The following is a 60,948-nucleotide window of genomic DNA, read 5'->3' on the forward strand; positions in this document are numbered from 1 at the left end:
ATATTTGACATGGGTCCCCAGATCCTCAAAAAGTTCTACAGCTGCACCATTGAGAGCATCCTGACCGGTTGCATCACCGCCTGGTGTGGGAACTGCTCGTCGCCTTAAGGTGCTACGGAGGGTAGTGCGCACGGCCCAGTACGTCACTGGGGCTAAGCTTCCTGCAATCCAGGTCATATATACTAGGTGGTGTCAAAGGAAGGCCCAAAAATTTGCCAAAGACTCCAGCCACCCTAGTCATAGACTGTTCTCTCTGCTATCGCACGGAAAGCGGTACCGGAGCGCCAAGTCTAGGACCAAAATGCCCTTTTACAGCTTCTACCTGTCACAATTTATGGCTTATAAGACTGCTGAACAATTAATCAAATGGCCACCTGGACTATTTACATTGACACCCCCTTATTTTTACACTGCTGCTACTCGCTGTTTATTATCTATGGATAGTCACTTTACCACTACCTACATGTACAAATTACCTTGACTAGCCTGTACCCCCGCACATTGACTCGGTACCGGTACCTCCTGTTTGTAGCCTCGTTATTTTTATTTTATTGTGTTACTTTATTTGTTATTTTTTTAACTTTAGTTTATTTAGTTTTATATTTTCTTAACTCTATTTCTTGAACAGCATTGTTGGTTAAGGGCTTGTAATTAAGCATTTCACAGTAAGGTCTACACCTGCATGTGACAAATACAATTTGATTTGATTTGATGAGTAAAAATAGATGAGTAAAAAAAAAAAGCAGACATTGAATATTCCTTTGAGCATGGTGAAGTTATTAATTACACTTTTGATGGTGTATCAATACACCCAGTCACCACAAAGATACAGGCATCCTTCCTAACTCAGTTGACGGAGAGGAAGGAAACAGCTCAGGAATTTCACCATGAAGCCAATGGTGACTTTAAAACAGTTACTGAGATTAATGGCTGTGATACAGTTGAAGTCGGAAGTTTACATACACCTTAGCCAAATACATTTAAACTCAGTTTTTCACAATTGCTGACATTTAATCCTAGTAAGAATTCCCTGTCTTAGGTCAGTTAGGATCACCACTTTATTTTAAGAATGTGAAATGTCAGAATGATAGTAGAGAGAATGATTTATTTCAGCTTTTATTTCTTTCATCACATTCCCAGTGTGTCAGAAGTTTACATACACTCAATAAGTATTTGGTAGCATTGCCTTGAAATTATTTAACTTGGGTCAAATGTTTGGGGTAGCCTTCCACAAGCTTCCCACAATAAGTTGGTTGAATTTTGGCCCATTCCTCCTGACAGAGCTGGTGTAACTGAGTCAGGTTTGTAGGCCTCCTTGCTCGTACACGCTTTTTCAGTTCAGCCCACAAATTTTCTATAGGATTGAGGTCAAGGCTTTGTGATGGCCACTCCAATACCTTGACTTTGTGGTCCTTAAGCCATTTTGCCACAACTTTGGAAGTATGCTTGGGGTCATTGTCCATTTGGAAGACCCATTTGCAACCAAGCTTTACCTTCCAGACTGATATCTTGAGATGTTGCTTCAATATATCCACATACTTTTCCTGCCTCATGAAGCCATCTATTTTGTGAAGTGCACCAGTCCCTCCTGCAGCAAAGCACCCCCACAATATGATGCTGCCACCCCCGTGCTTCACGGTTGGGATGTTGTTCTTCGGCTTGCAAGCCTCCCCCTTTTTTCTCCAAACATAACGATGGTCATTATGGCCAAACAGTTCTATTTTTGTTTCATCAGACCAGAGGACATTTCTCCAAAAAGTACAATCTTTGTCCACATGTGCAGTTGCAAACCGTAGTCTGGCTTTCTTATGGCGGTTTTGGAGCAGTGGCTTCTTCCTTGCTGAGCGGCCTTTCAGGTCATGTTGATATAAGACTCGTTTTACTGTGGATATAGATACTTTTGCACCTGTTTCCTCCAGCATCTTCACAAGGTCCTTTGCTGTTGTTCTGGGATTGATTTGCACTTTTCGCACCAGAGTACGTTCATCTCTAGGAGACTGAACGCGTCTCCTTCCTGAGCGGTAGGACGGCTGCATGGTCCCATGGTGTTTATACTTGCGTACTATTGTTTGTACAGATGAACGTGGTACCTTCAGGCGTTTGGAAATTGCTCCCAAGCATGAACCAGACTTGTGGAGGTCTCCAATTTTGTTTTCTGAGGTCTTGGCTGATTTCTTTTGATTTTCCCATGATGTCAAGCAAAGAGGCACTGAGTTTGAAGGTAGACCTTGAAATTCATCCACAGGTACACCTCCAATTGACTCAAATTATGTCAATTAGCCTATCAGAAGCTTCTAAAGCCATGACATAATTTTCTGGAATTTTCTAAGCTGTTTAAAGGCACAGTCAACTTAGTGTATGTATACTTCTGACCCACTGGAATTGTGATACAGGCAATTATAAGTGAAATAATCTGTCTGTAAACAATTGTTGGAAAAATGACTTGTGTCATGCACAAAGTAGATGTCCTAACCGACTTGCCAAAACTATAGTTTATTAACAAGAAATTTGTGGATTGGTTGAAAAACGAGTTTTAATGACTCCAACCTAAGTGTATGTAAACTTCCGACTTCAACTGTATGAAGGTATGAAACTCATGACTCCATTCTATGAGCACCACAATTACTGTCTGTTTCTCCTTGTGAAAGCCAAACACTGTAAGACCGTATTTTATAACTTAGCTAATCATGTTGGCAATTTGAATAAGCTTTCAAATTATGCCCACCTGACCCATTTCGTGGTTCATAATTGACCGTTTTTGGATTCCGTAAAACAACAACAGTAATTGTGTGATGGGGGGATGCAGGGATGTGTTCCAAAAAACAACAACACGTTTGCTTGCTTCAGTTCCTCAACAACACAGCTAAGAGAGCTCAAAAAAGCACCTAATTGTCAATGGTGTGTACGGGAGGCAAAGTCAGGTGCAGGAGAGCAGAGTGTAGTGAACAGGCACACTTTAATTCCGTTCCACAAAGTACAGCACATAAAAACAATAACGTGCCAAAAACACGGAACATGGCAAAAGTAAAACGCCCGATAATAATCCACGTCACAAACAAACAATTACACACAAAGACATGATGGGAAACAGAGGGCTAAATGCATGTAGAATGATTAGGGAATGAAAACCAGGTGTGTATGGGACAAGACTGTCACGATCTTGGAAATGAGCGGATCAAGGCGCAGCGTGAGTATAGTTCCACATACTTATATAAGTGAAACTAACAAAACAAAATAACAAAACTTTCAAAGACCGTGAGGACGTAGTGCCCAAACACACTAACAAACAATCAATATCCCACAAAACACAGGTGGGGAAATAGCTACCTAAATATGATCCCCAATCAGAGGCAACGATAAACAGCTGCCTCTAATTGGGAACCACATTAGCACCAACATAGAAATAGATATACTAGATCACCCCCCCCACCTTTGGGGTGGGGTACTGCGTGACAGTACCCCACCCCAAAGGTGCTAACTCCGGCCGCAAAACCTGAAACCAAATAGGGAGGGTAGGGGGGGTGATTAGTGTCGGTGGCGGCTCCGGTGCAGGTTGTAGCCCCCGCCCAGACCCTGGATCCGGCCATGGCGCCGGGCTGAACGCCGTGCCTGGACTGGGCATCGGCGCGAAGGAGGGCTCCGGCCATTGAGCTGGGTTGAACGCTGTGCCTGGACTGGGCACCGGCGCAGAGGAAGGCTCCGGCCTTGGAGCAGGACTGGACGCCGTGCCTGGACTGGGCACCGGCGCAAAGGAAGGCTCCCGCCATGGAGCGGGACTGGACACCGTGCCTGGACTGGCCACTGGTGCAGAGGAAGGCTCCTGCCCTGGAGCGGGACTGGACGCCGTGCCTGGACTGGACACCGGCGCAGAGGAAGGCTCCTGCCATGAAGCTGGGTTGGCCGCCGTGCCTGGACTGAGCACCGGCGCAGTAGAAAGCTCCAGCCATGGAGCAGGACTGGACACCGTGCCTGGACTGGGCATCGGTGCATAGGAAGGCTCCCGCCATGGAGAGGGACTGGACACCGTGCCTGGACTGGCCACCGCCGCAGAGGAAGGCTCCCGCCCTGGAGCGGGACTGGACGCCGTGCCTGGACTGGACACCGGCGCAGGGGAAGGCTACTGCCACGGAGCTGGGTTGGCCGCCGTGCCTGGACTGAGCACTGACGCAGTAGAAAGCTCCGGCCATGGAGCTGGACTGGACGCCGTGCCTGGACTGGGCACCGGTGCAGAAGGCGGCTCCGGCCATGGAGCGGGACTGGACGCCGTGCATGGAAGGTCCGGTCCGTTGACCCTCGCTGGAGGTTCCGGACCGTTGACCGTCGCTGGAGGTTCCGGACCGTGCACCGTCGCTGGAGGTTCCGCACTGTGGACCGTCGCAGGAGGTTCCGGACTGTGGACCGTCGCAGGAGGTTCCGGACTGTGGACCGTCGCAGGAGGTTCCGGACTGTGGACCGTCGCAGGAGGTTCCGGACTGTGGACCGTCGCAGGAGGTTCCGGACTGTGGACCGTCGCAGGAGGTTCCGGACTGTGAACCGTCGCCGGAAGCTCTAGACTGGGGACCGTCGTCGGAAGCTCTGGACTGTGAATGCGCACTGGAGGTCTAGTGCGTGGAGCCGGTACAGGTGGCACCGGACTGGTGACACGCACTTCAGGGCGAGTGCGGGGAGCAGGCACAGGACGCACCGGACTGGGGAGGCGCACCGGAGGCCTGGTGCGTGGAGCCGGCACAGGTGGTACCGGACTGGTGACACACACTTCAGGGCGAGTGCGGGGAGCAGGCACAGGACGTATCGGACTGGGGCCACGCACTTCAGGGTGAGTGCGAGGAGCTGGCACAGGACGCACCGGACTGGGAAGACGCACTGGAGGCCTAGTGCGTGGAGCCGGCACAGGTGGTACCGGACTGGTGACACACTTCAGGGCGAGTGCGTGGAGCAGGCACAGGACGTACCTGACTGGGGACACGCACTTCAGGGCGAGTGCGAGGAGGAGACACAGGACGTACCGGACTGGGGAGGCGCACTGGAGGCCAGAAGCGTGGAGCCAGCCCAGGTTGCACCAGACTGCTAACCGGATCCTCTGGTCGGATGTTGAGCAGAACACACTTGCACAACATCTCTCTCTCTCTCCTAACTTCTCCAATGCCTCCCTGACAGTCTCTGGCACTTCAGGGCAAGTACAGGAAGCAGGCACAGGACGTACCGGGCTGGGGACACGCACTTCAGGGAGAGTGCGAGGAGGAGACACAGGACGTACCGAACTGGGGAGGTGCACTGGAGGCCAGATGCGTGGAGCCGGCCCCGGTTTCACCGGACTGATGACACGCTCCTCCAAACGCCTGCGTTGCCGCATACTCCTAGCCAATTCCATTCTCTGGTATCCCTCCTCACACTGTTCCATCGACTCCCAGGCGGGCTCTGGTACTCTCCTTGGGTCGACCGACCACCTCTCTATCTCCTCCCAAATGGTCTCTGGCTCTTCCCTCTGCTCAGCCGCCAGCTCCATGTGCCCCCCCCCCCCAAAAAAAATCTTGGGGTTTCTGTGGCCCCGGTCCCCGGCGTTGTCGCCGTCCTCCTTGCGTCCTCTGCGACTCCTGCCAAGGAAGGGTCTCCTGTCCTTCCATGATTTCTTCCCAGGTCCAACTTATGTTTCCCATCGTTGCACGCTGCTTGGTCCTTGTTTGTTGGGATATTCTGTCACGATCTTGGAAATGAGCGGACCAAGGCACAGCGTGAGTATAGTTCCACATATTTATATAAGTGAAACTAACAAAACAAAATAACAAAACTTACAAAGACCGTGAGGACGTAGTGCCCAAACACACTAACAAACAATCAATATCCCACAAAACACAGGTGGGGAAATAACTACCTAAATATATCCCCAATCAGAGGCAACGATAAACAGCTGCTCCGTATTGGGAACCACATTAGCACCAACATAGAAATAGATATACTAGATCACCCCCTAGTCACACCCTGACCTACTACACCATAGAGTACCAAGGGCTCTCTATGGTCAGGGTGTGACAAAGTCAAAACAAATGGACATATGAAAAATGGAGCGGCGATGGCTAGAAAGCCGGTGACGTCGATCGCCGAACGTCGCCCGAACAAGGATAGGAGCCAACTTCGGCGGAAGTCGTGACACTAATAGTTGAAGGCTCTTTCCTTGAGAATTTAAATTACTTAGGAACTGTGCACACTTTGGAGAGGTGTGTGGACCCTTGTCATTTTGTTGCACTGACCCCAAATCTTCCATGAATATTCTTATTATGTTACTAAATGTATCCAGAGTATTTTCTGATTTCAATGTTGACAAATAATGTGAAAAGTTCAGTTAATGTAAAATGAACTTAAAATCAATAGTGTAATGTTTTGATTCAATCTTGTGTCGGGTGGACTGTTTGGTCCTTATCTTTGGTCTGATAATTTCTCCATAATCTCCAAAGTGTTCCCTTTCAATTGCTACCATGGTTATGCATATGCTACTCATATTTCTTTTGTTAGAAACATTTTAATTTGGCCCTATCCATATAGGCCAATTCTCACGAGTGTAAATGATTAAAGCAATCTGTCTCGTAAAGAATAAGTTATTCATCAATTGGTGAATCTCAAAGTATTTCCAGAGGAGATCTAAGGAATTGAGGAAAGATTGTGTCTGTGTTTCACCAGAGTACTGTGGCTGTCTGAATGGGGGCTGGTGTCAGGAGGGAGGTGTGTGTGACTGTGCACAGTTCCAGGCCCTCGGAGACCGCTGCCAGATCAGTGAGTAACACACACACATCTTGAACCTAGAACCACAATGTATGTTTCATTTTGGTGTGTGTGTGCTTGCATGAGAGTCAGACTGACACATCCATCAGCAACCATTAATAAGCTGTCCACACTGTCATAAATAACCACACACACACACAGGCGCGCACACACAGGCGCACACACACACACACACACACACACACACACACACACACACACACACACACACACACACACACACACACACACACACACACACACACACACACACACACACACACACTCACCAATCCATAGTGTGTATGATTAAGTCTGGGGGATTAGGGTTGAGTTTCTGTAGACTACACAGGGTCTCTATACATCAGAGATGGGTCTCTAGTAGAGCCTCTATAGCAGTGGTCACCAACCTTTTCTGAGTCAAGATCACTTTCAGTGAGCAAGAAAAGCAAGCTGAGATCTACGCTCAGATTTTTTTTTTTTACATTAACCTCACACAAACAGTTTTGTAGGAATGAGGTTTGGACAGTAGGCCTAATACATTATCACAACATATTGGCTATATAATTGGCCTGCCAATATTGTTAAACAGAACATATTATATTTCAAAACTGAAGCTTTGATAACAAAATAGATCAGTTGGTTTAGCACTTTTTTATTTTACTGGATTGATGGTTCCTTCATCTGATGGTCAACGAGGTCAAATCACGACGTCAGTGGACTTCAGGTCGAAAAATCGGAGCTCTAGAAAGATGCCCGAGTTTCCGACTTGAAATTCCCGGGTTGGATGACCGTTCAAAACTATTTTTCCCAACCACCTCTCACGGTGCATGCTCTCGCTTTCCTTTCCTCCGGTGAGACTGACCAGAGAGAGGGGACATCATCTTCCACCTGATGACGAAACTCGAGTGCACCGCATCTGCCTCATGCACAAATTAATGTTGTTCCTATGACCACAGAAAGTTTAATATTATTTCATATTAAAATCGACACGATGAGCTGCTAATAATAATAAAACGCAGGGCTATCGATACTTGGCTACTCATTCATTGCATTTGTACAGAGTACGGAGAAACGCGTTTTGTAATAGTGTTGAATAAAAACAGTGACAGTGCTGAATTTAAACATGAACTCATTCATAAAAACAGCAGCTCTTTGCTGTATTCGTTGACAGTCTCTCTGTGGTCATGGTTTTAAAAGTTATTAAATCTTACGTAGGCTAGTAGCCTATTAAACTTGGCTGTGGCCAGGGTCATGGAAGCTCTGTAGCCACGGTGATTTGAGCTATCCGATTGGGCAGCGCAGTAGGTGCACTCGATTTAGTCACAGATTTGCCGGTCCACCGGGTAGGTGGAGTTTGTCTCATGAATCAAGTTCACCTACTGGCAACAGCTCAACACGATTTAAAAAAGGAGCGCAAGCCTTTATCGTTCGTTGGCTTTTCTACAGAAATATTTGGTGATCGACTAGGAATCGCGATCGACCGGCTGGCAACCACTGCTCTATAGTAATACCTTGCCTGAGACCTAAAGTAGTGTTTCCCTCACCCAACCACCATGGTTTTGTTGGCGCGATGGTAAGCACACTAGCATCAGGATATGAAGTGTTGTTGTTCGGTTCTCATGCTGGGTGTGGCAGATGAACTCTGATACACACTGTTCCTGTCAACCAAGTACCTACCTGGCTAAAGTACCACCAGAGCACCAACACTGTTAGACAGTGGGTGTAGTTGGCTGGGTATGGCACAGAGACGGGGTTCCCTGTAACTGAGCAGCTTTTAGTGAGCTAGCACTGTGAACCCCCTCCCCATGCCCCCCACACACAAACAAACACACGAGCGCACCATCATGCCAATTCAGAGTTGAGATAAGCGTGCACAACTCAGAGTGTGTGTGTGTGTGTACATGTAGTTCCTAACCAGGGCCAGGACAGAGATGGGATCTGCAGGTCTTGGGGTCAGCACCACTATGAGACGTTCGATGGCAGCTACTTCTACTACCCTGGAACCTGCTCCTACATACTGGCCCAGGACTGCCGCTCAGCCACACCACAGTACACTGTGTGGGTCCATAACAGCCGTGTGTGTGAGGGCAGTGTGTACTCCTGTCCCAGGGCTCTCAGTCTCTTCTTCCCCAACGAGGAGGAGATCCACATCTCTGGATACCAAGTCCACCAGGGGGGCCGCAGGTGGGTGGGATATGGAGGAATGTGTATGTTTTCTGTTGTAATGTGTGTGTGTGTGTGTGTGTGTGTGTGTGTGTGTGTGTGCGTGTGCGTGTGCGTGTGCGTGTGCGTGTGTGTGTGTGTGTGTGTGTGTGTGTGTTTCTGTGCCTGTGTGCATGTGTGTGTGCAGAGATGGGCAGTATTTGAAACATCTATTTTAATTAAGTATTTTGTCATTTGAATTACACTCCAGTGTATTTTATATTTTCAAAATACTGTAATTTGTATGTTCAAAATACAAAATAATTGTATACCATTTTTTTTTATAGAAGTTCATATTTTGTGTCCACCCTTTCACCCTGCAATGGTATCAGAAGTCTGATAGTACTATGGTGTGATAAAAGGGTGTGCTAAATGAACTAAATATAAATGTATATGTAAAAATGAACAATTGCAAAGCATGCTGAGTATTATTCTAATGAGCTCCGGCCGAAACAATACACAGTGTGCTTTGAAGTTCTTTTTGGTATATTCATTTTCACATATACATTTACATATTGGTCATTGAGCAGACACACGTATCCAGAGTGACTTGCTCAACTAAGGTAGTTAAACAACAACATATCACAGTCATAGCCAGTAAAAATATGTTGCTGCTGTTCGGCCAGCCACTTGCAAATGTATAAATTTATTAAAAATACATTACAAAACACATGTATTTTGTAGTTTATTTTGATACATTGATCTTTATGGTATTTTGTATCTGTATTTTGTAATTGTATTTTGAAATGTTTGCCTATCCCTGCATATGTGCATAGGCTGAGCCTGCCCCAAACAATAGGAGGTGTGTTTATAGAGCGTCTGGCTGACTACCTTCTGGTGAAGAGTGTGTTTGGCTTCTCTCTGGCGTGGGACGGAGAGAGCGGAGTATATCTGAAGATGTCTGAACAGCACCACGGCACCCCCTGTGGCCTCTGCGGGAACTATAACAACCTGCCCAACGATGACCTCACCACTGCCCGTGGTGAGACACACACACTCACTCACTCACAATACTCACACACACCTCATCAAAGCCCACTGTAAGACTGGACAGATGGGTCCAACCAGCCTCTTATCCTCCTTCCTCCACCCATCTCTTATCCTCTATCTCAGCACCCAATCATCCTTCCATCACAACCTTTCTCCTCTCAGCACCGTAGGGAACCATTATAGTTATTATTACTGAGGAAGAGGCCGTAGTCCTGTAACATGACCTAGACAGGAGAGGAGAGTGGGAAACGAAGAGGAGAAGAGAGGAGAGAGGGAAAAGAGTACAAAGGGGACAGGAGAGCAGAGAGGAGAAGAGAGGTAGGAAAGGAGACGAGCTGAAAGCAGAGGAGAGGAGAAGAGAGAAAAGTAGAGCAGAGCGTAGCAGAGGGTAGCAGAGGAGAGAAGTTATTTTAATATACAGTCATTATACAGTTATTCTATTATATTGGATTATTTTCAGGCATGTAGAGGAAGGATCCCTAACCATGTGTGTGCATGTTTCGTGTGTGTGTCTGTGTGTAGGTGTGCAGACAGAGGAGCCAGCAGTGTTTGCTAACAGCTGGTCAGTAGATCTGCCCCATGAGAGAGGCTGTCCTCTGGTGGACATAGACTTCACTGGACCCTGTCACTCTGAGTCTGATATGGACGTAAGAGTTGTCTGTCTGTGTCTGTCTGTCTGTTTGGAACGTATTACTTGAACCTAGGTTCTCAGTGTGCCATAAGACTGTAGAATGATTTTCTGTGTTTATTTTATTATGTTGATGTTTGTGTATGTGTGTGTAGGATGCCATAGAGAAGTGCAGTGCTCTCCTGTTCTTCCCCTTCCTGTCCTGTCATGATAACATTGATCCAAACCCCTACGTGGCCAGCTGTGTCGCCGACCTCTGTGTGTAAGTCACACCCCAGTATGTGTGTGTGTGTGTGTGTGTGTGTGTGTGTGTGTGTGTGTGTGTGTGTGTGTGTGTGTGTGTGTGTGTGTGTGTGTGTGTATGTGTGTGTGTGTGTGTGTGTGTGTGTGTGTGTGTGTGGGTGTGTGTGTGTGTGTGTGTGTGTGTGTGTGTGCGTGTGTGCGTGCGTGCGTGTGTGCGTGCGTGAGTGAGTTGCCTGTCTGTCTTCTGGCTGACTATTGTCTAAGTGTTGTCTCACTATTCTCTGAATGTTGTGTGAGTGTTGTCTGAGTGTTGTCTGAATGCTCTCTGACAGTTGTCTGAGTGTTGTCTGACTGTTGTCTGAGTATTTCTGACTGTTGTCTGCTGTGATCCAGGTCTGATGATGAGGAGACGTTTTGTCGTGCGTTGGTGGAGTATACACGAGCCTGCAGCCATGTAGGATACCCTGTACGAGAGTGGCGAGACAGCTTCCCTTCCTGCAGTCAGTAGCATTATACTAACCTAACTTAACGATGCAGTCCAGGATCTTAACGGGAAATTTCAAAAATGTTATAGTTCATATTCATCTTCTCCAGCACCACCCCAACATCAACATATGTGAAAATGGCGCGTTTCTACACTACCGTTCAAAAGTTTGGGGTCACTTAGAAATGTCCTTGTTTTTGAAAGAAAAGCACATTTTTTGTCTATTAAAATAACATAAAATTGACCAGAAATACAGTGTAAATATTGTTAATGTTGTAAATAACTATTGTAGCTGGAAACGGCTGATTATTTATGGAATATCTACAAAAGCGTACAGAGGCCCATTATTAGCTACCATCACTCCTGTGTTCCAATGGCATTTTGTGTTAGCTAATCCAAGTTTATCATTTTAAAAGGCTAATTGATCATTAGAAAACCCTTTTGCAATTATGTTAGCACAGCTGAAAACTGTAGTCCTGATTAAAGAAGCAATAAAACTGGCCTTCTTTAGACTAGTTGAGTATCTGGAGCATCAGCATTTGTGGGTTCGATTACAGGCTCAAAATGGCTAGGAACAAAGACTTTCTTCTGAAACTCGTCAGTCTCTTCTTGTTCTGAGAAATGAAGGCTATCCCATGCGAGAAATTGCCAAGAAACTGAAGATCTGGTACAACGCTGTGTACTTTCTGTATGTTTTATGGAAATAATATATATGAAGATAAGTGTTTCCAAGGACATCATCGGTGTGCATCATGTGATTTTAACCAATTATAAGTAGGCTTTGTCTACTAATTGCCTACTAGGTGCCTACTAATTGGTTGATGATGTCATTGGAAACACTTATCTTCCTCTATCTTTTTTATTACAAAACATGGATACGCGCAATTTTCACATATGTTGATGTTGCGGTGGTGCTGGAGATGACTATTAAGTAGGGGGGGGAAATCTATTTCCCATTCCGCACAACTAATTTGCAACATATTGTACGAATTGGATTCGTTGCATATCATACAAATTGCCAAAACAATTATGAGAATAATCTTTTGCATGACGAAACATATCATACGAAATGGATGACGGAGTACACAACTGGATGATGTAGTACACAGTAAACGGGGACCCGTTTTGGCTCGTTTGCACCACTTCCAAAACTACTGGCTGAAATGTTCTAAAAGTTCTGGAGCATAACATTAACCCCAACCTTTAATTGACAGTTAGCTAAATTATTACTGCAGTAAGTTCTTCATTTGACTGTTCCGTAGATGATGGTTGTGAGGAGAGTTTTGTCCATAGAGACTGTATTAGCTGCTGCCCTCCCACCTGTACCTTTGACAAGGAATGTCTGGGAACCAACTTGCACTGTCTGGACGGATGCTACTGCCCTGACGGTACACACAAACACACTTATCCACACACGTCGCATGCACACACGCACACACACACTCCATCTCACCCTCTGTGTCCGACTATTTTAGGGTTGATTCTACAGAATGGGACGTGTATAGCAGTGTCTCAGTGTCCTTGTGTCTATCACGGCACCTCATACACACAGGGACACACTCTGGAGCAGGGCTGCAGCGTCTGGTGAGTGTGTGTGTGTGTGACTTGTGTGTGTGTTCATGTGTGTGGGTGTGTTTGTGTGTCGCTAACCTGTCGTGTATTTACAGTGTGTGTATGGGAGGAGTGTGGAACTGCACAGAGAACAACTGTACAGGTGAGCTAACCTCTGAAGTCATATGATCAGAAACTCATATGCTGAATGATCCAATGTCACACATTTCAATGCCTGCCGGCCTGCCTGCCTGCCTGCCTACCTTCTTCTTTCTTTCTCTTTCTATCTCTCTCTCTCAGCGGAGTGTTCAGTAGTCGGTGATGTGTTTGTGACGTCGTTCGATGGGAGGATGTTCCTGCAGCCGGGGGCGTGTCAGTACGTCTTGGTTAAGAGCCGGATTGGCAACAGATTCACTGTTACCGTTCAGTACACCACCTGCACAGAGGTAACACACACACACAAACACATATTGCAGTATACCACCTTCACATAGGTAACACACACACAATCTGAAACAATCTTGTGTGTGTGTGTGTGTGTGTGTGTGTGTGTGTGTGTGTGTGTGTGTGTGTGTGTGTGTGTGTGTGTGTGTGTGTGTGTGTGTGTGTGTGTGTGTGTGTGTGTGTGTGTGTGTGTGTGTGTGTGCGTGCGTGTGTGTGTGTGTGTGTGTACAGGCCCAGCAGCAGGCGTGTATCCAGTCGGTGACAGTGGTACTGGATGAAAATGTTAGTCACCAGGTGACTCTGACCCGAGAGGGGGAGGTGCTTATAGGGGTCAACCCCGCTCCCACCTTACCCTACACCGATGGTACGATACAATCAACTTACAATTGATACTCCTATCATTACTTCTGATAATATGCAGTATGATACGGATAACATCAGGTATAGAGAGAACAGTAATGGTCCCAACACAGCCTTGTGGAACACCTTATTTAACATCAGATTTAATATGTGTTTATGTGAATAGATGTAGTGGAGGTGCAGAGGCTAACATCGGTGTTCGTCCAGCTGAGGACCTTGCTTGGACTGCGTCTGCAGTATGACGGGCGTGGTGGGCGCGTCTACCTACAACTGGACAGCCAATGGCGCGGGAACACGCTGGGCCTTTGTGGAACCTTCAACGGAAATCTTCGGGACGACTTCCTGTAAGGAAACTACTTCCTCTCATATTGACTCCTAAATGTTCTTTGGAGAAAAGGTTTAGGGCATTTCTATCTGAGGCATTTGAGTAAAAGAGTATTACATTAAGTATATTCATGACATTTTGGTCTGTGTGCGTATAGTTCTCCAGCAGGGATGATAGAGGGGACTCCCCAGCTCCATGCTAACTCCTGGAGGGTCTCATCTGCTTGCTCCGCCCCCATCAACCAGCCAATCATCGACCCCTGTGAGATGAACCAGCACAACGGTAACCTCTCACCCCTGACCTCAAAACTCTAACCCTGACCTCCACTGACTGCTTGATATATCTTCACGTTTTGCTGCAGCCATATCCTCTCAAAAGCTGAGAAGTGTGTGTGTGTGTTACAGTGTTCTATGCCTCTCTATGTGAGGTTTTGTTGGGGAGTGTGTTTTCTCCCTGCCATGGTTACGTCAGTCCCAGTGTGTACCAGCAACAGTGTCGCTACCAGGCATGTCGCTGTGGAAACACCTGTCTGTGTACGGCCTTGGCCCACTACACTTACCTCTGCTCCAAACACCATGTTGCTGTCAACTACAGGGCCCACGTCTCAGAGTGTGGTGAGTCTGGGCAGTGGAGAGCTGGAGAATGATATGTCTGTGTGTAACGGTGGTGTGTCTACACTGTAAAAAGTAGGTTACTGTACATTTACAGTAAAATACTGGCAGCACAGAAGTCAGTAAATTACTGTAGATTTACAGGACCTTTACTGGAACATATATTTACAGCCTATTACTGTAACACCTGACTACAGCAACATGCTGTATTTCTGGAATGTACAGTGCATTACTTGAAGCACAGCGGTTAGTAAACTGTAGCAGATTTACAGTGCAGGCAGCTAGTCCCAATGATGGGCAGTATTTCTGTTACGTAGTATTTGATATACAATGAGCTCCGAAAGTATTTGGACAGTGACAATTTTGTTGTTGTTTTGGCTCTGTACTTCAGCACCTTGGATTTGAAATGATACAATGACTATGAGGTTAAAGTGCCGACTGTCAGCTTTTTTTTGAGGGTATTTCCATCCGTATCGGGTGAACCGTTTAGAAGTTACAGCACTTTTTGTACATAGTCCCCCCCATTTTAGGGGACCAAAAGTATTGGGACAATTTCACTTTATATGTGTATTAAATTACTAAAAAGTTAAGTATTTGACCCCATATTCATAGCATACAATGAGTACATCAAGCTTGTGACTACAAATTTGTTGGATGCATTTGCTGTTTGTTTTGGTTGTGTTTCAGATTATTTTGTGCCCAATAGAAATGAATGGCAAATAATGTATTGTGTCATTTTGAAGTCACTTTTATTGTAAATAAGAACAGAATATGTTTCTTAACACTTCTACATTAATGTGAAGGAATCCTGAATAATGACGTGTGAGAAAGTTACAGAGGCATAAATATCATACCCCCCCAAAAATGCTAACCTCCCCTGTTATTGTAATTGTAATGGTGAGAGGTTAACATGTCTTGGGGGTAGGATATTTGTGCGTCTGTAACTTTCTCACTCATCATTATTCTAGATGCCTAAACAAAGACTTCCAAACTGGCCGTGATTACAGGGCAAAACAGACCAAAAGGACTTGGCAAAACACTTAACCTGGAAAGGTTTAAGACTTGATGCCACTGATCTGTTCCATATCCACATGCAATTGTTAGAGCACTACTACCACATACTGTTTGAGTTCAATTGGTACAGCATTCTCACGAATTTACAAGGCACGCCTCAAAATATGTTAATAATCCAGCAACTCTTTCCCCCCCCACAATGCAACATAATTTCCAGAATACTGCACTACAACAAAACCACAATAAAGTACTTTATTGTTAAATTGTATTGTAATAAAATTGAATATGTAATTATATTTTACTGCAGCATACCAATGAATATTTGGTGTTTTATATCACTTGCACTTGTAATGCCCTTAACAAAGGTGTCTAAACTGGCAATGACTACAGGGAAAAACAGATCAAAAGGACATGGCTAAACACTAGTGAAGTTAGGTTTGATACCAGAGCTCAGAGTCATGCGTTGAATTCGCTAAGCAGCTAACTTCGAAGCAGTGTGCCGATGCACGTATTACTTTATCAGAAGTACGTCATCAATGACGTCTGAAGCTTCATTTGATCAAGTGCTTTTTCAAACTGTGTGTTGCAAAATACGAGATCCCACTGATTTCACCATGGTTCTAGTGCCTTCTTCCATTAAAAGCTGCATTCAAACACCGAACTCTACTGGACACCGGACGTACAAATATATAGTTAGGAGTTTGTCCATCAAATTTCACTTGACTGGTATCTTTAGCAGGTAGAGTAGGGTACTATGGAACATTCAGGGATGTGAGGGAACGTACGGCCCAGTACATCACCGGGGCCAAGCTTCCTGCCATTCAGGACCTCTATACCAGGTGGTGTCAGAGGAAGTTCTTTAAAATGGTCAAATACTCCAGCCACCCTAGTCATAGACTGTTCTCTCTGCTACCGCACGGCAAGCGGTACCGGAGTGCCAAGTCTAGGTCCAATAGGCTTCTAAACAGCTTCTACCCGCAAGCCATAAGACTCCTGAACAGCTAATCAAATGGCTACCCAGAACATTTTATTTTATTTTATTTGATGAGGTCGAATCCCGTTGAAGGAACAGTATTTAAAAAATTGTTTATGTGAAACCACACTTTCTGCACTGTTCAAATAATTGGTTTTAATTAGTATAGTATAACATTCTGTCTTAAGCATCCTAAATAACACCATAGATTCAGTTTAAAAAATTGTAAACTTGAAGGGAAAAAAGTGAAGCATGATGTAAACCTGGTATTCTGCTCGAAAATAGGCTACTAAAGCCAACGACTTGCCGCTGTGCCACAAAGTTTTAATGAAAACTAGATATTCACATGCTGCTATTTATTGCTGACCAGCAGAGTTCACTAATGTGCATTTTGAGCATACAATGAAAGTCAGAGTAATTAACAATTGTTTGGCACATTTTTAGGTTTGAGACTTTCTGCCACTGATCTGTTTCCTACACATATTCAATTGTTAGGAAACTACTGCCACATTTCACTTAAATTGGTACAGCACTCTCACTGACGGGTGCAACAAATATAGCCTCTTACAAGGCATGCCTCAAAATTTGTTATTGAGCCAGAAACAACAATACCATGCATCCACTACTGTTCAAAAGGTTTTTGGCGGTACAAAAATACGGTATGATACTGTGTTCTGTGATGTACAGCTTACTCACTTACGAGTGCAACAAATATAGCTTCTTACAAGGCACACCTCCAAATATGTTAATGAGCCAGACATTCTTTCACCGTCCACATCATTTTCCCACAATGCACCATAATTCACAGTATGCTACTGTAAATATACAGCAACATTTTACAGCAGTGTAGCGGAATGCCATTGAGCCCCCATAATGCATTGCTCTTTACAGTACTGCACTGTACTGTAATGTAGAATTACAGTAGCTAACCGTATATTTCTGGCTGTAAAGTTACAGAAATTTGTTACTGTGTAGGTGGTGTGACGGAGGTGTGTAACTCAGGTATGTGTGTGTGTGTAGGGGTGGTGTGTATGGGTGGGATGCTGTTCCAGTCCTGTGTGTCGTCCTGTGGCCGCTCGTGCCGCTCCCTCTCCAGCGGAGAGACCTGTAACCATGACGACTGTGCTGAGGGGTGTGGCTGCACAGAGGGCAGTTACTACGATGACGTAAGACAACGCTGCGTTCAGCCGTAAGACTCCGCCCTCTTACACATTATCACCTAACATGCATCTTGCCTGGCTATCCAAACCCCTTACTTCGGTAAAACACTATGCCACGTCCATGGATGTTAGTTTCTTGTCCGCAATTAGTCTGGATCTTAGTATCTCCACGACGATTTCTGGAACGCAAACCCATTCTAACCGTTCTGATTGTTCCCAGAAACCGATGGGTGGGGCCAGAGCCAGAACCCACGTTTGTAAAGCAGCATTTAGAAAATTCATCATAGGCTTTGATACCCGATTGCTTAGAAATTATTAAATCGCTGTTGACTTTGTTTTGTACAACAACCCAAATTTTGACATCACCACAAACGACTTCAATGATGGCACTCTCAGACTGAAGTATGTAGCAAACATAGAGCAGCGGAAGAATTCAGTTTGAGTCGTCAGGCACGTATACACCATAATCTTGATCAAAGCACATTATCATCATCATCATCATCGTCAAACACATAGGACTTGACCCTTCCATCATCCTCTCCTCTTTTCTCTCTCAGGTCTCAGTGTCATTGTTACTCTATTGGCGGGGTGTCCCAGCCAGGAGAGGTGTCCTTCAGCGCCGCCGGCCCTTGGTAAGCAGCCACACACACACTAACCCTGCTACAAAGAGGGTTCATAGAGAGGTTATAGAGAGTTCACTTCACAGACATAACACCCTTTAACTTCTCTGGGATATGTGGGACGCTAATGTCCCACTTGACTAAAGCCAGTAAAAATGCAGAGCGCCAAATTCAAATAAATGACTATAAAAATCCAACTTTCATGAAATCACACATGAAAGACACCAAATTAAAGCTACACTTGTTGCGAATCCAGCCAACATGTCTGATTTCAAAAAGGTTTTACGGCAAAAGCACACCAAACGATTACGTTAGGTCAGTACATAGCCACAGAAAAACACAGCCATTTTTCCAGCCAAAGAGAGGAGTAACAAAAAGCAGAAATAGAGATAAAATGAATCACTAACCTTTGATGATCTTCATCAGATGACACTCATAGGACTTCATGTTACACAATACATGTATGTTTTGTTCGGTAAAGTTCATATCCAAAAATCTGAGTTTAGGCGGGACGCTACTGTCTCACTTGGCCAAAAGCCAGAGAAAAGGCAGAGCACCATATTCAAATAAATTACTATAAAAATCAAACTTTCATTAAATCACACATGAAAGATACCAAATTAAAGCTACACTGGTTGTGAATCCAGCCAACATGTCAGAATTCAAATAGGCTTTTCGGCAAAAGCAAACAATGCTATTATCTGAGTTAGCACCATTGTAAACAAAGAGAGATAAGCATATTTCAACCCTGCAGGTGCGACATAAAACGCAGAAATAAAAATATAATTCATGCCTTACCTTTGACGAGCTTCTGTTGTTGGCACTCCAATATTTCCCATAAACATCACAAATGGTCCTTTTGTTCGATGCAATTCCGTCGATATATATCCAAAATGTCCATTTATTTGGCGCGTTTGATCCAGAAAGACACCGGTTCCAACTCGTGAAACATGACTACAAAATATCTCAAAAGTTACCTGTAAACTTTGCCAAAACATTTCAAACTACTTTTGTAATACAACTTTAGGTATTTTTTAACGTAAATAATCGATAAAATTGAAGACGGGATGATCTGTGTTCAATACAGGATTAAAACAATCTGTAGCATGCTTTCTGGTCACGCGCCTCTATCTAACAGGACACTTCAAGTGACCCTGATTCAAAATGGCCGTGCTTCTTCATTACACAAAGGAAAAACCCTCAACTAATTTCTGAAGACTGTTGACATCCAGTGGAAGCGGTAGGAACTGCAAGAAGGTCAATTAGAAATCTGTATTCCCAATGAAAATCCATTGAAAAGAGAGTGACCTCAAAAAAAGAAAATCTGAATGGTTTGTCCTCGGGGTTTCGCCTGCTAAATAAGTTCTGTTATACTCACAGACATGATTCAAACAGTTTTAGAAACTTCAGAGTATTTTCTATCCAAATCTACTAACAATATGCATATCTTATCTTCTGGGGATGAGTAGCTGGCAGTTGAATTTGGGTATGCTTTTCATCCAAACGTGAAAATGCTGCCCCCTATCCTAGAGAAGTTAAACAATCTCACTGATTGGTAACGTTAGAGCTCTGAAAAATGTTTATTCTCTTTCTCCCGCTCTGTCTCCCATCAATAGCCTTTGCAGGAATGGAAGGATGGAGTGTGTACCAGAAGAAAGAGGTAAACCAACCATCCCTCTCCTATTCAGGGCGGCAGGTAGCCTAGTGGTTAGAGCATTGGGCCAGTAACTGAAATGTTGTTAGATCAAATCCCTGCGCTGACAAGGTAAAAATCTGTCATTCTGCCCCTGAACAAGGCAGTTAACCCACTGTTCCTAGGTCGTCATTTGATCTTAACTGACTTGCCTAGTTAAAAAAAGTGTTTTTATTTTCTTCTCCATCCATCCATCAACAAAGCTCTGTTTCTGAATGACTTCTGTCTTTGTGTTTTAGAGCCGGAGCGAGGCCAGTGTCCGGAGGGAAAGGTGTTCCACGGCTGTTCTGAGCCCCAGGGGGTCCAGGGGGTGGTGGCTTGGCGAGGAGGTGTGGCCTGTGAGCTCACCTGTCGGAACCTGATGTTGAACCTCACCTGTCCTCCCACCACGCCCTGCATATCTGGCTGTGTCTGCCCACCTGGGTAGGGTGTGTGTCTGTGTGTTAGTTTAACTCTTTAAAAAAAACTGGAGTCGATTGGCGCACCCTTCAAACCAATTAACATGATAACATGATAAAAAAATCAGTCTGTTTAAGTTAGAAATATCAGTTTTTTTGTATGGGCTGCGTCTCAATCCAACACATCCTCCAATGTCGGCCTTCCGCATCTGCTGTGGAAAGTGGCAGAGCTATAGTGCTGTTTGTCAGACCTGGAGACATCCCGAAAATCGGTCTTCAAAAAAATGTCTGTAGCATCCGAACGGTTTGGCCTAAAAAACTATGGAAAGATAAGGCTCACGAAGATGATGATGTTCTCCGTTTTGTAGCATCCAAACCGTTTAGGGTACAAACTAATATCAGGGGAGGGGAGACTCGTTCTATGACCCCCACAAGTGTCACAGGACTCGTCCGAAGGCAACCCTAAAATTCCAAATCAAATAGCTAAATTATCCATCTTAAAACAATTCCGTATGTTAGCTTAAAATTACCCCCCCAGGCTTAGATTTTGAACACAGAAAAAAGTACTTTATTAACACACACATGCTTGAGCCCTGATTGTTGTAATGGTTCTACCTGTGTGTGTGTGTGTGTGTGTGTGTGTGTGTGTGTGTGTGTGTGTGTGTGTGTGTGTGTGTGTGTGTGTGTGTGTGTGTGTGTGTGTGTGTGTGTGTGTGTGTGTGTGTGTGTGTGTGTGTGTGTGTAGGCTGGTTCTGCACCGTGGGGAGTGTTACTACCCAGAGAACTGTCCCTGTGCCTGGCTGGGCCTGGAGTATCTGCCAGGAGAGACCGTCGACACCCCCTGTTACAGATGGTAAGACCCCCCATACCTCCCTTAAAGGAATACTCGACCCAAAAGCAATATTTTGGTATTTGTTTCATCAGTCCATTATTGATATAGTCCCAAAATGTTTTGCATGTCAGAAATAGCGTTTTCAAAATATACAGTATAACTTTCATAATACAGAAATACAGCCGGTATGATGCACATTGACTCAGTACTGGTACTCCTTGTACAGTATATAGCCATGTTATTGTTATTTTATTGTGTTACTATTTCCTTTTTTAATTTAGAAAATATTTGTCTTACTTTTTAACTCTGTATCGTTGGGAATGGGCTCGTAAGTAAGCATTTCACTGTAAAATCTTCACATGTTGTATTCGGTGTATGGCACCAATACAATTTGATTTGATGCAGGCTGTATTTCTGTATTTTGAAAGTTATATATCTTGAAAACTTGATTGCTGACATGCAAAACATTTTGGGACTATATCAACAATGGACTAATGAAACAAATACCAAAAGATAGTTTTTTGGTGTATGTTTCCATTAAGGATTGTTAAATTCTGTTAACATGAAAAAAAATAGAGCACTAGTATCCTAAATATTGTTCAAATGCTCAATTGTGTTTCATTTACTGTCTTCTCTTTGTCTTTATTTTTGTCTGTATGTTTTCTCCCCCTCTGTCTATCTATCTCTCCCTGTCTCTGTCTCTCTCCAGTGTGTGTCACCGGGGGTATTTTAACTGTAATTACTCTCCGTGTCCGGCAGTATGTACGGTCTACAGCGACAGACACTACCACACCTTCGACGGCCTGGAGTATGACTACCACTCGGACTGTCAGGTCTACTTACTCAAGGTGTGTGTGTGTGTGTGTTTTTTTTTTATGAACCTTTATTGAACCAGGGAAACCCACTAAGACCAGAGTTTCATTTACAATGGTGCCCTGAGAACAGCAGTTCAAGCAATGTGAGCAACACATTTAAGCAGGATCACAACACAATTACAGTTACATAATTTCAAATAAATTACTTTACATTCAAAAGGGCAGTAGAAACAAATACATACAATCAATCAATACAAGTGCAGTTTTCATAGATTATTTTTTTTCTTCCCTAAATTCACCTTTTGGGACCAAAGAATAAAGTTTTAGAGTGACCTGTAGGTCATCCAGGACGGCGGGACATAGTAACTGAAAGCAGTCTTCCCCAACTCAGAGGAGACCCGTGGAACCTCTAGTACCAACCAGTCTAGAAACTGAGTCTTATAGTTACTAGATTTCCAATTTAGAAGTGAGGTGAAATAGTATGGGAGTTTCTGGAGAAGTGTTTTATATATGAATAATAGCTAATGTTGGGCCCTTCTGGTAGTCAGAGTCTCCCAGCCAACAGAACTATAAGAAACAATGATGCGTACAGAAATTATCACCAGTGGTAAAACGCAAGGCTGAGTGATAGACTGAATCTAGAGGTTTTAACACAGAGTGTTGCTTGAACAATTTTCCTCCTGTTTTCAAAAGTGAGACAATATTTTTTTATTTACATGAAACCAATCTTTACTCGCAACGTTTTGTCAGCTTATCAATATGTGTTTTAATGGATAACTTATCCAAATACCTACATACTTATAATGCATGTCTAGCTCAATTTGAGCTCCTGTCAAGGTACAGATACAGGTCTTTAGGATCAATTTTACAAGAGCTGGAGACATAAACTTGGTTTTATCAACATTTAACACTAATTTAGGATTGGTGAGCGATTCTTGAATTGAATTAAAGCCAAGCAGAAGGTGGTGAATGGCTTGCTGCACTGAGGGGGCACGGGAATAAATATCTGTGTCATCCACATAGAGATGTAAGCCCCAGTTAGGGCAGCGCAGTGCTGTTTCCTACCTAGTGCATTAACTATGTAATTTATGACTAGAGAAGCAGCCGAGATGGTGCTGTGTCCTGGTCTAAAGCCTGACTGGTTAGTATTCAGGATACATTTTCTATCTGAAATGGACCGCAGCTTACCAAGAGTTCTAATATTTTCACTAGACATGAAAGTTTTGAAATTGGGAAATAATTATTAAGATTGCAGGGATCACCACCTTTATGGAGCGGGAGAACAAGGGTTGCCTTCCACGCCTTAGGAATAGTAACCAAGAGAATGGATTAGAGGTCGACCGATTATGATTTTTCAACGCCGATACCGATTATTGGAGGACCAAAAAAGCCGATACCGATTAATCGGCCGATTTTTTTTCTTTATTTGTAATAATGACAATTACAACAATACTGAATGAACACTTATTTTAACTTATTATAATACATCAATAAAATCTATTTAGCCTCAAATAAATAATGAAACATGTTCAATTTGGTTTAAATAATGCAAAAACAAAGTGTTGGAGAAGAAAGTAAAAGTGCAATATGTGCCATGTAAGAAAGCTAACGTTTAAGTTCCTTGCTCAGAACATGAGAACATATAAAAGCTGGTGGTTCCTTTTAACATGAGTCGTCAATATTCCCAGGTAAGAAGTTTTAGGTTGTAGTTATTATAGGAATTATAGGACTATATCTCTCTATACGATTTGTATTTCATATACCTTTGGATATGGGATGTTCTTATAGGCACTTTAGTATTGCCAGTGTAACAGTATAGCTTCCATCCCTCTCCTCGCCGCTACCTGGGCTCGAACCAGGAACACATCGACGACAGCCACCCTCGAAGCAGCGTTACCCATGCAGAGCAAGGGGAACAACTACTCCAAGTCTCAGAGCGAGTGACGTTTGAAACGCTATTAGCGCGCACCCCGCTAACTAGCTAGCCATTTGACATCGGTTACACCAGCCTAATCTCGGGAGTTGATAGGCTTGAAGTCATAAACAGTGCAATGCTTGAAGCATTGCGAAGAGTTGCTGGCAAAACGCACGAAAGTGCTGTTTGAATGAATGCTTACGAGCCTGCTGGTGCCTACCATCGCTCAGTCAGACTGCTCTATCAAATCATAGACTTAATTATAACATAATAACACACAGTAATACGAGCCTTAGGTCATTAATATGGTCGAATCCGGAAACTATCATCTCAAAAACAAAACGTTTATTCTTTCAGTGAAATACGGAACCGTTCCGTATTTTATCTAACAGGTGGCATCCATAAGTCTAAATATTCCTGTTACATTGCACAACCTTCAATGTTATGTCATAATTACGTAAAATTCTGGCAAATTAGTTCACAACGAGCCAGGCGGCCCAAACTGTTGCATATACCCTGACTCTGCGTGCAATGAACGCAAGAGAAGTGACACAATTTCACCTGGTTAATATTGCCTGCTAACCTGGATTTCTTTTAGCTAAATATGCAGGTTTAAAAATATATACTTCTGTGTATTGATTTTAAGAAAGGCATTGATGTTTATGGTTAGGTACACGTTGGAGCAACGACAGTCCTTTTTTGCGAATGCGCACTGCATCGATTATATGCAACGCAGGACACGCTAGATAAACTAGTAATATCATCAACCATGTGTAGTTATAACTAGTGATTATGATTGATTGAGTGATTGTTTTTCATACGATAAGTTTAATGCTAGCTAGCAACTTACCTTGGCTTCTTACTGCATTCGCGTAACAGGCAGGCTCCTCGTGAGGCAGGTGGTTAGAGCGTTGGACTAGTTAAGATTGCAAGATTGAATCCCTGAGCTGACAAGGTAAAAATCTGTCGTTCTGCCCCTGAACAAGGCAGTTAACCCACCGTTTATAGGCCGTCATTGAAAATAAGAATGTGTTCTTAAAAACTTCTTATGGCTGCAATCCCGTTAATGGGATGATATGACAACAGCCAGTGAAAGTGCAGGGCGCCAAATTCAAACAACAGAAATCTCATAATTAAAATTCCTCGAACATACATGTATCTTATACCATTTTAAAGGTAATCTTGTTGTTAATCGCACCAAAGTGTCCGATTTCAAATAGGCTTTTCAGCGAAAGCACCACAAACAATTATGTTAGGTCACCGCAAAATGACAGACAAACACAGTCATTTTTCCAGCCAAAGACAGGTGTCACAAAAAGCAGAAATAGAGATAAAATTAATCACTAACCTTTGATGATCTTCATCAGATGACACTCATAGGACTTCATGTTACACAATACATGTATTTTTTGTTCGATAACGTGCATATTTATATCCAAAAATCTTAGTTTACATTGGCGCCATGTTCAGAAATGCCTCCAAAATATCCGGAGAAATTGCAGAGAGCCACGTCAAATAACAGAAATACTCATCATAAACTTTGATGAAAGATACATGTTTTACATATAATTAAAGATACACTTGTTCTTAATGCAACCGCTGTTTCAGATTTTAAAAAAACTTTACGGAAAAAGCACACCATGCAATAATCTGAGACGGCGCTCAAATATAAATAAAATTTATCCGCCATGTTGGAGTCAACAGAAATAGAAAATTACATCATAAATATTCCCTTACATTTGAATATCTTCATCAGAATGCATTCCCAGGAATCCTAGTTCGACAATAAATTGTTGTTTTGTTCGATAATGTCAATTATTTATGTCCAAATAGCTGCTTTTGCTAGCTCGTTTAGCACACATATCCAAACCCTTGTGCAAGTGACGCATAACGTCGGACGAAAACTTCAAAAAGTTATATTACAAGTCGAATAAACTGCTCCAACTTAGTAGAGAGTCAATCTTCAGGATGTTGTTATCATATATATCCAATAACGTTCCAACCGGAGAATTCCTTCGTGTCTGTAAAAGTTATGGAACGCAAGGTGATATCATGAGGAATGCGCGTGACCAGGAACTGGCAATCTGCCAGACCACTGACTGAAACACCTCCCATCCGGTCCCACATCACAGTATACACTTCATTCACCGTTCTACCGACTGTTGACATCTAGTGGAAGGCGTAGGAAGTGCAAACAAATCCATATCTTCCTGGGATTTGAATAGACGATGAGTAGAAAAAACACCAGCCTCAGAATTTCCACTTCCTGTTTGGAAGTTTGCCTGCCATATGAGTTCTGTTATACTCACAGACATAATTCAAACAGTTTTAGAAACTTCAGAGTGTTTTCTATCCAATACGAATAATAATATGCATATATTAGCAACTGGGACTGAGGAGCAGGCAGTTTACTATGGGCACCTCTGGGCACCTTTCATCCAAGCTACTCAATACTGCCCCTGCAGCCATAAGAAGTTTAACTGACTTGCCTAGTTAAATAAAGGTGTTAAAAAAATAAAAATAAATTAAACCAAAATTACCGATTTCCGATTGTTATGATTATGGCCCTAATTATAGCCCTAATTAATCGGCCATTCCGATTAATCGGTCGACCTCTAGAATGGATAGATAAAAAACATATGTCAAGGGCTCCATAATCAGAGGTGCAGGAAACTGTTGAAGACACGGGTCAAGCATGTCTGCCCCAGTGTATTTCTTAACATCAATAGCTAAGAGAGCATCCAGAACATCCCTAGTAGTGACTTTCCGAAGAGAGAACAGTGGGTCACCATTTACAGTAACAGGCAAGTCTGATTAAACAGGGTTGCATCAGAGATTAGCTTGTATTATGTTCATGAACAGTATTTTCAGAGTTGTCCTTATTGCTGCTATTTCCCCTTTCAAATAAATGTCCTGCTGCAATAAAATGTTGGTTAAACTCGTCAGTTATTTCAGTTTTATCTGCAATAGAATTGGGAGTTCAATAGAACCTCATTGGGCAGAAAGGTGTGGCTGCTTCTTTTTAGTGCTTTAACCTCTCTTGGGTACGTGAGACGTTAGCGTCCCACCTCTTCAACAGCCAGTGAAACTGCTGGGCGCCAAATTCAAATACAGAAATACTCATTATAAAAATTCAGAAAACAAAACATATTTTACATAGGTTTAAAGATTAACTTCTTGTGAATCCAACCACGGTGTCAGATTTAAAAAATGCTTTACGGCGAAAGCATACCTTACGATTATTTGAGAACATAGCCCACTAGACAAATCATTACAAACAGTAACCATCCAGGTAGAACAGTTAGACATGTCAGAAATAGAGATACAATTAATCCCTTACCTTTGATGATCTTCATATGGTTGCACTCAGCAGATATTAATTTACTCAATAAATGTTCCTTTTGTTCGATAAAGTCTCTTTATATCCAAAAACCTCCGTTTTGTTTGCGCGTTTTCTTCAGTAATCCACAGGCTCAAACGCAGTCAAAACAGGAAGACAAAAAATCAAAATTGTATCCGTAAAGTTCATAGAAACATGTCAAATGATGTTTATATTCAATCCTCAGGTTGTTTTTAGCCTAAATAATCGATAATATTTCAACCGGACAATAACGTCGTCAATTTAAAAGGTAAACAAGAAACGCAATCTCTCGGTCTCGCGCATGAAAAAGCTCTGTGACACTTTAGGGTCCACTCATTCAGACTGCTCTTACTTCTTCATTTTTCAGAATACAAGCCTGAAACAATTTCTAAAGACTGTTGACATCTAGTGGAAGGCATAGAAACTGCAATTTGAGTCCTAAGTCAATGGATACTGTAATGGCATTGAATAGAAAACTACAAAACCAACAAAAAAACTACTTCCTGAATGGATTTCCCCCAGGTTCCCCCAGCCAAATCAGTTCTGTTATACTCACAGACACTATTTTAACAGTTTTGGAAACTTTAGAGTGTTTTCTATCCAAATCTACCAGTTATATGCATATCATATCTTCTGGGCCCGAGAAGCAGGCAGTTTAATTTGGGCATGCATTTCATCCAAAATTCCGAATGCTGCCCCCTACCCTGGAGAAGTTTTAATAGCCTTCCAAAACTTAGCTGGATTGCCACGAGGGTCAGATATGGAATTAATGAAATAGTTAGATTTAGCCCTTTTTATGGAAGCAGTAAATATATTTCTAAGTTATCGGAAGGTGAGCCAGTCAGCAGAGCTACCAGTGTGTCTGGCTTCAGACCAAGCTTTGTTCCTTAGCTGAATTAACTCATCAAGTTCAGGCGTGAACCATGGATTGGCTCTATCTTTCATTCTTAATCTCTTCATAGGAGCATGTTAATCAGATGCAGAGATAAACATACTAAAGAATTGTTCAAGGTCAAGTTCTGCTTCCGGAGTGTCATTAACACTAAGTAAGACTCAATGGTTAAGGTCATGTCAGAACCCTACTCATGGAAGTGTTTAAAACTTCTCTTAGCGATAAGGCGTGGTTGAGTTTTAGGCAACTTTGTGTTTCTGACGCAGACTTTGGGACAGTGGTCACTGAGGTCCCATAGCAAAGACACCACTAGTTAAGTATTTAGGAGGGTTATTTGTAAGTATGAAATCAATCAGAGTTGATTTAGCAGGATTCTCTACATTCAAACAAGTGGGCTCTGAAATCAGTTGGACTAAGTTCGGATCAGTACATGCTGATTTAAGACAATCAGACGAGGGAGTAAGCTAATCGAGACCCCCGATATCACTATTTCAGCGGCTATTAATGGAGCTAGTTGCTCCCGCTGTGGCGTAGGGAGGTCGATAGATCCCAGCAACATAGAAATTAGCATTCTGAGAAATAACATTTATAACTAGTAGCTCAACTAGTAGGTCACCTTAAAGTTGTTTTTCACATAAATTGCTACACCGCCACCCTTATTTGTCCTATCACATCTGTAAACTTTTTAATCATGAAGTGCAATGGAATTATCATCAACAGAGCTTTTAAACCATGTTTCAGAGCACACTAAAATGTTGGGATTTGTATCCTGGACCCAAATGTCCAACATGTCCATCTTGGAGATAATACTTTGTACATTCATTTGCATTAGCTAAAGCCCGAGCCTTGTTTTAAAGTCTGCTGGAGAGTTGGAGACTAGCGGAGCAAACAGTACTAATGGGGGGAAATAGCTCAACAGGATTACTGATTTTAGCAGCCCTAGAACTGAGAGAATTTCTAACAGACCGTACACGGGACTGAGTAGTAATAACGTGAATTATCTAGGGGCTTGGGCTGTCAGAGAGTCACTGGGTTAGCGACTGTGCTATGTTTGAAGAGAGCCGCTGTGCTCCTCGGCCGTTTGTGTGTGTGTGCGTGCGTGCGTGCGTGTGTGTGTAGGCAGATTGGGATCAGGGAAAGGGGATCCAAGGAGTTTCTTTCATCTGGGAACGATTTTTAATTAGAGCGACTGAGGTAAGCAAAGCTGTAGCAACACACACACACACACACACACACCTGAGTAACACAAAGAGAGGCCTGTTCGCGGCAGACTCCCAGGGATATAAAATTAGAATGAGCAGGACGTTGGGACATTCCAGTTCTAATCAAGGTTCTGTGGTGGCTGGACTGGCAGCCATATTAGGTGTTCCATCTAATGCTGATCACATCACATTTCCCTGTTCTGTTGTCTATTCTTTTACCCAGGGATATGAGCTGGGGTAACCATTAAGTCATCCGATCCTTCCAGAAACAGATATGCCTTTTAACTTACAGGTACACTAAGATACACTACATGACCAAAAGCTTGTCGAACATCTCATTCCAAAATCATGGGCATTAATATGGAGTTGGTCCCCCTTTTTCTGCTAACAACAGCCTCCACTCTTCTGGGAAGGCTTTCCACTAGATGTTGGAACATTGCTGCGGGGACTTGCTTCCATTCAGCCACAAGAGCATTAGTGAGGTTGGGCACTGATGTTGGGCGATTTGGCCTGGCTCGCAGTCGGCATTCCAATTCATCCCAAAGGTGTTCGATGGGGTTGAAGTACTTCCACACCGATCTCTACAAAACATTTCTGTATGGACCTCGCTTTGTGCACGGGGGCATTATCATGCTGAAACAGGAAAGGGCCTTTGCCACAAAGATGGAAGCACAGAATTGCCTAGAATGTCATTGTATGCTGTAGCATTAAGATTTCCCTTCACTAGAGTTAAGGGGCCTATCCATGAACCCCCCCACAGGCCATTATTCCTCCTTCACCAAACTTTTCAGTTGGTACTATGCATTCGGGCAGGTAGCGTTCTCCTGGCATCTGCCAAACCCAGATTCTTCTGTCGGACTACCAGATGGTGAAGAGTGATTCAGAGAACTTGTTTCAACTGCTCCAGAGTCCAATGACGGCGAGCTTTACACCACTCCAGTCGATGCTTGGCATTGCACATGGTGATCTTAGGTTTGTGTGCTGACGTTGCTTCCAGAGGCAGTTTGGAACTCAGTAGTCAGTGTTGCAACTGAGGACAGACGATTTTTACGAGCTACGCACTTCAGCACTCGGTGGTCCCGTTCTGTGAGCTTGTGTGGCTTACCACTTCGCGGCTGAGTCGTTCTTGTTCCTAGACATTTCCACTTCACAATAACAGCACTTGACTGGGGCAGCTCTATGATGGTGCCATGTTGAAAGTCACTGAGCTCTTCAGTACGTGCCATTCTACTGCCAATGTTTGTCTATGGTGATTGCATGGCTGTGTGCTCGATTTTATACACCTGTCAGCAATGGGTATGGCTTAAATAGCTGAATCCACTAATTTGAAGGGGTGTCCACATACTTTTGTAATTATATAATGTATGTCAGCTCTTTTCATGACTTTGCTATCTGCATCGTTCAGTACGTTCCCTACCCTGAATGTGATGTTGCTACTGTAAATGTCAGAGTCCCCCAGAGGAGGAACAGTGAGCGCCAGGAATGCACTTTATCAGCCCTGGGGACAGACCTGCACACCACACACAGTACTCTTTCCCCAGAGTTTAGATGAAGTGCAGTCCATAGTAGCCCAGGATAAGGATTGCTCTCTCTCTTGCTCGCTCTCTCTCTCCTATCTGTCTCTCTCTCCAGAGTATAGATGGTGAGGTGTCCATCGTGGCCCAGAATAAGGATTGTTATCAGAGTGGGATCGTCTGTATGAAGATGCTGGTCATCCATGTTGGATTCACCAAGATTTACTTCAACGACAACTCAGGCCAGCCTGTGCGCATCACACACACACGCACACCAACCTTTCCCTTCTCACTCTAAAACCTGAAAGTCCATGAGCGCTCCCTGGTGGGCAGTACCAACCCTCATTTAGGGCTAGCTAGAAACTCTTACTGATCTGATAGCCGCTCTAAAAAACAAATTATTTGAGTTTATGTGTTTGGTACGTGTGACACTCCTGATGTGTTCTAACCAAGGTCTGGTCCGGTGTGGTTGTGTGTGTGTGTGTGTGTGTGTGTGTGTGTGTGTGTGTGTGTGTGTGTGTGTGTGTGTGTGTGTGTGTGTGTGTGTGTGTGTGTGTGTGTGTGTGTGTAATCTCTTCTCTTCATCCAGAGCCCCTCCAGTGTGGTAGGTAAGGGGTCAGAGTTTGAGCTGTGGTCAGCAGGCTACTACACAGCCATCCACTTCCCCAAACAGGACCTGACCGTTCTCTGGGACCGCAAGACAACCGTGCACATCAGAGCTGGACCACAGTGGAAGGTCAGGATACCTTTACCGCTCACACACACACACACACTCTCTCTCTCTCTCTCTCTCTCTCTCTCTCTCTCTCTCTCTCTCTCTCTCTCTCTCTCTCTCTCTCTCTCTCTCGCGCTCCCCCCCTCTCTCTCTCTCTCTCTCTCACCAGAACTGAGTTGGAACACTCACACATCCACCCACCCCCATCCCTATTCTGTCTTTTTCTTTCTCGCATCTCCCTCTTTCTCCCCCTGTCTGCCTCTAGGGTCTCCTGAGTGGTCTGTGTGGGAACTTTGACAGTGTGACGGTGAATGACATGACCACGTCCAGTCACATGGAGGTCAGCAATGCTCAGGGCTTTGGAGACAGCTGGGCCCTGGGACAGGTACACACACACACACAAAGTGGAACTTTAAACTCCGAACCATCTGCTCTAACTCCCACTTGGAACGATAACTACTGAACTTAACAGATTCACAGCGATTTTTCGATTTCTTTCTAATGATAAAAATGATGCCTAGAGTAATGAATACCAGCTGGCTAAAAGGGGAAACATTTCCATTTCATGTTCTTGGTCTTTAGTTGGGAAAGTGAAAGAGGTCTATTTCCCCGCCCCTACCCTTATTCCAACTACCCCCCCCCCCCCCCCCCCCCCGCTTCCACCCTCCAACCCAGTCTCCTGCGTCTCTAGGGCCTACCTGTGATATTTAAGAGAAATCAGACACCCACTCACTGTGTATGTGTGTGTGTGTGTGTGTGTGTGTGTGTGTGTGTGTGCGTGTGTGTGTGTGTGTGTGTGTGTGTGTGTGTGTGTGTGTGTGTGTGTGTGTGTGTGTGTGTGTGTGTGTGTGTGTGTGTGTGTGTGCGTGCGTGTGTCAGTGTGAGAGTGACTATGTGGTGAAGAGAGCGTGTGAAGGAGACCTGGGTAGACAGCCGTACGCCAAGAGAGAGTGTGCACTACTCTACAGTGACATCTTTATCCCCTGTCACAACGTGGTGAGTACACACACATACACCCACACACACACCCACACTGGGGAGTGGGTTATGGGAACGATTCTTATCTGCTCTCAGTAAACATGCTCTACTCTCAGGAGATATACACTAATGGACACACACGTACAGGGTTCAGGTTAAATGTGGGCGGCAGGTAGCCTACAGTCTTAGAAAAAAGGGTTCCAAAAGCGTTCTTTGGCTGTCCACATAGGATAACTCTTTTTGGTTCTAGGGGTTCTACCTGGAACCAAATGGGTTCTACCTGCAACCAAAAAAGGTTCTTCAAAGGGTTTTCCTATGGGGACAGCCAAAGAACCCTTTAAGGTTCTAGATAGCACCTTTTTTTCTAAGTGTAGCCGTTAGAGCATTAGGCCAGTAACCAAAAGGTAGCTGGTTGGAATCTCTGAGCCGACAAGGTGAAAAATCTGTTGATGTGCTCTTGAGCAAGGCACTTAACCCTAATTGCTCCAGTGTCACCAAGATAATGGCAGACCCTGGCCATGGCCCCACTCTCCAATGGTGTCTCAGGGGGAGTTGGGATATGCAAAAAACAATTTCCAATTCAGATATTAATACACACTAGTATATGTGTGAAAAAGGACAAATATAAGCACCCACCAAATTATTATTAAATGTGTGCAGCCCTGGGAGGTGGGTTGTTGGAGGTTGTGTGCTCTTATTCCCTGAGCGGCCAACAGATGGTGCTGAATGACACCATCTGCTTACAAATTGAATAATAAAACAATAACAAGAGTGACCCTTATTAAGCTGACAGTTTTAGTAAGATAAAATATTATTGTTTATTGGGTGTAGTTTGTTGTCATGACAAAGACTGCACACATGCACATGCATACCATGCATCTCTAATGTCTAATCTGAATAGGGCCATAAGCAAACAAGAAAATGCACATCCAGAGGTGACGCTACTCATTGCCAGTGATTTTAATGCAGGGAACCTGAAATCTGTTTTACCTCATTTCTACCAGCATGTCACCTGTGCAACTAGAGGAGACAAAACTCTAGAACACCTTCACTCCCCACATACAGGTGTGCCAAGCATGTAGCATCATACCCAAGAAGACTCGAGGCTGTAATCACTGCCAAAGGTGCTTCAACACAGTACTGAGTAAAGTGTCTGAATACTTATGTACCTGTTTTTGCTTTGTCATTATGGGGTATTGTGTGTAGATTGATGAGGGGGGAAAATGCATTTAATCAATTTTAGAACAAGGCTTTAATGTTACAAAATGTGGAAAAAGTCAAGAGGTCTGAATAATGTAGGCTAATGTTAACTAGCTGGCCTGGCGCATCGTTGCCCGTGAAAGGAAGTTAGGGTAGCGAGCAAGCATTTTAGCCAGTTAGCCAAGGACCAGAAAAACTAAAAGCGTGTATGACAGAGTCATACACCGTTTAGGCAACATGAAAGAGGAGAATGGCATTGGCGTTTCTCTACAAGTAAGGTGAGTCAACATGTTTTTTCTACTTGCACGTACACACACACACACACACACACACACACACACACACACACACACACACACACACACACACACACACACACACACACACACACACACACACACACACACACACACACACACACACACACACACACACACACACACACATAAACCAGTACCATGGACAGCCACACCATATTTAGCTTACGATGTTTGGACTAAATCGTTTTTGGTATATTTTAGTTGTCAATGTATTAGATGTTCAAAATTCAAAAGGCACTCGCACATCTGAGCAATCTAATTTGCAGGTGCATGGCAACAATTGAACAAGATGAAGGAAAAAGTATTAGATGTTGAAATGGTGCTGGAATAGTGGAGGCAACGCCTGTTTTCTTTGCGACTTGCGGTAACTCTCCGTGGTTCTATATCAATAGTTGTTTAGTAGTCTGAAAATGTGGGAAACATTCATTTGCTTGACCATGCTGTAGGTCATGTAAGGGTTTGTGACATGCAATATGTTTTGTGGACTTCATCGGACAGATGAAACAAAGATGTGGTTGAATTTATTCTGACACTGTGTCTTCTTATTGTCTCAGCTATAGACCTATAAATCACGGTGTCAAGGCATATGAACTAACAGGTTATAGAACAAACAACGCAATTATCACAACACATAGGTTTTAATATGGCTTTTTTCCCTGGCATTCCTTCCCCGTTGATTTTACCCACTCACCGCTACTGAAGCTCATGACCCTAGGACTGAACACCTCCCTCTGCAATTGGATCCTGGACTTCCTGACAGGCCACCCCCATATGGTGAGGGTAGGCAACAACACATCCGCCACGCTGACCTTCAATACGGGGGCTTTCAGGGGTGCGTGTTTTGTCCCGTACTGTACTCCCTGTTCAACCATGATTGCATCTCAACCTACGACTCCAAAACCATCAAAAGTGTTGCTGATGACACGATGATGGTAGGCCTGATCACCAACGACAATGAGACAGCCTATAGGGAGGTCAGTGACAACCTCAACAAGACAAAGAAGCTGATCGTGGACTACAGAAAACGGAGGGCCGAGCACGCCCCCATCAACGGGTCGAGAGCTTCAAGCTCTTCACTGTTCACGTCACTAAAGAATTAATATGGTCCACACACACCAACACAGTCGTGAAGAAAGCACAACATGGCCTCTTGCCCCTCAGGAGGCTGAAAAGATTTGGCATGGGACCTCAGATCCTCAAAAAGTTCTACAGCTATACCATCGAGAGCATCTTGACTGGCTGCTTCACCGCTTCATATGGCAACTGCTTGGCATCCAACCACAAGGTGCTACAGAGGGCAGTGCATATGGCCTAGTACATTACTGGGGTCGAGCACCCTGCCATCCTGTACCTCTGTACCAGGTGGTGTCAGAGGAAGGCCCTAAAAACAGTCAATGACTCCAGCCACCCAAGTCATAGACTGTTCTCTCTGCTACCGCACGGCAAGTGGTACCGATGCACCAAGTCTGGAACCAACAGGACCCTGAACAGCTTCTACCCCCAAGCCATAAGTATGCTAAATAGTTAACAAAATAGCTAACCAGACAATCTCCATTGACCCTTTATGAACTAACTCTTTGACTCATCACATATGCTGCTGCTACTGTTTATTATCTATCCTGTTGCCTAGTCACTTTACCGCTACCTATGTGTACATATCTACCTCAATTACCTTGTACCCCTGCACATCAACTCAGTACTGGTACCCCGTGTATATAACGTTCCTCATTGTTTATTTCTTCCTTGTGTTATTCTTTTTCTATTCTTTTTCTATTTTGTCTCTCTGCATAGTTGGGAAGAGCCTATAAGTAAGCATTTCACTGTTAGTCTACACCTGTTTACGAAGCATGTGGCAAATAAAATGTGATTTGATCCCTGTGTTCCAGAGTTTAACCCACGTCTCATTGTTCTGATGTCCCATCACTCCTATTCACTCCCCTTCAACACACACAAACATGTCACTCATTCCTACCTACATTATTCACACACACTCCTAACCCACATCTAACCCCAATGACCTGTCTCCCACTCTAAACCCTCACTCACCCCCCAGGTAGATATGACCTGGTTCTAATGTACATCTGCAACCTGTGTGTGTGTGTGTTGTCATGTGTGTGTGTTTGTGTGTGTGTGTAGGTGGATGTATCATGGTTCTATAGGAACTGCTTGACAGACACGTGTAACTGTAACCGAGGCGGAGACTGTGAGTGTCTGTGTACGTCCATTGCTGCCTATGCACACACCTGCTGTCAACACGGTGTCACTGTGGTCTGGAGAAACCCCTCTGTCTGCCGTGAGTACAGACACACATACACACACAATGTGTGTCTGTTCCTCCGACTTTCTCTCTGTCTGTCAGCATAGGTGCTGGGTCAGTCAATGCTCCTACACGCCCGCATGCACACACACATGCCAGTACACAGAACTATAGAGTCCCCCCTCTGACCCTAAAATATTTATATCTGTCATCAAATGACCACAGATACACGTGCACACACACACACACATACACTCTTACACAATACCATGGTCTCTCTATCCCTGCTTGATCTACACAGTATGTCTTGGCTATGAAAGGCTACAGTACTATCACATACTGTACATATGTGATGTTGTATGTTTCTAAATGTTTGTACTTGTTTTTTCTTTCAGCCTATGATTGTGAATACTACAACCAAGGTCTGTTTGAACGCTAACCAAAATGACTCACAAAGGAACACCATTCAATCACACAAAAATACAAATACACATATACAAACTGAGCTACATAATATATTCACTCAACATTGAGAATATCCTCCACCCCTCTCTCTCTCTCTCTCTCTCTCTCTCTCTCTCTCTCTCTCTCTCTCTCCCTCTGTAGAGTTAGGTGAAGGACCGTTTTCGGTGGTCAGTGCTGTATATAACGCTACAGTCTTCGGTGTGAACAGAACCAGTGGGTCAGTGTTTCCTCTAGTTAGGGAGTTCGCAGGCGGGCTGCCTCCCCCTGGGCTACTCTTCAACTTCATGATCACAGCAGGACTACAGAAGGACCGCACATCACGTGAGTCTCACACACACACACACACACACACACACACACACACACACACACACACACACACACACACACACACACACACACACACACACACACACACACATACACACACACACACACACACACAAAACACACACAAAACACACACAAACTCAACTCACATCAGCTTCACCCATATGTTAAACTCTGTATTACAGGTCTCCCGGTGGTCTCTCTGGAGTCAGCAGAGCGTCCTAACTACTTCCTCGTTGTGTCTGAGCGTACTGGGCTGCGGTTGGAGCAGTGGACCAGAGGGGAGGAGTTTGGCCACAGGGCTTCCTTCCTGCAGCACCAGGGGGTGTTCCTGCCTGGCCACACCTCTTTTGAGCTGATTGGCCAGCCAGGAGTGTTCCTGACTCTGACACGCACGTCTGCACGAGCTCAGAAATATGACAACTCTGACAACTTCAAGACCAGCAGCTCCTTTACTCTGGAGGGTTAGATAGAAATACAAATTCATAATACGCAGCACACACACAGTTTCTTTTACTGTAGTTCTTATGTGTATGTTCACAATATGTTTGTGTTACAGAGAGCAGTTACAATATGTTTGTGTATGTTTGTATTACAGAGAGCAGTTTTGTGATCCCGTACCGTATGATGTGTGAGTGGCGCTACCATGCATGTGCCAGTCCGTGTGTCCGTACATGCAGCGACCCCACTGCCACACGCTGCCACTTCCTGCCCCCGTAAGAACACGCCTAACATAGAAATGCACGCTTACAAACACACACTTACAACATGGTTATACACTGTAAGGGCATGATTAATACGCGCTTTGAACGTTTGTCCGTGTCTATATGTGTGTCTGGCAGGGTGGAGGGCTGTTTCCCTCGCTGCCCCAAAAACATGGTTCTTGATGAGGTCACCAGGAGATGTGTCTACACAGAGGACTGTGAGTAGAGTGTGCATCACACCAGGATCTGTAAAGTTACATCGTTTTTAGAGTAATGTATGTCTGTGTGTCTTTCCTCAGGTGTGTCCCTACCTCCCACTCCTACACCCTACGCCTTCGTAAACCGAACGACCACCACCCCAACTACTACTGCTGTTAGGCCTACTAGTACTACTACTACATCTAGGACCACTACTAGTAGTACCAGAACTACAACCAGTGCTGCCTCTACAACTGTTACTGCCACCAGAGCCCCCACTACACCCAGTACAGCCCACCTGACGGAGAGTTTCACTCCCACCCTTACCCCTCCTCGCTCCCCCTCTCCTCCTCCCCCTTCTCTGCCCGCACCCTCCACCCCCACTGTGACTGAGGACACCCCTTTACCTGCAGTCTCTCCCTCCATCTCCCCCTCTCCCTCCGCCACCATTACTAGCAGCACCACTGGGGTCACGACCCCGACCTTGACCCCTGCAGTGGTCACTAGAGTAACTATGGAAACGCCATCCCCTACTTCCCCCAGCCTGGTAGTGACCGAATCTACCACTCCTCCTCTTCTCTCTCCTGCTTCTCCCTCTCGCTCTCCCCCTCCTCCCCCTCCTACTACCCCTCCCCAGCCTTCCACCCAGCCTTCCAGCTCCCCCTCAGCTCCCCCTATCTCCTCCCCCACTTCCTTTTCCCTTCCTCCCCCTCTCTCCTCCACCCCCACCCTGACCACCACAGAAACACACCGTCCTGTTGCTACGCCCACGGAGACTACCTCTGTATTCCCAGTCATTTATGACACCTCCGTTACCATGTCGACATCACCCCCCGAGACGACGGAGTCCATAACAACGGAAACAGCCACTAGCCCAGACTCATTCAGCATGCCGACAGTGCTGTCCCCCTTCCTCCTGCCCACCACCCCCTGCACAGTAAGAGCCCATCAGTGAGAGACCGTGTGTATGGACATGATAAGAGGGCCGAGCATGCAGCCCTGGAGAACTCCCTTTGCCAGTAGCTGATCTCTCTGATCTCCCTCTCTCTCGTCTCTCTCTGTTCTCTCCAGCCCCCGTATTCCTACCGTGTTGATGAGTGTGCAGAACTGATCTGTTTTAACGGGGAGCTGCTCCTCCATAACTCCTCCCTCCACTGTCGGTACAACACTACTCCTCCTCGCTGCTCTCTGCTGGGCATGGCTGTCCTCACCAACACCGACCCCTGCTGCCCGCTCTGGCAGTGCCCCTGTAAGAACACACACTACTGTACATACACACACACACTACATACATACCAACACACACACATTTTACAGACATACTGTGCTTGTGTGTGTTTGCCTATCCGTGCATGTGTGTGTATGTGTTAGGTCGCTGCTCGGTGATGTCAGACCTGCGTGTGATAACGTTTGACGGTAACAACGTGGCGCTGTATGATAACGGCTCCTACATCCTGGTCTACCTGCCCACAGAGAACATCATAGGAACAGTGAATAAATGCCCTACCAGCCAGGTACACACACACACACACACAAGCTAAAACACACACACAAACTCTCTCTGTTTTAAATACACTCGCTATTATAAACTGTCATAGGATGCCAGAAGCACCTGATTCTGATTGGTTTACCTTTTCTTGTTTCATATTTAGAGCGTCAACTCCATCAGACGACCTGTGAGTTTCCTTTTAATATCTAATCGTGATCATTATCATAGTAATTATATGGTCATTATTACACTGTTTTACTTGGACATCTTTCTCTCAGAGCCCTAGTGGTGGAACGTCAGGTCTGTGTTTCAAGAACTTGAACATCACCACTCCCTCCTACAGGATCATCATCAACCGTCTTGACCGCAAGGTGACTATCACTGACCGCAACCGACTGACCACTGAACCATTACTGATCGCATACACTGTAGAACACAGCTCATGCTATATCTGTGCGTGTGTGGGTATACAGGTGTCAGTGAACCACATCAAGGCGCGGCTGCCTTTCTCCCGCCAGGCTCTGTCAGTAGAGGACACAGGCAGTATGTACCTGATCACCACTCCTGGAGGAGTCAACATACAATGGTACCACAGCACTGGCATCATGGTGCTGCAATACACCGCTCCCTCCAATACATCTGCTCCTACTAGAGGCCTCTGTGGTAAGACATCCATGAGCTAGATTTGGCATTTACTCTAACGCTTCCATCCTTCATTGTCAGATCAGGGATGTGGGTTTGTTTTGAAGACGTCCACTAGCATGATTTAATGAACCTGGAGAAGAGAGAACGTTTCTCTCAGACCTTGCCCTATTCCTGGCCTATTTCTTCAGGGTGTGCGCATGTGGGCGTGCATTTGTTCATCCGTGCATGTTATGAACATAAGTGTATCCGTAACAGTTTTGTAAATAAAGTATCAAGTTGTTTTAAATTGTGATCGAGAGTTGCGCCTCTTCCTTCTCAATGCTCATGCTATTATTTGGTTGCACCTTGTTTCACGTTGGTTGAGCACCTTTTACTCCCTGCTGGTGTGTCTCCCAGGGTGTTGTGACGGGAACCCAGCTGATGACCTGAAGCTGCCTAACGGTACGGTGGTGAGGGAGGTGGCAGACCTGGGTCTGTTCCTGCAGGCCTGGAGGGTCCACACCTCAGAGGACACGGAACACACACGACGCATCGGGGACAACTGTACCACTGGAGACTGCTCCACCTGTCTCTCCATGCTTAGACAGAGACCTTTCACTCCCTGCCACAGCAAGGTGTCTCCAGAGCAGTTCTGTGATGTGATGTGGGCAGGGGACCTCCACTATAAGGCCCACCAGTGTGACTTCCTGGCAGCCTACGTAGCTGTCTGCTACACTTACCAAGTCTGCATCAACTGGAGACGACACAACTTCTGCCGTAAGGACCTCGTACACACACACACCAATACACACTAATACACACACACATCAGGTCTACATTAGCTGGTGATGTCACAACGGTATGTTCTTGCGGTGTGTCTGTGCGCGTGTGTGTGTGTGTGTGTGTGTGTGTGTGTGTGTGTGTGTGTGTGTGTGTGTGTGTGTGTGTGTGTGTGTGTGTGTGTGTGTGTGTGTGTGTGTGTGTGTGTGCGTGCGTGCGTGCGTGTGTGTGTGTGTGTGTGTGTTTGCGTGTCTGTACATGCTTGTGCGTATGTGTGTGGGTGTGTGTGTGTGTGTGTGTGTGTGTGTGTGTGTGTGTGTGTGTGTGTGTGTGTGTGTGTGTGTGTGTGTGTGTGTGTAGCGTTGAGGTGTCCCTCAGGTAGGGAGTACCAGGCGTGTGTGTCGACCTGTACCACCCGGACCTGTCAGAACAGAGAGTTCTATGAGGAGACCACCTGCTCCCACATCAGAGAGGAGTGTGTGTGTCGCTCTGGAACCATCCTGCACCGAGCAGACTCCACTTACTGCGTCACAGAGGAGCAGTGTGGTGAGTATGTCAGCTCTATGTCAGCTGTATGCCAGCTCTATGTCAGCTGTATGTCAGCTGTATGTCAGCTCTATGTCAGCTGTATGCCAGCTCTATGTCAGCTGTATGTCAGCTCTTTGTCAGTGTATGTCTGCTCTAGTATGTCAGCTCTATGAGCTTGTGCTCTATATGACTCTTGTTATGGTTCTGCTTCTGTGTTTTTTAGAGTGTACTGATAATGTCTGTGGTGTCTGTATGTGTGTTTGTAGTGTGTACGGATAACGAGGGGTCTCCGCGGGCCCCTGGGGAGGTGTGGAACGGGTCATTGCGTGGCTGCTGTCTGTTCCGCTGCCTGGAGAACGGTTCTGTGGTGGCAGTAGAACCTGACTGCAGCTTTAGTCCCACTCCGCTGTGTGAGAGGGAGGGAGAGTACGTACTGGATGTCCTGGAAGAGGGGGCCTGCTGTCCCAAGAAGATCTGTGGTGAGGACACACACACACATGCATGCTTAGACACCTACATATACCATCGACTCTCTCTCTCTCTCTCTCTCTCTCTCTCTCTCTCTCTCTCTCTCTCTCTCTCAATTCAATTCAAGGGGCTTTATTGGCATGGGAAACATATGTTTACATTGCCAAAGCAAGTGAAATGGATAAACAAAAGTTAAATAAACAATAAAAAGTGAACAGTAAATATTACACTCACACAAGTTCCCAAAGAATAAAGACATTGTAACGGCCGTCTGAAGAAGAGGGAGTGGACCAAAGCGCAGCGTGGTAAGTTTTCATGCTTTCTTTATTAAAACTGAACACTAAATAACAAAAATAACAAAGAGAACGAACGAAACCGAAACAGTTCTGTCTGGTGCAGACACAAAACAGAAAACAATTACCCACAAAAACCATGTGGGAAAAAGCTACCTAAGTATGGTTCTCAATCAGAGACAACGATAGACAGCTGCCTCTGATTGAGAACCACACCCGGCCAAACAACAAAGAAATACAAAACATAGAAAATGAACATAGAATGCCCACCCAAATCACACCCTGACCAAACCAAAATAGAGACATAAAAAACTCTCTACGGTCAGGGCGTGACAGACATGATGTCATATTATGTCTATATACAGTGTTGTAACATTGTGCAAATAGTTAAAGTAAAAAAATGTCAAACAAATAATCATAAATATGGGTTGTATTTACAACCCTTTCTTGTGGCAACAGGTCCCAAATCTTGCTGCTGTGATTGCACACTGTGGTATTTCACCCAATAGATATGGGAGTTTATCAAAATTGGATTTGTTTTCAAATTCTCGGTGGGTCTGTGTAATCTGAGTGAAATATGTGTCTCTAATATGGTTATACATTTGGCAGGAGGTTAGGAAGTGCAGCTCAGTTTCCACCTCATTTTGTGGGCAGTGTGCACATAGCCTGTCTTCTCTTGGGAGCCAGGTCTGCCTACGGCGACCTTTCTCAATAGCAAGGCTATGCTCACTGAGTCTGTACATAGTCAAAGCTTTCCTTAAGTTTGGGTCAGTCACAGTGGTCAGGTATTCTGCCACTGTGTACTCTCTGTTTAGGGCCAAATAGCATTCTAGTTTGCGCAGTTTTTTTGTTAATTCTTTCCAATGTGTCAAGTAATTATCTTTTTGTTTTTTCATGATTTGGTTGGGTCTAAATGTGTTGCTGTCCTGGGGCTCTGTGGGGTCTGTTTGTGAACAGAGCCCCAGGACCAGCTTGCTTAGGGGGCTCTTCTCCAGGTTTATTTCTCTGTAGGGGATGGCTTTGTTATGGAAGGTTTGGGAATTGCTTCCTTTTAGGTGGTTGTAGAATTTAACAGCTCTTTTCTGGATTTTGATAATTAGCGGGTATCGGCCTAATTCTGCTCTGCATGCATTATTTGGTGTTTTACGTTGTACACGGAGGATATTTTTGGTATTTGTCCCATGTTGTGAATTCTTGGTTGGTATTTTTAGCCAGATCCTAATTGGTATGTCAAATGTTATGTTCCTTTTGATGGCATAGAATGCTATTCTTTTTTTATTTAACCTTTATTTAACTAGGCAAGTCAGTTAAGAACAAATTCTTATTTACAATGATGGCCTACACCGGCCAAACCCGGACAACGCTGGGCCAATTGTGCGCCGCCCTATGGGACTCCCAATCACGGCCAGTTGTGAGACAGCCTTGATTCAAACCAGGGTGTCTGTAGTGACGCCTCTAGCGCTGAGATGCAGTGCCTAAGACCGCTGCGCCACTCGGGAGCCCCTTGCCTTGTCTCTCAGATCGTTCACAGCTTTGTGGAAGTTACCTGCAGCGCTGATGTTTAGGCAGAGGTATGTATAGTTTTTTGTGTGCTCTAGGACAACGGTGTCAAGATGGAATTTGTATTTGTGGTCCTGGCGACTGGACCTTTTTTGGAACACCATTATTTCTGTCTTACTGAGATTTTCTGTCAGGCCCAGGTCTGACAGAATCTATGCATAATATCTAGGTGCTGCTGTAGGCCCTTTTTGGTTGGGGACAGAAGCACCAGATCATCAGCAAACAGTAGACATTTTACTTCAGATTCTAGTAGGGTGAGGCCGGGTGCAGTAGACTGTTCTAGTGCCCTCGCCAATTTGTTGATATGTATGTTGAAGAGGGTGGGTCTCTCTCTCTCTCTCTCTCTCTCTCTCTCTCTCTCTCTCTCTCTCTCTCTCTCTTTCTCTCTCTCTCTCTCTCTCTCTCTCTCTCTCTCTCTCTCTCTCTCTCTCTCTCTCTCTCTCTCTCTCTCTCAGAGTGTAATCTGACCATCTGTGAGAGTGAGGCTCCGCCCTGTGAAAATGGGAACCGACTGGTGATTGGTTACAGTGCCTTGTCCTGCTGCCCAGAGTACCGTTGTGGTAGGTACTGAACCAAAAGGTAATAGCTTTAATCATTCACTGGTATTGTTAGGTGTGGTTTAATAACTGAGTCCTGTGATTGGTCTGTCTCAGAGTGCGAACCCCATGCCTGTCCCCCCGTCACCGCCCCTGACTGCAGAGAAGATCAGTTCCTCGTGGAGGTCCGTGAGGACAGCTCCTGCTGTTACTCCTTCCTGTGTGGTAAGGTCAGACCTTCTACTGCTTCCTGGGTCGACCGTCTCCGTCCAACATTACTGTAGCTGGACTTTGGGTAGAAGTTGCCCTTAAGTAGAGGACCGACCCAAAAACAGTCAGTGGCCAATGGTGTGTGTGTCTTCTCTCTGCAGTGTGTGAGTCATGTATCGAGCCCGTGCCGGCCTGTTCCGATGGCGAGATATTAGCTGTGAATCTAAACACCACCAACAGCTGCTGCCCTCAATACCACTGTGGTAACACACACACATTATACTCTACACACTATACAAGCTGTACAGACACACACATACATGTACACATACACAGGGTTGATGTTTACAGCAGTGTTCTCTTGCATGCAGTGTGTGATGTGAACCTGTGTCCTGAGTCGTCTCTGACCTGCTCTCCTGGCCTGTCTATGGTTCAAACCACCCACCCTGGACACTGCTGCCCCGACCACCGCTGTGGTACACACACACACACAAACACAAATTTTTGCACAGGCAATAGTTGCACACACACATCTAAATGCACACACATACCATCATGCCCAGAACTGTGTCTTTGAAAAATCTTGTAGTCCAAACAGAGCATGGTTCTAGGCCTCCAGGTCTGTAGTAAACAAAGTCTCTCTTCTTCTTTCAGAATGCCAGTGTGAGGACAGCTCTCTCCCAGTCTGTCAGGTGGTGAGTCAGTCAACTTCAGGAATATTCCTGTTTGTGTGTGCAATGTGCATGCGTGCATGTGTGTGTGTTTTTGTGTGTGTCATAGTAACTTCTCTGGTCTCTCAGGGGGAGGTACAGGTGGAGGTTCCAGACAGCAGAAGCATCTGTGGCTGCCCCCGCTACACCTGCAGTAAGTACACACACATACACACACACTATGCACAGACACACCCTAGGCTACTAACCCCTGACCCCTGACCTCTGTGTGTAGAGAAGGCAGAGGTGTGTGTGTTCCAGGGAGTCACGGTGCTGGGGCCAGGGCAGAGCCTGATTCAGTACTATGAAGGAGAGCTGTGTTACACCGTTCACTGTCTGACACACCGTGACACACACACCGGATACTACGCCATGGACGTGTCCGCTGTCAACTGCTCTCGGAAGTGTGGCCCGGTATGTCTCTCTCCCTCTCTCTCACACACACTCCAAACTTCCATCCTGATCAGAGTTACGTAAACCCTTCTGACTTCTCCCCCCCCTCCTTTCTGACTCCTCCCCCCCGTCTGACTCCCCCCCTTCTGACTCCCCCCTTCTGACTTCTCCCCTCCTCTTACTTCGCCCCCTCCTTCTGACTTCTCCCCCCTTCTGATTTCTCCCCCCCTTCTGACTTCAACCCCTCCTCTGACTTCTCCCCCACCTTCTGACTTCTCCCCTCCTCTGACTTCTCCCCCCTTCTGATTTCCCCCCCTTCTGACTTCTCCCCTCTCTTCTGACTTCTCCCCCCTTCTGACTTCTCCCCCCTTCTGACCTCCCCCCCACCTCTCAGCACCAGCTTTACGTAGCATCATCAGATCCTCAGGTGTGCTGTGGCTCCTGTAAGAACGTCTCCTGTTCCTTCAACATCCACAACAGAACCACTGAGGTCTTCACTGTGAGAACACACACACACACACACACTCACACACACACACACAGCCTAATACTGCCAAACAGACACAAATAATCTACCTAACACACAGGAAAATCCTGGATGGATAACGTTGACGGTGTGTGTGTGTGTGAACAGGCGGGGAGCTCCTGGGTGGATAACTGTACACGGTACGACTGTGTGGAGACGGCAGGGGGAACCGTGGTGCTGGCCTCAGGGGTGGTCTGCCCCCCCTTCAACGACACAGAGTGCACTCAGGTACACACACACACACACACACACACTAACATTCACACATAATGAGGTCTGTCTGTAACCTTTCTTCAATCATTGCAGAATGGGGGCGTGGTCCAGAGCTATGTGGACGGCTGTTGCAGAACGTGTAAGTGACCGATCACATTTGCTTCTCATATGCTTTCAGCTGTCAATCACAGGGGTGGGCAGGGCGTTGCCTGGCAACGGTTGGGCTTATTGGCTGACTGGTTGGGGGGTGTGGCCTGTAGCAGCGTAAAGCAGAGTAAAAGCTTGTGGTTGGCTGGCAACAACCAGCATGAATCACTACACTACCCATCAGCCTCTGCTGTAGGGGTGGTCCTAGAGCTGCCTGATGGTCCTGATACACTGTCATGATAATATTGAAAAAAGATTTTACTGTTGATTGGAAAATATTTTTATTTCGTGGATAAATTATCATAACCCACAGTTATCTGGAGATTAACAGCATGCAAACAGTGGTCCGTCCTACCACTCAAATTTTCTTTTACACTCAATGATGCTAATGATAAACTGTAGCTAAACAGACTCTCTAAATCCTTAAAGTACTTTCTAGATGTCCATAAGAGGAAGGCAGTTTGTATTTTAAGTGAACTGCAGTGGTGGAAAAAGTATCCATTTGTCATACTTGAGTAAAAGTATAGATACCTTAATAGAAAGTTACTAAAGTAAAAGTTAAATTCACCCAGTAAAATACTACTCGAGTAAAAGTTTTAAAGTATTTGGTTCTAAATATACTTAAGTATCAGAAGTATAAATAATTTCCAATTCCTTCTTTTAAGCAAAGTATATGGCACCATTTTCTTGTTTTTAAAGTGTATGGATAGCCAGAGGCATACTCCAACACTGAGACATCATTTATAAAAGATGCATTTGTTTTTAGTGAGTCTGCCAGATCAGAGACAGAAGGGATGATCATGTGTTGTCTTGATAAGTGCGTGAATTGGGCCATTTTCCTGTCCTGCTAAGCGGTCAAAATTAAGTACTTTTGGAAGTCAGGTAAAATGTATGGAATAAAAACTACATTATTTCTTTAGGAATGTAGTGAAGTAAAAGTAAAAGTTGTCAAAAATATAAATAAGTAGTACTTATTTTAAAGTACTACTTAAGTAGTACTTTAAAATATTTTTACTTTAGTACTTTACACCACTGGTGAACTGTCCCATTAAACACAAATTGTGCATGTAAAGGTGAAGAACACAGATCCAGTCTGCTCTCCCAGTAATACAGCAGCTCTGCCTCCTTGTCCGCTTGCCTGCTCTACCAGTTTGGCCAATGGGAATGCTTGTTTTTGTTACATTTTGGCCAATGGTGATGCTTGGTGTTTAGTTTGGCCAATGAGAATGAGCCTTGGTGCATCAGCGTGTAGTAATCCTGAGTGTTTGGCCATCTGGCTGTCTTCCCCAGTCTCAGAGAACATTGTCTGGCTCCCATGGCTGTGCATGCCACTGCGCTGATTCCTCTGTGTGTTTTCAATGTGTTCTAAACCAACGTTAACCTGTGTGTTCTCCTATCGTTCTCCTGACGTTGTTGTTCCTGCCGCTGCTCCCAGGTTCTGGAGTCGGTGTTATACCGTTTACCGTTAACCCCGTAACCCCCACTGGTAGTACTAACTGTGACAAAGGTACCACGACCTCTCACCTTTCATCTTTAACCTCTCACCCCATAACCCTCACAGGTAGTACTAATTGTGACACAGGTACCACGACCTCTCATCCTTCACCTATCACCGTGTGTGTTTGTCTAGTCCTAACCCTACCACACCATACATATAAACTACAGGTCAAGGTTCACCTAACATTCCTCAGGACAAAACCCCATTCCAATGTGTCAACATGTTATTGCTGTGCTGAATCCTCTATGTGAGTAAGAATCATCCCCATTCCTTCACATATACAGAGAGTTTGACCAAGTGTAGAGCTGGACGCCATGTTGCTACCGCTCAACATTCCATCATCCCCCGCCCCTCTGCCCCCTGTGGCTTACCCCCGATTGGCTAGAGTGAGTTTAAGTTCAGGCCAGTGGCCAATGGGAGCTGGGTCTCTGGCATGAGAACTGCCCCCCAGTCAGCTGGCTGTCAATTAAACTGAGCCCCCGCTGCTAGGCAAAAGAGTCCTGCTCAATAGGCCTTTTACTGTGTGAATGACAGGACTCTGGGGGTGAAAGCTGTGTGTGTGCTTGCGTGTATCTCAGCGTTTTCTCTGTGTGCGTGTGTGTTTAGGTAAGGAGGACGGTAAGACGTGTAAGCGTGTAGCGATCCGAACCACCATCAGAAAAGACGACTGCAGGAGCAACGCACCGGTAAGAGAGAGACAGTAGCAATAAGACCGTTTTTTTTATGGAGTATAATATTTTACCGCCCCTCTCTCTTTCTCTCTCTCTCTCTCTCTCTCTCAGTTGACAGTGTATTCGTGTGATGGGAAGTGTCCGTCTGCCACCATCTTTAACTTCAACATCAACAGCCACGCCCGCTTCTGTAAGTGCTGCAGAGAGAGTGGACTACAAACACGCTCCGTCACCCTCTACTGCTCACGCAATGCTACTCTGGTGGACTACAGCTTCCAGGAACCTTTAGACTGCTCCTGCCTATGGAACTAAAGAGATCTACTGTAATCCAGGGCTAGGCAACTAGATTCAGTCGCAGGACAATTTTTATCGGAGAGGATGGTCGGGGGCATGGAAAATAATTATAATAATTTGTACACTGTACACAGGTACCTACACACTGAAGAAGGCTGTAAAGACGAAACATCTGTGTACGCTATCCCTGGTGCAGTAAAAACATGTAACACATTGAATAATGAAGTAAGCTTTATGCAACATATTTTTGAGTGTGAACCCATTACACCTCTTTGTTTGTCTGAATTCATAGGTTTTATGCACCAGCCAAGCTTCTGGGAGAGCGTGATGGTTCTCTTTTGATTAGTTACACTGCAAATTGACCACAACTAAGCCAAAAAATAAATGGTTTTTGAAAATAACAATAATTTCATACATTGAGATGTTTTTTTTTTTTTTTGTGGGAATACTTGGAAACATTTCCTAAACTAAACTCATTTTTAGATGAATTCCTTGTGATTTTACAGTCTTTTTTAACGTAAAACGAAATTCTATCTACCCTGATCAAGTCGATGTGAGCTCCAGTATGGTAAACAGTAGGTTGGACGGAGGATGGAACAGAGGTTAGAGGTCAGACAGGTCAAGCGTCCAGGTAGGCGAGTTCTTTAGTCTTCCTTCAGTCTGTTGTTGAAGGGTGTATGCTGGCCTGTTGTAGTGACCCTGTCATTACAGATGTGTAGTGGTCAGATGTGTAGGGCTGTAACCTGTTCCTGCTGTATTATGATAACACTAGTCCTATCTGTACTGCTGTAGCCTGCTCCTCCTCGTGTGTAACACTAGCTAGTCCTCTCTCGCTTTATAATGTTCAGATCAGTTGGTCCCAGCTGACAGGACTACGCTGATTTAGTACGTCAGTGATCTAGTTCTCTCCTGATGACTGAAATGTTTAATATGCCGCTAATATTTGTCGTAGAACAAAAAACATTCATTACAAATGTAAAGCTTTTATACAAAAGTATGAAGCATTGTGCCAGTAATCATACAGTATGTGCTGTGTTGTTTATTATGAAGCATTGTGCCAGTAATCATACAGAATGTGCTGTGTTGTTTATTATGAAGCATTGTGCCAGTAATCATACAGTATGTGCTGTGTTGTTTATTATGAAGCATTGTGCCAGTAATCATACAGAATGTGCTGTTGCCATCACACAGATGTTACCAGTCAGAATAGAACAATAAAACACTCAACAGTGTCTGACTGACTGGTTGGTGTTTTTTTGCATGAATGAAAAACGTTCCATCCTCCTCCTCCACACACACACACTCCCCTGCTGACTCAGTGTGTTCAGTGCTGACGTGTGTTTGTGTTTCTCTGGCCTGGTAGTGTGTAATTATTGTGTGGGAGTCTGTGTAACAATGTGTGTGTATATACACTTGAGTGTACAAAACATTAGAAGCACCTTCCTAATATTGAGTTGCGCCCCCCTTTGCCCTCAGAACAGCCTCAATTCATGGACTCTACAAGGTGTCGAAAGCGTTCCACAGGGATGCTGGCCCATGTTGACTCCAATGCTTCCCACAGTTTTGTCAAGTTGGCTGGATATCCCTTGGGTGGTAGACCATTGTTGATACACACAGGAAACTGTTGAGTGTGAAAAATCCAGCAGTGTTGCAGTTCTTGACACACTCAAACCAGCTGGCACCTACTACCATACTCCGTTCAAAGGCACTTAAATCTTTGTCTTGCCCATTCACCCTCTGAATGGCACACATACACAATCCATGTCTCAATAGTGTCAAGGCTTAAAAATCATTCTTTAACCTGTCTCCTCTTCTCCTCTGAAGTGGATTTAACAAGTGACATAAATAAGGGATCATAGTTTTCACCTGGATTCACCTGGTCAGTCTATGTCATGGAAAGAGCAGGTGTTCCAAATGTTTTGTACACTCAGTGTATAATTACCATGTAATTAAACCATGTTAATGACACTTCGTCATCAGTAAAACACCAGTGACCAGGAAGAAGTGAAGTATTGAAGAGGTAGGAAACCACATTGATCCGTCATTGATTAGTAATTGATCAGTAAATTATTCATTTTTTTCTCATTCTCCACAGACCACTAGCTCACATTCCAACTACTCGCTGTTCAGCTCTCTGGGTGTGCACACTCACTCTCTCTCATACACACACAGACTGTTTTGATCTGCCACACAGCAGTGGAGTTGGTTAGCAAATCACTGCATCAATACAGCCCAGAAATTAATCGACTGAACATTGGGTGTGTGTGTGTGTCTGTGTGAGAAAGAGAGAGTGGTCCTGAATGCACTAGAGAATGAATCTGCAAAGAGACTGAGATGTATGGAATGTTGTCTATCTGGTCGACTTTAATTTCTTTACTTTCACCCTGTTCTTTCTCCCTATATCCTTCTCTCTCCCTCTCTTTCTCCCTCTCTCCTCGGGAGTTGCTCTCTGTGTGGCTGCAAGCCTGGTTGTCATAGTAACCGGCTCTTATCCCAACAAAGCGGAAAAGGCGGCAGGGCAGAAAAAATTGGGCTTAACGACACACACTGATTGAATTGCACTGTGCGTGTCTTCACACGAGGCTCTGCTTCTCGGAAAGCTGCTGTGGAGCGCTAAATTCAAAGTTGTGTTGCGTCACTGGGGAGGACTCCTTGGTACAGTTCAGCTGTGATTACACTCCTCCTCCTCTTATACAGAGCTCTGACAACCTCAGTCCTCACTGAAGCCACTGGACGTGTAGTTACCTCGCTCTTCGGTACATAGATGAGATATCCAAACAGCCAGGTTTTCTGATTCCAAAGCCATATTGATATTGGATGTATGCATGTTGTGGTACTATCTTTAGAGGATAGTGCATGCCACTCCTGTTGTGCACTGATGAGATGACCAGGCTTCCCCATGGATGGAAAGGTGCGTGTGTGGCTGCACACAGTTTCTAGCTATTAGTTTTAGGTGAAACAGTTATCTATCACAACACTCATTTAACAGTCTGTCAAAGTTTCAAATGTGACACTTATAGTCTGAGCGATTTATAGAATGTCTATGTATAGAACGTCTCTCTTTTTTCCCTCTCACTCTCCCTCTCTTTCCAGGTGGTCAGTCTCTCTTGTGTCCAGTGCTCCGAGCCGGCGGTCGTGGTTGTTGAGGTTATGTTTGGCCTCTTCCCCTCCGGTCAGGATCCAGACTGCTACACTATCTCCTATAGAACAGCACACAACCTCACGGTCAGAATCCACCCACCACACAACCTCCATACAACCATCACCCACCTCACGGTCTGACCACACAACCACCGGACAACCACAAACATATCGCAACCACTAAACCACTCTCTGTCCCCGCCCCTTCAGTTGTGGCTTGATCCTATTGGCCGCTCTGAGTGTTCGCCTGACTGCAGGCTGCTGCTGCAATTGGCTGAGGAGCCAGTAGAAAGTGACATCACACTGAATGCTATAAAAAAAACGCCACACTGGAGACTAAGACCTTTCATATTGGTGAACCTAACCTTGACCCCTGACCTCTATGGTCCTGTTATAAAACAGAATTTAACAGATAATGGATGAAAAGGAATGGTTTACTGTTTCACAATTAGACTTGTGCAGTTGTAACAGGTTCATGTGTGTGTGTGTGTGTGTGTGTGTGTGTGTGTGTGTGTGTGTGTGTGTGTGTGTGTGTGTGTGTGTGTGTGTGTGTGTGTGTGTGTGTGTGTGTGCGTGCGTGCGTGCGTGCATTTGTGTTTGTGTTTGTTTATGTGTGCACTGTGTAGCTCCTGTCCCCCTCTCCTCTCTCCTTGTCGAGGTGACCACCACCAGTGCTTTGCTATCCTGCAGCCTACAGAACCAACAGACCCTCACTGCCCTCAGTCTTCACAACCATGCACACCAAACACACACACACTGAACACACACACACACTGACCACACACACAACTCCTCGTACGCAGTGAGAGGCCTGGAGCCTGGAGCACACTACAGCATCACCCGGAGACTACACACCATCATGGAGACAGGTATATTTTTATATTTTTTCCCTTTATTTAAGCTGGGAGTCAACATTGAGACCAGGACTCTGCATATACAATTTCATGAGACAAAATCACTAATCTAATACAATATAAAACAAGTAAAATGCAACATAAATATTCAAGAAAAACAATTGCATTCCTGTAACGTTCGTCTTGTGGTGATTGAACGGACCAAGGCGCAGCGGGTGATGAATACATACTGAATTTATTTAACAGACGAAACACTGACAAAACACTAGAACAAACTACAAAACAATAAACGAAGGCAACAGACCTGAAACAAACAAACTTACATATAGACGAAGAACGCACGAACAGGAACAGACTACCTAAAATGAACGAACAAACGAAACAGTCCCATGTGGTATACACAGACACAGGAACAATCACCCACAAACAAACAGTGAGAACAACCTACCTTAATATGGCTCTCAATCAGAGGAAACGACACACACCTGCCTCTAATTGAGAACCATACCAGGCAAACCATTAACCCAACATAGAAAACACATAACATAGACTACCCACCCCAACTCACGCCCTGACCAATTAAACACATACAAAACAACAGAAAACAGGTCAGGAACGTGACAGAACCCCCCCCTCAAGGTGCGAACTCCGGGCGCACCCCTAAAACTCAAGGGGAGGGTCTGGGTGGGCATCTGTCCGCGGTGGCGGCTCCGGCGGTGGACGAGGACACCACTCCACCACTGTCTTTGTCCCCCTCCTTAGCGTCCTTTGAGTGGCGACCCTCGCCCCCGACCATGGTCCAGGAACCTTCACCAACGCCCCTCTAAAATAGAGGAGACAACTCAGGACAGAGAGGTAGCTCAGGACAAAGAGGTAGCGCAGGACAAAGAAGTAGCTCAGGACAGAGGGACAACTCAGGACGAATGGCAGCTCCGGACTGAATGGCAGCTCCGGACTGAATGGCAGCTCCGGACTGTAGGGCAGCTCATGACTGGAGGGCAGCTCATGACTGGAGGGCAGCTCATGACTGGAGGGCAGCTCATGACTGGAGGGCAGCTCATGACTGGAGGGCAGCTCATGACTATAGGGCAGCTCATGACTGTAGGGCAGCTCTGGCAGCTCCTGACTGGCTGGCGGCTCTGGCAGCTCCTGACTGGCTGGCGGCTCTGGCAGCTCCTGACTGGCTGGCGGCTCTGGCAGCTCCTGACTGGCTGGCGTCTCTGGCAGCTCCTGACTGGCTGGCGTCTCTGGCAGCTCCTGACTGGCTGGCGTCTCTGGCAGCTCCTGACTGGCTGGCGTCTCTGGCAGCTCCTGACTGGCTGGCGGCTCTGGCAGCTCCTGACTGGCTGGCGGCTCTGGCAGCTCCTGACTGACGGACGGCTCTAGCGGCTCCTGACTGACGGACGGCTCTAATGGCTCGGGACAGACGGGCGGCTCTAATGGCTCGTGGCAGACGGATGACTCAGATGGCGCTGGGCAGACAGATGGCTCAGACGGCGCTGGGCAGACGGATGGCTCAGATGGCGCTAGGCAGACGGATGGCTCAGACGGCGCTGGGCAGACGGATGGCTCAGACGGCGCTGGGCAGACGGATGGCTCAGACGGCGCTGGGCAGACGAGCAGTGCAGGCGGCGTTGAGCAGACGAGCAGCGCAGGCAGTTCAGACGGCGCTGGGCAGGCAGGCAGCTCTGACCCGCTGAGGCGCACAGTAGGCCTGGTGCGTGGTGCCGGAACTGGTGGTACCGGACTGGAGACACGCACCTCAAGGCTAGTGCGGGGAGCAGGAACAGGGCACACTGGACTCTCGATGCGCACTATAGGCCTGGTGCGTGGTACCGGCACTGGTGGTACCGGGCTGAGGGCACGCACCTCAGGGCGAGTGCGGGGAGAAGGAACAGTGCGTACAGGGCTCTGAGGACGCACAGGAGGCTTGGTGCGTGGTGCCGGAACTGGAGGCACTGGCCTGGAGACACGCACCACAGGGAGAGTGCGTGGAGGAGGAACAGGGCTCTGGAGACGCACTGGAAGCCTGGTGCGTGGTGTAGGCACTGGTGGTACTGGGCTGGGGCCACGCACCATAAGGCGAGTGTGGGGTGCTGGAACTGGAGGTACTGGGCTGGGGCGGGAAGGTGGCGCCGGATATACCGGACCGTGCAGGCGTACTGGCTCCCTTGAGCACTGAGCCTGCCCAACCTTACCTGGTTGAATGCTCCCCGTAGCCCGTCCAGTGCGGGGAGGTGGAATAACCCGCACTGGGCTGTGTTGGCGAACCGGGGACACCATGCGTAAGGCTGGTGCCATGTACACCGGCCCGAGGAGACGTACTGGAGGCCAGATATGTAGAGCCGGCTTCATGGCACTTGGCTCAATGCTCAATCTAGCCCGGCTAGTGCGGGGAGGTGGAATAACCCGCACCGGGCTATGAACACGTACAGGAGACACCATGCGCTCTACTGCGTAACACGGTGTCTGCCCGTACTCTCGCTCTCCACGGTAAGCATGGGAAGTGGGCGCAGGTTTCCTACCTGCCCTCGCCACACTACCCTTTAGCCCCCCCCCAAGAAATTTTTGGGTGAGCCTCTCGGGCTTCCAGCCGCTCTGCCTTGCTAGCGCCTCATAATGCCGCCTCTCCGCTTTAGATGCCTCCAGCTCCGCTTTTGGGCGGCGACACTCCTCTGGCTCTGCCCAGGGTCCTTCTCCGTCCAGAATCTCCTCCCATGTCCATTCCTCCTTGAACCACTGCTGCTGTCGCTGTTGCCCGTTAACCCGCTGCTTGATCCGGGTTTGGTGGGTGATTCTGTAACGTTCGTCTTGTGGTGATTGAACGGACCAAGGCGCAGCGGGTGATGAATACATACTGAATTTATTTAACAGACGAAACACTGACAAAACACTAGAACAAACTACAAAACAATAAACGAAGGCAACAGACCTGAAACAAACAAACTTACATATAGACGAAGAACGCACGAACAGGAACAGACTACCTAAAATGAACGAACAAACGAAACAGTCCCATGTGGTATACACAGACACAGGAACAATCACCCACAAACAAACAGTGAGAACAACCTACCTTAATATGGCTCTCAATCAGAGGAAACGACACACACCTGCCTCTAATTGAGAACCATACCAGGCAAACCATTAACCCAACATAGAAAACACATAACATAGACTACCCACCCCAACTCACGCCCTGACCAATTAAACACATACAAAACAACAGAAAACAGGTCAGGAACGTGACAATTCCTCAATAAGAAGGATCCCAATCAGTATTTGAAATTGCTCGAGCAACACCAGAACATCCAATCGTAATGTATTTTGTAGTTGGTGCCAGCAATGAGGTGCTTTAAAACTAGAAGCGGATTTACCTAGTTGTTGGAGACCCGAGGAACCTCAAGAGTTAACCAACCTTGTTAACGGGTTTGGTATCTCATATTTTAATCGTGAACTTAGGTGAGTTGGAAGCTTGTGTAGTAGAGCTTTGTAAACAAAACGGGAGTAATGAAGTGATCTACGAGACTTTAATGAGGACCAGCCAACCAGATTCAGATTCAGATCAACTTTATTATCCGACCAGGGGGAAACTCATTTGGTCATGTGCTTGAAAAGGCAGTAGATAAAACATGACAACACAAAAACGACACAATAGAATTCAGTCAAAGTGCTATAACTCCACATTTAAAATGAAAGTGTAATATACTGTGTACACGAAGGACCAACAGACTATCTATTATACAGTCTAATGGCTGTCAGAATAAACCAGTCCCCATATTTATCTGTTTTGATTTTCTTTTGAAGAAGTCTCTTTCCCCTTGTCCGGCTGCTGCTGTGACTGAATTTTAAGTGAAGGGGATGAGTACTGTCCTGTAAAATGTTTTCAAGTTTTAGGAGGATGAGTTTTGTGTATAGGTTGATGGCTGAAGGTGTAAGAGTACAGTCGTGGCCAAAAGGTTTGAGAATGACACAAATATTCATTTCCACAAAGTTTGCTGCTTCAGTGTCTTTAGATATTTTTGTCAGATGTTACTATGGAATACTGAAGTATAATTACAAGAATTTCATAAGCGTCAAAGGCTTTTATTGACAATTACATGAAGTGGATGCAAAGAGTCAATATTTGCAGTGTTGACCCTTCTTTTTCAAGACCTCTGCAATCTGCCCTGGCATGCTGTCAATTAACTTCTGGACCACATCCTGACTGATTGCAGCCCATTCTTGCATAATCAATGCTTGGAGTTTGTCAGAATTTGTGGGTTTTTGTTTGTCCACCCACCTCTTGAGGATTGACCACAAATTCTCAATGGGATTAAGGTCTGGGGAGTTTCCTGGCCATGGACCCAAAATATCGATGTTTTGTTCCCACTTAGTTATCACTTTTGCCAAATGGCAAGGTGCTTCATCATGCTGGAAAAGGCATTGTTCGTCACCAAACTGTTCCTGGATGGTTGGGAGAAGTTGCTCTCGGAGGATGTGTTGGTACCATTCTTTATTCATGGCTGTGTTCTTAGGCAAAATTGTGAGTGAGCCCACTCCCATGGCTGACAAGCAAACCCACACATGAATGGTCTCAGGATGCTTTACTGTTGGCATGACACAGGACTGATGGTAGCGCTCACCTTGTCTTCTCCGGACAAGCTTTTTTCCGGATGCCCCAAACAATCGGAAAAGGGATTCATCAGAGAAAATGACTTTACCCCAGTCCTCAGCAGTCCAATCCCTGTACCTTTTGCAGAATATCAGTCTGTCCCTGAAGTTTTTCCTGGAGAGAAGTGGCTTCTTTGCTGCCCTCATCCTCCAAAAAAGTATTCGCCTCACTGTGCGTGCAGATGCACTCACACCTGCCTGCTGCCATTCCTGAGCAAGCTCTGTACTGGTGGTGACCCGATCCCGCAGCTGAAGCAACTTTAGGAGACGGTCCTGGCGCTTGCTGGACTTTCTTGAGCGCCCTGAAGCCTTCTTCACAACAATTGAACCACTCTCCTTGAAGTTCTTGATGATCCAATAAATTGTTGATTTAGGTGCAATCTTACTGGCAGCAATATTCTTGCCTGTGAAGCCCTTTTTGTGCAAAGCAATGATGACGGCACGTGTTTCCTTGCAGGTAACCGTGGTTGACAGAGGAAGAACAATGATTCCAAGCACCACCCTCCTTTTGAAGCTTCCAGTCTGTTATTTGAACTCAATCAGCATGACAGCGTGATCTCCAGCCTTGTCCTCGTCAACACTCACACCTGTGTTAGCGAGAGAATCACTGACATGATGTCAGCTGGTCCTTTTGTGGCAGGACTGAAATGCAGTGGAAATGTTTTTTGGGGATTCAGTTAATTTGCATGGCAAAGAAGGACTTTGCAATTAATTGCAATTCATCTGCTCACTCTTCATAACATTCTGGAGTATATGCAAATTGCCATCATACAAACTGAGGCAGCAGACTTTGTGAAAATTAATATTTGTGCCATTCTCAAAACTTTTGGCCACGACTGTAGTGTCTGCTGCAATCTGGTAAATGGTGTCACCATAGTCAAGAACTGCCAAGGGGGTTGACTGTATAATCTTCTTCCTGCTATTTAGGCAAGAGGCAAGAACTATGAAAAAAAGAACAACACACATAGATGTAATTAACGTTGACTGCTATATGTCTGAGTTGACTATTGTCTCTCCTCAGCCCAGTGTCCTATTGGTTGGCTGGCGAGTGGAAGGAGCTGCTATTGTCATGGCTGTCGTAAGAAGAGGACCAAGGTGCAGCGTGGTGAGCGTACATACTTTTAATAGTAGATGTTGCCAACAAAACAATAAACAATACCAAAACAAACCGTGAAGCTTAAGGCTATGTGCCATCAAACAAAGTTAACCTCCCACAAACACAGGTGGGAAAAGGGCAGCCTAAGTATGGTTCTCAATTAGAGACAACGATAGACAGCTGCCTCTGATTGAGAACCACACCCGGCCAAAGACAAAGAAATACACAACATAGAACATAGAATACCCACCCCAACTCACGCCCTGACCAAACCAAAATAGAGACATAAAAAGGATCTCTAAGGTCAGGGCATGACAGCTATAGTGTAAGTAGGCAGAGCCTGTCATGGGGCGACACCCAGCAAACCTGTATGGGCGTGGCTTCAGGAGGTCACCTGGTAGACGTTAAAACAGAGACAGACCTCCTCCTCCTTTCCTCTCACCTGACCACACATAACAACCTGCTACTGCTCTGGACCGCTCTCAATGACAGAAAGGTAACACACACAGATAAGCGTGTGAGTGAGAGAAATGGGCTGTATTAGCATGAATGGTGTTTGCTTTTCTAAACAGGCAGACACACTAGTTTCCTCCTTACAGAGGAGCGTGTTAGTCTGTGATTTAAAACTGATGACTGGGGCATTCTTAGCGTGTCTGTCTGACACGAACACACACAAAATGTTTTTTTGTTGTTGTTTCTCTTCACAGGATAAGAGGTGGCCCCACTCGTCCGATGGCTCCTCCTACAACATGACTAGTGCTATGATATCATCATCGCTACCAGCCAATCAGACAGACTGTTTTGCCCTGCAGAAGAACTCTACTGGACCCGGCTACTTTCTTACGCCGTTCTTCTGCCACATCCTTTTACCCTTTATCTGTCACTGGGAAAGTATGCATTAATACAGTCAAAACCCAAGTAAGTATACACCCCAATACCTCTTTAGCACTGCCAGACACACTTTAACTATATCTCTCTCTGTCTCTCTTTCTCTCTCTCTGTCGCTCTCAGTCCCTCTCCTCCCTCGTTTGTTCACCTTTGACCTGCTGGACGTAACAGAGAGAAAAGCAGATATCCACTGGAGTGACATCACGTTCCTAAACTCCCAACACGCCTCCCAGCTCTATGTCCAATACAAAGATCAGGAGGAAGGGGAAGAAAATGGGGAAGAGGAGAAAGAAAGGGAGAAGAGAAGTGCAGGTCGTGTCCCAGTGTCCCTATTGTCCAGAGGGCTGAAGGTGCCAGGTCTGTCCCCAGGGAAGGTCTACTCTCTGTCCCTCAGAGCCTCTCACCTCACTGGGGCCGCTTGAACCCTTGGGAACACGCACATCACTCACACACGGCCCCTTCCCCCTCGGACATCACCATTTGCAATGTGACAGCCAGTCAGATCACAGTAAGCTGGACGGCCCTAGACTCCCAGCATGCTGTGCAGTGGGGCTTCCTGGTTTGCTGGGGGGATGTAGCTTCAGGCCAGGAGTTGAGAATGGGCGTGGCCAGCAGTTCCAGGTAGACTGTGATTGGCGGACTGGAGGGGTTCAGGAAGTACAGGGTCAGAGTTAACTCCGTCACAGAACATGGTGTGGAAAGCTGTGGAGGAACTGACCATACACACTGGTATGAAACTCTGTGTTTGTGTAATTCTTTATGTGTGCTTCTGCATGATTGTGTGTCTTATAAATATATTGAGTGTGTGTTTATGTGGTTCTGTACAGTATATTGACTGTGTGTGTGTTTGTAGGGGTGAGCGCACCAGGAGGTGTATATGTTTCTAGCAGAGAGGAGAATCTGACAACGTGTTGGCCGACCCTGTCAGGTGCGTGTGTGTAGTTCTGCCGTCACCCAGCTGTGTGAGATAGGGCTTAGTAACAGAGTCGTCAGAAGAGATGCTTTGGGATCCAGCCCCTGGACATGGACATAACTATGAAGTCATCTGTCTCGACTGTCACCACACACTTATGGTACCTCTGTAGAGTGTGTGTGTGTGTGTGTTTATAACGTGTGTGTGCATGTATACTGTGTATGTGGTTAAGTATCTGTATAATGTGGGTGTATGTGGTTGAGTATCAAATCAAATGTCATATAGACTAAGAGTGAAATGCTTACTTAAG

The 60,948-nt window shown here is 45.4% G+C and overlaps 1 protein-coding gene across 1 annotated transcript; it reads left to right on the forward strand.

Moving 5' to 3' along the window:
* The first annotated feature begins 4,245 nt into the window (after positions 1 to 4,245).
* LOC120053235 (otogelin-like protein) lies at positions 4,246 to 49,111 on the forward strand. Its single transcript, XM_039000381.1, has 51 exons — positions 4,246 to 4,276; positions 6,676 to 6,768; positions 8,667 to 8,943; positions 9,738 to 9,943; positions 10,474 to 10,598; positions 10,735 to 10,841; positions 11,216 to 11,322; positions 12,569 to 12,694; positions 12,782 to 12,890; positions 12,974 to 13,020; positions 13,158 to 13,303; positions 13,533 to 13,665; positions 13,828 to 14,005; positions 14,144 to 14,268; positions 14,391 to 14,600; positions 17,605 to 17,750; positions 17,965 to 17,974; positions 18,302 to 18,376; positions 20,297 to 20,480; positions 21,201 to 21,308; positions 21,997 to 22,135; positions 31,105 to 31,236; positions 31,576 to 31,722; positions 31,967 to 32,086; positions 32,581 to 32,697; positions 36,336 to 36,492; positions 37,156 to 37,242; positions 37,437 to 37,715; positions 37,850 to 37,967; positions 38,094 to 38,173; positions 38,255 to 38,661; positions 38,791 to 39,090; positions 39,225 to 39,402; positions 39,525 to 39,667; positions 39,921 to 40,013; positions 40,116 to 40,305; positions 40,684 to 41,043; positions 41,407 to 41,592; positions 41,841 to 42,053; positions 44,351 to 44,455; positions 44,549 to 44,656; positions 44,803 to 44,904; positions 45,013 to 45,117; positions 45,296 to 45,336; positions 45,442 to 45,505; positions 45,587 to 45,765; positions 46,139 to 46,243; positions 46,379 to 46,498; positions 46,577 to 46,622; positions 48,735 to 48,814; positions 48,911 to 49,111. Exons 1-51 carry the CDS (start codon positions 4,246 to 4,248, stop codon positions 49,109 to 49,111), a joined length of 7,245 nt encoding a protein of 2,414 aa, XP_038856309.1.
* The last annotated feature ends 11,837 nt before the right edge of the window (positions 49,112 to 60,948 follow it).

Source organism: Salvelinus namaycush, chromosome 9 (genome assembly GCF_016432855.1).
Source record: "Salvelinus namaycush isolate Seneca chromosome 9, SaNama_1.0, whole genome shotgun sequence".
NCBI lineage: Eukaryota > Metazoa > Chordata > Actinopteri > Salmoniformes > Salmonidae > Salvelinus > Salvelinus namaycush.

Excerpts from the sequence above, each read along its gene's own strand:
- LOC120053235 (XM_039000381.1), top strand. The coding sequence starts at position 4,246 with ATGGAGCGGGACTGGACGCCGTGCATGGAAG. Across the intron at positions 37,243-37,436 it reads ACAGAAGGACCGCACATCAC|GTCTCCCGGTGGTCTCTCTG; the intron begins GTGAGTCTCACA and ends TCTGTATTACAG. Across the intron at positions 41,044-41,406 it reads GAGACGACACAACTTCTGCC|CGTTGAGGTGTCCCTCAGGT; the intron begins GTAAGGACCTCG and ends GTGTGTGTGTAG.